The sequence below is a fragment of the Astyanax mexicanus genome, chromosome 10 (assembly GCF_023375975.1).
Source record: "Astyanax mexicanus isolate ESR-SI-001 chromosome 10, AstMex3_surface, whole genome shotgun sequence".
Lineage (NCBI taxonomy): Eukaryota > Metazoa > Chordata > Actinopteri > Characiformes > Acestrorhamphidae > Astyanax > Astyanax mexicanus.
Window position 1 is genome coordinate 2,598,319 of NC_064417.1, and position 72,089 is coordinate 2,670,407.

Sequence of the window (72,089 nt, forward strand, 5' to 3'; positions counted from 1 at the left end):
AAAATTAGTAAATGCAGTCCAAACATGCATATTTTGTAGCTACTAAGTTTTAATGGTGTTTAGCTCTAGCAGCAGTACAAGTAGCTATCGTTAGCAAGCTAAGCTAACTATGTTTATGCAAGGATGGAGCTCTGTTCGCTAGTTCGCTAACAGTTACATTATTACACTTAATCTAGGTTTAAAAGTCCATATTTTCACAGACAGACAGATGGACACATAACGTTTTGCATATTATAAGTAGCACAGTGTAGGGGAGGGGTGGGTAGGAGAGAAAGGAGGCGGGGAAGTTGTGAAGTCCATCTAGCTCCAGAAGACTGGGAGGACTAAAAGCGGTCTGTACAGGCGTGCAGACAGACTTGGCTAGCTTATCTCGCTGAGAGGCCAACATATCCAGCGATTTTAACAAGAGGGACAGCGAGGGAAAGTGCAGCTCAGTCCACCCTCAGTGTCTTTGTCAGCAGCCCCGAAGGCTCGCCAGGGATTCCTCTGTCTCACAGGATTTGAAGATCATGGTGATCAAAGTTTACATTGCGTCGTCGTCCGGATCAACCTCGGTAAGCTCACTGACAAACAGCTTACATACAGCTATATACAAAAAAACCAATACTGCACGATGCTAATGACTGATTAATAGATTAACTTTGATTTTGTGAACAGTTAGATGAGCTTTCTGTAGAGGATTTGAGGCTAGCTGCTGTTAACAGAGATGCCAGGAGCATGCAGCATTTCTGCAGGGTGGTGCTTTAGGTTAGCAATGAACTGGACACTTTGCTTTATTTTGCTTTATGTTTTAACTAGATAGCTAACCTACAGGATGTTGCCTAGACTAGAGAGTGTGCTCACATTTTCTAGATACCTAAAGGATGTGGTTGAGAAACATAACTACACAAAGAAAGAGAGAGACATAAAGACAGACAGAGACCAGGATGCTGTTCCAATGAAAGGGAGAGAAATGGAGAAAGGGATCTTGACCAGGCTGCTTGCACTAGAACACAGTCAGCATAGGAAGTAGAGAGATAGCCAGCTCTCAATAAATAACTCTAAATATGGCATTGAACAGACAGTTTTTTTTGCACACAGTGATGCAGCCATTTCCTGAGTCTGTCTCTCTGTATGTGTGTGTGTGTGTGTGTGTCTGTATGTGTGTCATTGTCACCTAAGCTAGCTAGACTCAAGCCAAAAAATATCAGAGAGAGAGAGAGAGAGTAAGAAGAAAGAAAATGCCTTCCAGTTTCTTTTATGATGACAGGTTATATAGCTACTTACAGCTAGCTAGCTAGTTAGTTAGTAATAATGGTGTTGTAAAGCTAGCTTAACTAGCTATGTGAAAGAGTACTATGAGTAGATACTTGATTTAGGTGCAGATATGTATATTATTTATATTATGTAAATTATTTAAAATGCATTTTTATCATTTTAATTTGTATTTGTTTAAATAAACGTTAAAATGAGATGAGTTCTAAAGTTAGTATTAGACTATCCCACACTTGTATACACCTAATAGCATTAATATCAGCCACATTAATAACACAACAACAACAACAAAAAGAAAAAAATAAGAAATAAAGAAAAATAGACGTAGGCAAAAAAGCACCCTTCTATATGAATCTATATTCTATATTTTTTTTTGCCTAGTTTTATTTAGAAACTCAATAAAATGTGTTTCTTATTTGACTGGCAGTGTCCATACGTTTGCTAAGACTGTATTTAATTTTACTGGAGTGACTATAGATGGAGGAATGTGCATCTGTGCTCATTTTTAAAAGCTGAAGGCCCTAATGTCTTCAGTTGTTCATGTCCCAGTTAGGGATTGCTGAAACAGCTTCAGGGCTAGCCTGGGGCTAGCCCCAAGTTCACTCAAATTAAATAAAGATGCAATTTCTGCAGTTTAGCAGGGTAATTTTTTCTGCTGTTTTCGGAAGTCTCCAAAGATAAACTGCAAAAAAAAAAAAAAAAAAAAAAATTAGTTTTTATGTGCTTGAGTTTTAACCCACAAGTTCTAGCCTCATTTTTAAGCACAAGTTCTAAATCCTGAGGTCGTTTATATTGTCGTCATTAAACTCAATTCTCTTTGGTGGTCTGTTCCCCCAAAGCCACAGCCTGCAGACGTGACTTGAGTTTGCAGAGCTGACTCCTCCTAATTTGGTAAGTTTACTGATGATGCTATGCTTAGAAGAGACCCAAGTTATGTAACTCCAAAGCACACTTTTAGAGCTCAGAGCAGAAACATCATTGAGAATTTGGGGAAATAAATGATTATAACATCAAGAAATGAACATGGATTAAATTTGACCACTGCAGGATGATTGCATTATATTTCAGAATGGATAAATGCTAAAAATGCTAAAAACAGATGTAAAAACAGTTTGGTCTCAGGTTGTTAACTCCTAAAAATGTTGGAGAAAAAAAAAGTAAGTGCACTAGGGTGGACGTGTTCGTGTGTTTCCTGTTATACACACATGCCTTTCACTAGAGCCTCTGACTCGCTCTCTCTCTCTCTCTCTCTTTTTTTCCTCTCTCTCTCTCACTCTCTTTTCTCTGTCTGTGCACACCATTGATATACCATGCTGACATGCTGATAGGAACCAGACATCTGAAGAGTTTTAACGCCTCTGAAAGCTGCATCACACAAAGTTACTAAACAAAATATGCAAAATAGTTGAGAATATGCTGCCTGATGTCTGTCTGAGACATATGTCTGAAACATAGGTCTTGACCTAAAACTAATATAAAAAAAATAAATAAACACAACCGTACCAACTGAGCATTGCATGTAGAGAGACCAAGCGAAACTTCTTTACAACTTTATTCAGATTTACCATTAACATCACCAAAAACAGTGTTCTTTAGTCCTTGTGCAGCACATTGTAGAGGATTCCCTGCTTTACCACACCCACCAACTCTCAAAGGGCTTGTTAATGAGCTGATTAGTTTATTCAGGTGTGTTAGGAGAAGGGAATGCCATAAATGTGCATAACAGGGGGTGTGTATGCACTAGTGTTCAACCTCTTGCATTTCCTGTTACACACATGGCTTTAACTACATAGACTTTCTCTCTCTCGATCTCAGTATCTTTATTTATTTTTCATCAAGCTCATAAGTATGTTAGTAAGTGAATAACTTTGCGGTATGTGAATGTTTGGGTACTCTGGCTCAGATTACAGGTGTTGTTGATTTTTAATCAAATGCCATATGGAAGTTTGTTGCCTGCTGAGGATTTGTTACCCATTTTCATTCAGTTAGTTAATAAATGGTGGACTGGGGGGTTTTCATACTGTTGCTAAGACTGTATTTAATTTTACTGGTGTGACTGTAGATGAAGGAATGTGAATCTGTGCTCATTTTTAAAAAGCTGAAGGCCCTAATGAGTTTAGTTTTTCATGTCTCAGTTGGGGTTTGCTGAAACAGCTCCAGAGTTGTTGAGCCCTGAAGAAAGAAATAAAGATTATATTTGTGCTGTTTAGCAGGGTCATCTTTGTTGCTGCTTTCATTAACCTCTAATGATGAACTGAAAAAAAATGAATAAATAAATACAGTTTTAGAGGTAGTTTTTTTTTATGTGCTTGAGTTTTCCCACATCTCAGCACAATTTCTGGTTTTATTACAATTTGTGTAAAAGTGTTCAACTGATGCAATGGATGCTGAGAGTAGAAAACAAAGGTTTATTGATAGATCATGGTTTACTGTTTAAATTGAAATAAATGTTTCATTAAATTGACTTGGGCTGTACTGATTTGGGTTAGATTGTATGTATTTCAGCAGTGTTTTAGTCACATTGCAACGACATCTGTTGATTTATATTGCATTACGTTTCATTGTGGAAAGATATTTAGCAAATACACAGGCCAGATTGTGAATAATTATTTACTCGGAGTGCTCACATTTGCAATTACATATGTAATAATTCAATATTTGTTACTCCTAGACATGAGTAAGCTGGCTGGCATAGTCTCAATGTTAATGACGTGACTAAGATTAAAGAGATGGTTCTGTAAAAAGGCTGCTCTAGCTGATGTTCACTGACTTCAGAAACATTAGAATTGCATTGCATTTCTTTTTTTAAACATTGTTCTTTGTGACGAGAAGATGATACGTTATTGTTGCTATTATTAGCCTGTAAAGCTAGACTGGTTAACAGTGTTAACTGTTCACTTGTTTCTCTACAGAGGAAGCATTTTCTATTTATTTACACAGATCTGCCAACTTCCTTCTGCTTTTTTTTAGCTAAAATCTTTTTTGTGTGCTGCTAAACTGTTGTGTCACTGAATGTTTTTGCATTGTACTAACTATGTTTATTCATTTCTAGATTGGAAAATTGTATTTATCTTGGCTTAGTTGAATAATTAGAGAGTTTGGTACATAGACAACAGCATGTACAGAGTCTTGTGATCAGTGTCACAGAAGAAAAACAGAAATTCAATGTGTGCTTGGTGAAAGTTGGGTATTCGAGCTAGGCTAAAAGCTAATTCTAGCCAGCCAGCTCTATGTAAACCAGCCAATCTGTTTTTTCTTTCAGGTTTTTGTTTTTTGGCCAAATCATTTGCAAAAAACAGTTTAAATGCACTTTTCGTTAAGTGCACTTTTTACTTTAATTGATCTTTATATGTCAAAATTATTCAGGATGCACATCCAGGTAAAGGCAAATATGAATACGCAAAATCATACTGGCATCAGATTACACTTCCTTATAAAGTGGTCTTATATTAATGGTTTAAATGTTAAAAAATGAAGCTCTGGTTATATAGCCTATTTAATCAGTAATTTTCCTTCTTGTTCTAGTTCTTGTGGTGAACTAAAAATGATTTACAGGCCTAATAATAAATAATATCTTGACCAGCCCATGGAACATAACTTTATTTAAAAGTAACCAAGGTCCTGTCGCAATATAAAATCATTGTGTCAAGCAATATACCGAAATACAGTATATTTCAATTATCAATTATATCAGACTACAGCTGTTGTCTGCAATCTCTTGGCCAGTAAAATGATGTTCCAGATTTCCACACCAGTGAAAGAACTATTTACCAAATGTTATTTGCTAACTCACAGAGAGCTCTATACCAGAGGTCAGAAATTGCTGTAGACCGACGTCAGGTCAGGTGATCTTAGAAGCTGTTCTAGGATCAGGTATATCTATAATATAATTGTCACATAATGCCTGATTAAGTTACTTGCCCATAAATACATTTTATTGTTTTAAAACCCAGCCTCTTCAGCAGAAGAGGAACAAAGACTTCTCTCTCTTATCAGTAAACAAATTAGCGGCGCAACATTAGCACCACAAGATGAAGCGACTTCATGGGGAATGGATGGTTTATTATCAGATTGAAACGCCCCTTATTTGGGGAACATGTAATTTAGGCAGCACTCAGAGGACTTTGAATTGCACAGAAATATGAAATGCTACCTCTTTACGATTTTACATAACACTGAAGAACAAATCAGACACAGTAATCTATTTTATTCCCAGCTTGATTGAGCAATTGAGGTTATGGGGAGAAAACAAAAATAATCAGTGCTATACTTGGGTGTTTGCCACAGGAAAAGCCAAATAGACCCATTCCTGCACTAATACAATGTACAATAGGCCACACTGCACATTTAGTAGTAGAGGGTATTATTTTATTAAGAGTCTGTTACTCTTTATTGCTCTAAATGTGTCTACGAGGAATGTTGGAAAATTGCTGTAGGGTTTATTTGTGTTTAGACATAAAAGCATGAATGTAATAGGGCCTTGCTCTCTCTGGGTGGGTACAGTAGATGGCCTCTTTCGCCTTATCACTCCTAGGGTGATGTTGATCAGCACAATACAACAGCGCCTGTGAGCTGTTGTATCAGAACCGAGTCGCTGCGCTTTACTTTCTCCTGAAAATTAAGAGTTGTCATGGGTCTGTATACTATAGAACCACTACTGCCTTTACCTTTGAACCCTTCATGAACCCCTCTCCCATGAGGAGTAGTGTTACTGAAAGCAAAAAAATGCTGAAATAAATAGTTTGAGATAAATGACTCTCTAAGACTAGACAGCAGCTGTAGCACTGAGAGAGAAACTGGAACACAAGAAAATAACAATGACCTCATACTAGTCAACCAGAGAGGGTGTGTCCTCATGATGGTCAGAGACTGATGCATGTACTTGAAGCTAATAATCCTTAAAAACAAACCAGTGTGGTTCACATTTAAAAAGGGTTGTTTATGCTGGCTCTGATTTTTAACTGACCTAAAGTTATTTGGGATTCTGCTGATCATTTTTCCTTGTTTTCCCTCTAAAACTAATTTAATTATAACTTTGGGTCTTGGTTAACAGAAGAGATTAGTCCAGATAATCCAGCTAATTTGAAATGTCTAAATATGTTAAATGCTAATGATCCTGTCATTCTGTCTGTTCATTGAAGTAGAGAGTTAATAGTGGAGAGGATCAATACTGCAGGCCATTACAGGGGACTGATTGATATTGATCCAGTCTTCTCCCTGTGGCTGTAACAGTAGATCCTGATGAGATGAATCCAGTATGTACAGTATCAACTCAGAAAACAGCAGCATCATGCTGAAGTGATGGAAACTAAAGTGATGGTCCTATAGGGTATGAGGATGGCTAGAGTTATAAACATAGAAAACTACTAAAGGTATGCTTGTATTTACCTGTTCAGATTGAGTGTTATTTTGTTCTTTAAGAAAATATGTAAAATCAAGCACAGTTATAAATACAATAGTCAAATAACACTCTCATTGTTAAAATGCATTAGTAGTATTGATTACTAGAATCTACATAAAGAGGATTACACACCTGTAGACAAATACATTCATCATCTGTAGTTTGATGTAGCCGTTTCTCCACAAAGGGGCAGAAGTAGCACTCTATAGCTTTAGTGCGCACCTGTACAAAATGAATGAAATACAGTACCAGTAAAACATTTGGACACACTTTCTCATTTAGTGTTTTTATTTATTTTTTTTTCCTACATTGTAAATGAATAGTGAAGTCATCCAGACTATAAAGGAACGCATAAGGAATCATGTAGTAACTTAAAAGTGTTAAACAAACCAAAATATTCTGTGAACCATTTAGGTGCTCTTATCTAGGGTGCTGTTAACTCTGATGAACTTATCCTGTACAACAGAGGTAACTCTTGGTCATCGTTTCCTGTGGCATTCCTGATGAGAGCCAGTTTCATCATTTTAATGATTTTGATGGTCTTTGCGGTGACTGCACTTGAGGATACTTCTCTTCAAAATTCTTGAAATTCTTCTTTTCAGTCATTTTTTCTTTACTTAGATGAGTAATTCTTGCTGTAATGTAGAGCTATTCACTGTATACAAACTCTGCCTCTTCACAACTTTACAACTGATGCTATCAAACACATTAAGAGGCAAGAAATTCAAGTCATTAACTCTTGACGAGTTCAGCACAACTGTTAACTGAAAGCCTGAATTCCAGTCATGGATCTTTCTAATAACTGGGCCCAGAGTTCTGTAGGAGCCGTCACTCTTGCAGTCACTCAACCATTAACCATCATCCCCTGAATTCAGGGCAAGTCATACAATGCCTCTCTTTGTTTATGATAATATTATTATATGAGCTACGCTAATGTCATGTGTGGTGCTATTTGAATAGAATTCTAAATTTGGAAGGGCTAAGGTTAACATTGTACTGTACTGAGTATTGTTTCATTCTTATTCTCCAATTTCAACACCCCCATCACATCTGACTTCCTGCATTCCACACTTTCAGATAAAGAAATGGGAGGAAAATTCTAGCGCTTGTTCATTCCCACCCATATGCAGCAGCAAGAGGGAACAAGGAGAGGTTTGTTGATGCGTCCAGTAAAAACACTGTGCACCTTTTTCATGGGACAAATTTTTATGAGGGAGGGAGGGAGGGTGCGGTACAACCATCAAAAAGGGGACATGATTTTTGGCTCATCCACCCTGAAATTTTAATTTAGCTTGGCATCTCTACAATGAGGGTTTTGTGAGCTCTTCTGCTGCTAAAGAGTGTCCGAGTTGGAGGGGAGCCTCGCTATCCTCTTACAGTCCCTCTGGAGAGCTTGCGCAATAAGTGCTGAGTTAACGCTGCAGCCTATTTCCAGGCATTCCATAGCTGTCCGAGGCACAGCACAGCTGTCGGCTGGTTTTGCATGTGTGCTCTATGCCTCCATATAGTGATACATCTAAAATAGCTTGGTTTACATATAGGCAAATGGTTATTTTGCATAAGTCGGTTTGGCATGGCAGACGTTTGAGAGGTTTGAGATGTTTCTCGGCTGGAATTGAAGTGAAGATCCAATTTGTTTGATTTACAGCATTGGAAACATTCTTGGCGAAAAGTCTTGGCTTTTAACAGATTCAAACCACTTTTGGTAAATTCTTATTGCATTATATTGTACGTAGGGATGCACCAATGTGGGAATTCTGGGCGGATGCCGATTAGAGACCGACCGATATGGGTTTTTCTAAGGCCGATGCCGATACCGATCATTAGTGGTCAGAGTCAGCCGATGGCCGATGTGACCTGCCGATTTTTAGGGCCGATATGCTATCGTATTATATTTATTTGGCATGCTTAAAATCATACTAGTAAGAGGAGGCACAACAGTTGTAAACTTCACACAATTTATTGAAAATAAGGTTAGCATTTTATAGTGACTTTAATGTTACTATATCACTATATGTTAATAAAAAAAATATTAATTTTATTTAGATTGTATTATCCATAACATTTTATTTTATTCATTATATAACATATGTTCTATATACACTATATATTCATGTTTATAGTAGAAATATTATGTTGGCTATTATATAAAATTTACTGTAGGGGCCTACTAATTAACAAATGTATGACTTGTTGCAGTCTGTTAGTCTATTAATTATTCATTTTAATATGTTTAACAGAGTGCAAGAAGACTTCCATAATGTGACAACTTTAGATAGTTACTCCAAAACGGCAAAGCTCATTTCTTCTTCAACTCCATGCAGTTGAAAACGAATGGACATGGGAGGACAATGTTATAAAATGTTCACATTAGGGCTGCAGCTATTATTTTACAAAAATGGGTGACGTTTAAATTAAGAATAAAATTATAAATAATGCAAAAACAGACAGGTGCTGTAATTTAAATATAGGTTTATCTGTTTTTTTTTTCTTCTTCAAATGAGCTCCTTAGCCAGAGAAACGGGTCTCATCAGCTGTACTGGAGGTTCGGTGCGTGAGCGGAAAATGAGTTGAGAAAGCTGAAGAGCGCGGACTTTATAGGTTCAGGATAAAATGAGCTTTTATCAGAAAAGTCTGGAGGGGGTTCTAAAGTAGAACCCGACAAAACAGAAAATTCTGCTCATCGTTTCATTTAATATCTAACAGCGCAAACCGCTTTAAACGGGTGAGTTTTACAGCAGAACAGCAGGAGGCGGCATGATTTAATGTCTGTTTGTAGTGAAGGAAAAAGAGATGTTTTATTTTAACTCCATTATTTTAGAAACTATTTGTTTTATTAATTCGTTTACAATAAAGCTTATTTATATACAGTGTTGGGAGTAACGGCGTTAAAACTAACGGCGTTACTAACGCCGTTACTTTTTTTCAGTAACGAGTAATCTAACTAATTACTATGACTGTAACTATAACGCCGTTACCATTTCCGACACCCCGTTACTGCACGTTACTTTAGCAGCTCTATGAACTTTTTTTTTTTTATTTCGCTTTGCCCTGGTTAACCCCTCCTCTGTCCGGTGAACTTGAGCTTCTGGCCGCTGTGCCTGTGGTTTGGCGTGGTGAAGTGAGGCACAATTGTGACGATTTGCGTGCTCTAATCAATTCAGTGATTGCCGTGGACAACCCAAGTTCCGAATTAAGGACGTTAAGCTCTTTTTAGCTGCTCCGGTTTTTGTGGTGCTGCTGCTTTCTCTTTTAGAGCTTAGATTCTCTGCCCGAATCCCACCTGACCTGAGGACCGACCCGAAATCAGGCTCCTATTTTTATTTTATATAAAGCTCTGGTGTGATAATCACAATGTTGCTAAGTAACCAATTATTATTGTTCACTAAAGCGAACGAAATAGCGAAAACTGAAAGTGAAAAAAACATTTGTGATAACTGAATCTAATAAAAACGGTAATTAAAAGGAAAAACAACTATCTCGAACTTGATTTTGTGTTTATAAAACTAACTAAAACGAACTGAAATTACTGATAGAATACCCTCATTTTTGTGTTTAATTTATTTATAAGCGCTGTTGTACAGCGGAGTTGTACAGCGGGAGTTGTTGTGCCGAGCGCGCGGCACTCGTGGTCCTTTAGTTCTTGTGTAAAGCGCTCGCGCTAGCAAGCCCACCCTAAAATGAACAGAAAAAATAAAAACAAAATAAAATTAAACTATAATAAAAATGAAAACTGTAATCACGTAGCTCTGGGCGCACGTGAACGCCTCCGCGTTTGACTTGCAGCATTGTGTGTAGCTGTTCTTAAAAATCATTTAAATTAAATAATAGTTCTATGCTTCTATGTTACAGTGTTAATTAACATAATTCTGATTATATTTCGCTCATTCAATCAGCCCAAAAACAGACAGTTTATGGGGCGGATCGGGTCAGGCTCATAATGACAGTTTATGGTTCGGGCTTGGGCAGAATGTGCACGGGCTCCGGCTGGGTCGGATTTTTTGGGCACGATCTAAGCTCTATTCTCTTTTGGTGAAGCTGTTATATTAATACCATTTTAACGGGCATTAAATTGTTGTTTTTGTCCATTATTTTGTTTTATATATACATATTTCTTTTGAGTGTGGCTTGGTTTGTTAAATTTCATCCCCAGACGCGTTTTTCCGCTTTTTTCAGTATTACAAGTTTTAGTAATTTTCTTTGGTTGTGTGGAGAATTTCGTTTTATTTTTTTGAAATTCGTTAGATTATATTTTTGTCAACATTTTGGGTTTATTTTCGTTTGTTATTTTTTGTTATTTTTCTAATAATAATAGTAAATGCATAATTGATTTCCTTTTTTTGACGGGCGAATAATAAAAAGTAAGGCGATAGTTACTTTTACTGGTAACTAATTACTTTTATAGTGGAGTAACTCCGTTAGTAACTCAGTTACTTTTTTGGAGAAGTAAGGAGTAACTATAACTAATTACTTTTTCAAAGTAACCTGCCCAACACTGTTTATATATAAGGAGAAGTACAGTCCTCTAATAATCCTGACTAACCAGTAATTATTATTTCAGCGCAGCTGATGCTGTGAATATCCTTAAACAGTTTTAGTCCTGCCCTTTTTCATTTCGTCTAAAAATAATTTAAATACTGAAAATATCAAGTGTTAATTTGATTTGATTTACTTAGATTTTCGTTTCTGAAGAAGAGACGTCAGTTATTTTATACTAGAGCTTATAGATAGGGCTTGCCTTGCATAGTCAGGGCGCATTCCAAATGCACTCCTGCCATCAACGCTAAGCATAGTTTCGTTTGGAGAGAAATGCTACAACACCATGCAGTTGAAATTCTATTCTTTTTCAGTAAATGAAGCAACATCACAGATTACTAATCATGAGAGAAAATATAGACTTTGGGACACTGGATTGTAAAAATGGATGCCTTACCTGTTGAAAGTCTTGCTCACTCTTGAAACCTTGCGCTGCGTTCCAAGTAGCTGCCCGCAGATGTGCCGGATTAAAATCGGCGCGGCCAAATAAGAAAATCGGCCGATGCCGATTGATAAAAAAATAACAAAAATCGGCCGATTAAATCGGCTGGCCGATCGATCGGTCGGCCTCTAATGCCGATATCTGACAACACACGTACATATCTTCTGATGTCAATGCTGATATACACGTTTATAACTGGTATAACTTCAGAACTAATAAAAATAAATTAATACAAGTTTAAATCAATTAATTTTAAAGTAGCATGGCCACTGGCCAGTGTTGACCAATTGCTTTAGTGCAGGCAGCGTTGTTTGGTCCTTTTCCTGCATGCAATAAATACATCAGCAAGTATTGGTTTTCAGTATTGGCCAGATATAATTCGATATCATTATTATAAAGATTATTATTGATATTAAGCAAATCCTAGATACATTACACTTTGTGGGGCTGTATACTATGGGTGTGCCATATATTATCAGCAAAAATAAACAAAAAAAAAAAACATATTGTGATATTTTCTTTAATGCAGTCTATTTTGTATTTGTTTTGCTATTTATTGTATTTATTATACCTTTGATAGTTTGTTTGCAGTTTGCATGCAATAAATATGTTACACTTTAGTTTTGTGGTAGATTTTTGTTGCATTACTTTATTTTTGTGTATTTTATTTCCTATGTTGTTACACTACTATTATTTTACACTTAAATTAGGGTCTTGCAAAGTTACTGTTTACTGTTGATGTTTTTGGTCTCAACTGAATGTATGGAAATTTTTTATTTATACTATATAAAACTTTAAAATGTATTAAGTTGTAGTAGTATTTTCTTGCAATTAATAAAAAAATGATATACATTTTGCCAAAAATATCTGTGGGCTATGTGGGATGAACTGCTAGCTGATAGCATCCTGGGTTACAGGAATACTCAGGGTACCTCAGCGTATTGCTATCAGGCGGCATTTACAAGCAGCAAGACCTACTGAATTAGAAAGGAAACATGGTGATACCCTTGTTCCTTACTATTGTCGCTTAAAATGTGCCGTGTACTCTGGTGTGCTTTGTGTATAAACATAGACCAGAAAATAGACTTTCATTTATAGTGCACCTTGTAGTCCGAAGATTACGATATACAGGTGTATAAGTGAGTGTTCACAAGCCATCCCCTGACATTTGCTATCCAATGACCTTTGGCATTTTTTCCACCATAGCAGAATTCAAGAATTGTGGGAGGATTATTGAGTGTGAGTTTTCATGCTTCTATAAAAAACCACTGACTTTACTAGAGAAGCTTTAAAAATATTTTTAAGAAGCTATATGGCACAATCTGCTGAGATAAACAGTTTAAAATAAATAACTGCCTAAGACTGTAGAGGAGCAGCTGAAGCTCTGAGAGAGAAACTGGAACTTGTGGAGCAAGTGATGATCTCACACCAGTTATACAGAAGGTGTGTCCGCTGAGGCCCAAGTCCTTTGGTCCATATATAATCATTCCACAGCCATATCCCTCTACTTCACACTAATAATCTCAAAAATAGACCTCTTCCTGCTCTGCAGTTGTAATAACCGGGACAGTACAGAGTGTTAGATCTTCATCAACGTTGGTCGTATAAAGCAGAGCTAGCATAAACAAACTGGGACGACGGTGAGGCTTATCATGTATTTACTGTCTGCATTCCGGCCTCCGCCCAACCAAATACAGAGTTAAAGATTGCAGGTCTGGAAGGAGTGGTGGTTTTATGGGGTTTATGGAACCATATACAAATGGAAAAACAAATAAACTAAACAAAGAATCATTTATATATTGAAAAAGAAATTTTGATTACTCTATATACAGAATACTTTGTTCAGGTTGATTTTTAGATGATGGATTGTGGAACACGGCTCCTTGGGATGCTTAAAGCTTGGGATATGTTTTTATAGCCAAATCCTGCTTTAAACGTCTTCTTCTCAACTTTATCTCTGACTTGTCTGGTGAGTTCCTTGGTCTTCATGATGCTTTTTGTGCTGAGACTAAATTGCACACAAACCTAAAATATAATGACTTCTAAAGGTGAATGATTTTGCTCTTGATTTTATTTAGGACTTTTAGTTAGAATAAAGGATGCTGAATACTTTTGCACGTCACAATTTTTCGATTTTTTATTGATTAAAGATAAAGAAAAACAAGTATAATTTTCATTTTATTGTTTCAATCTCAATAAAATACATTACATTTAAAAAAAGTACAAAATTATGCAGCCTCTGTATATTAGTCAGGTGTCCATTGTTTAATCTGATATATTAGCCAGATAATATACTGCTATGAACAATCGCTGTCTCTGCTGCTCCATGCTGTTTACACACGCAGTAATGTGCAGCGTTCACTGCTCGCAGCTGTGCTGTATGTCCCAGTTGTTTTATTCTTTAAACTAAAGACAACATTTCTCTCAAATTCCAAATAAAAATATTGTCATTTAGAGCATTTATTTGCAGAAAATGAGAAATGGCTGAAATAACAAAAAATATACAGAGATGCTTTAAGACCTCAAATAATGCAAAGAAAACAAGTTCATATTTATAAAGTTTTAAGCGTTCAGAAATCCATCAATATTTGGTGGAATTACCCTGGTTTTTAATCACAGTTTTTTTCATGCATCTTGGCATCATGTTCTTCTCCTCCACCAGTCTTACACACTGCTTTTGGATAACTTTATGATGCTATACTCCAGGTGCAAAAATTCAAGCAGTTCAGTTTGGCTTGATGGCTTGTGATCATCCATCTTCCTCTTGATTATATTATAGCCTTTACTTTTCAGTGTGCCTGCAATACAGAACCATTTGCTTTGTAGTTCCTTGTTATTCATTATACCACTTCCCTGTTAAGGTGGCACGAAAAATAAAGCCTGCAGCTCTCCTGGTGTGCAAACTCAACCCACTCCCGGTTCTCTCACGTCTATCTGTCTGTCTTTCTGTCTGGCAGTTGTACAGCATTTGGAAGTCGGCCATGGCTGACTTCCCCACAGCAGGCCTTATTTGGTTTGTGCTTGACCGACTCCCTCCTCTGTTGACTGAGTCCCTCCAGATCTCCTGGCTTCCGTCTCTCCTTCTAGGGTCATTCTTCTTTCTCAGAGCCGCCCACTGTTTTAGAAAATCCTAGCACCTTAAAACCCTGCCACTGCTGACTGATGGGGATAGCACTGGTTGCTTTCTCACAGGCTTAGCTTAGGCAAAAAAACCTTTTTAGAGACTTCCTGACTGTGATCTTTAGACTGGGAGCGTTTATTTCAAAAGCAGATTCTCTCACATAGATAATAATATTAATAATAATAACAGCATTCCATTACCCAGAAATGAATCCTGTAAAGCTTGAACAACAGTATGATTTATTGCACTTTTAAACTATTAAAACTCTAGTCATTGCAGCTGGCAGGCTGGGTTTTGGTGCAACAGAGGCTTTTGAAAAACATCAACAATTGACATCACACCCCATAGATATCAGATACTCTCTCTGCTAAACCTTGAAATGGCTGGTGTGCTGTTTTTGGCTCTTCCTGACTGCGGCCTTGAATTTCAGAGGCACCGCAGAATGATGGCAGTGAACGCAGGGTCACATTTTTGTATAATCCTGGTCATTTTTAAATAGCGCAATGACTACCCTGTATATATATTTTTTTATTAGAAAAGCAATTTGTTTATTTTTTGCTTCATTTTGATACTGACACATATTGTCCAAATACTTAATTTTAACATGCATGTTGGTGGCATGCATGCTAGGGGTGTGATAAAATATCCTGATAAGATATCATGATGTATCATATCGTTTTAGTTTGCGATAAAGTTTGCTCCGTCAATACATGGCGTCAAATATGTATATACAAATATATGTCTATTAAAACAGGCTTTCTAAACTTCCTGTCTTTCTCCCCAATTTGACTTAGTTAGGTTACTGCTTCATTTCTCCACATGGTGGCGCTATAATCCACTGAATTGGTTGTTAAATTGTGTGAAATGGACACCACAATAAATCCATAATTCCTGGTATTCGATTATTTAAGAGTATTTCATCCTCTTCAGTAAAATCGTGAAATATCATACAGAATTGTCTTGTGATATGTTGAGTATCGCAGGGTCACAGTTGTTGTGGGCATTGTATTGCGATATCATATCTTGAAATGCATGCAAACTTTTTTTTTTTTTTTTTTTTTTTTAAGCATTTGCAAACCTCTTTTTATCCATTAAAATGAAACAGGCCATTTGTGCTACTGTGCCTTTAAGACTGATGTATGTAAATAATCTCTGTTGACTGGCTGCCATATAGTATATAATGCAAATGCTTTAGTTTTCCTAAAATAACAACATTTATTCATGTGAAAGAGGCTTTATACTGTAGGTTAGGCTGTCGTTTGTTCATCTTAAAGTCTGGACCAAATTTGTTTAGGTTTCGCACTGATGAACTTTTTGCATCCTGTCAGCATCATCTGTGTCTCCCTATACTTGACTTGAGTTTGTTTGGTTTGTAGACAGATTTGCATCGGACATTAGCATGATGTCTATTTGAAGAGTTGCTTTTAATGTGTGGAGGTGTTGTGCCAAATGCTAACTGCCTGTCAGAATCTGACTCCCTTCACGTGCATGCACGTCATGCAGTAAAATGAGCATAATAGATTACCCACGGATTACTTATTTTTAACATTTCAGAAAGGGTTAGTCTACAGTTACAGTAGATACATAAGTTGCAGGAGTCAGATTTGGGCACAACACCAGTTCTTTTTCTTCTTCTATTGTTTATTGGACGATGATAGCCTGTTTCAGTCTGCTGTAATTGATCCAAAAGTCTGAACTATCTCAGAAGGTTAAATTTTATCTAGACTGAAATCAATTATTTTGGTTGGATCAAGTTTTGTTACAAGTTTTGGTCTAAACTATAGTCCAGGCTAGGGGTGTGCCATATCATATTGTACACAATAAAATCGCCTACAATTTTTGAATATCGTGAATAATATATTATCCTGAGAAATCGCACCATAGCACCCACCCCTAATTATCATATCAGGGTACTATTATTTATTTATTTATTTTTTTTTTGCTGTTTTTAGCAAAAGGAAAAATCACACTATTCTCATTTCCCATTATATATGCATTATTATTAGTATCTTGATATTCTGGATTATTATGTTACAAATCTGATAAAATTCTTGTATTTTTTAAATATCTCAGTTAGGGGTGCGCCATATCATATGGTATGCAATAAAAAAAATATTTTGTTGCAGTACTGTTTTTTCTTAAAATAATTTTTATAATGCAATATTTTGTCATATCGCCAAGAGTATTGTTATTGTGAAAACAATATGTTTATTGCTATTTCAGTTGTTTGGTCTAGACTATTAAACCACTACTTTTTCTAGAATTTGTAGGGAAAAAATAATCAACAATTTTTAATGCTGTAAGTATTTAAAAGCAGTTTTGTCCTGTTCACTTTACTGTTTATTGACTTGCATGTGAGAATTTATATATATATATATATATATATATATACTGAAAGTAATCAGCTTTGTTTGTGGAAGTGAGACAGTAAGAAAAGCCAAAATTAAGAACCATTTCCTCTCTCTAACAGGGCACTGCATTCAGTCGTGATAGTCTGTAAGTGTTTGTTCACAAAGGAACGTCTTGTACAGAAAGTGGGGGCATTTGAGGTCAGTTACCCATCATGATAAGAGCATCCGCTAAGGGTCACTGTCCCAATCTTCCTCCATTCTCTCTCTTTCCCTGTAGATCAAGAAGCAGCAGCAGGACGTCATGGGCTTCCTGGCAGCGAATAAGATCGAGTTTGAGGAGTGCGACATCGCGGCCAATGAGGACAACAGGAAATGGATGCGGGAAAACGTACCTGAAGACTCCCGGCCCGCCACAGGGAACCCACTCCCACCACAGATCTTCAATGAGGAGAGATACTGTGGGGTCAGTCTAAAACACTGTTTAAATAACATCACTTATAAGAAAAGACTAGGTCCTGTATTTGCAGTTAAGCCTGGCCTATATATACATATACAGCTCTGGAAAAGAAATAAGAGACCACTTAAAAAATTATGAGTTTCTTTGATTTTACCAGATTGAATAAAATGGATGATCACAAACCATCAAACCAAGCTGAACTGGTTGAATTTTTGCACCAGGAGTAGCGGCATAAAGTTATCCAAAAGCAGGGTGTAAGACTGGTGGAGGAGAACATGATGCCAAGATGCATGAAAAAAACTGTGATTAAAAACCAACCAGGGTTATTCCACCACATATTTATTTTTGAACTCTTAAAACTTTATGAATATGAACTAGTTTTCTTCGCATTATTTGAGGTCTGAAAACTCTAATTTTATTTTCTGCAAATAAATGCTGAATTGTCTGGGACTGCTTTTTTAAACTCACTCTTGTTTGTTTTAGTCCCATTACCACCCGCTCCCGCCAATCATCACTTGTTTTATTCCCGTGAAATACAAAGTGCTCCTTTAAAAAAAAGTAATAGTGGCTGTAAAAATAAGAATTAAATTGATATACTTAATTAGTGTAGCTATATAGCATTTCTCTGATACTTATTGAAATGTAAGTTTTTAGTGATATCACCCAGCCCTAGCGCCTGTTATTAATTCTAGTCTGAATAAATTCTAGAAAAAACAAAAGGCCAGTGTTGAGTCTTCCCTCCCGTTTCACCCACTGCAAATTCTTCCTGTGTTGTGATGTAATTGTATAGACTCCTGACAGGGTCTGAATGCAGATGAGCCTGCTCCAGCAAATGAAAAACAAGCAGTGCTGAATTCCAGGGACAAAAGCAGCAGTAGCTTTAGGACAAATACAGCTGGAGCAGGAGGCTGGGAAAAGACCTGCCCTTCGCTTGTGTTCTTTTGTGCACGTGAGATTACATCACACAGTTCCCCTGCTTTAAGAGCACATATCACATATTACACACACACACACACACACACACACACACACACACACACAGGCCTGAGTGTATCGGTTTTCTGTGGTTGTCTGTACTAGCGATGTGCCATATCGTATTGTATGCAATAATATAGCCAACATTTTTGAATATCATGCAAAATAGTATACAATTTTATTATATTATGAAATATCGTGTTATATCACTAACCCCTATTTATCACATTGCTGTTTTTAGCAAAAGTATTCCACTTCAGTTTCTGAATCAGTTTCTCTGATTTTGCTATTTATAGGTTTATGTTTGAGTAAAATGAACATTGTTGTTTTATTCTATAAACTACAAACAACATTTCTCCCAAATTCTAAATAAAAATATTGTCATTTAAAGCATTTATTTGCAGAAAATGAGAAATGGCTGAAGTAACAAAAAAGATCCTCAAATAATGCAATGAAAACAAGTTCATATTCATAAAGTTTTAAGAGTTCAGAAATCAATATTTGGTGGAATAACCCTGTTTTTTAATCACAGTTTTTTATGCATCTTGGCATCATGTTCTCCTCCACCAGTCTTACACACTGCTTTTGGATAACTTTATGCTGCTTTACTCCTGGTGCAAAAAATCATACAAATATAAAAGTTTAGCTTGGTTTGATGGCTTGTGATCATCCATATTCCTCTTGATTATATTCCAGAGGTTTTTTACCATTTTTAAGTGGTCTCTTATTTTTTTCCAAAGCTGTATATCTACTAGAGACAGATTAAAGATCTCAGTTAAGGGTGTGCCGTATCATAATGTATGCAATAATAGAATTATTATTTTTTTCTTGCAGTGTTGTATTCTTGAAATATATATATATATATATATATATATATATATATTATTTAATGTTTTGTCGTATCGTCAGGAGTATTGTGATATTATTTTAGAGATCATATCGCCCATCCCTAGTCTGTAATTCAACCAGCCACACAGTGCTCATACAAGTATGTGAGTCACATTCAGTATGCCCTGCTGTGTTTGTGTGTGTGTGTGTGTGTGTGTGTATGTGTGTGTTAGTGAGTGTATCTGGATTAAGACCTTAAGTTAAGCTCTCAAACTGAACTTCTGTGATTTTTTTTTTTGTTTTCTTCTCTTTGTTCCTCTGCTCCACAGAACTACGAGGCCTTTTTTGATGCACGAGAAGACAACGCTGTGTATGCATTTCTAGGCTTGACTGCTCCACCAGGTTCAAAGGTATGTTTAAAGAAAACAAACACTGAAAGAAATAAAAATAATAAAAGACAAGGACTCTTTTATTCGCTCCTCGCATATTATGAATGTCTCGCTCGCTGGAATGCGACCGCGCACGAATAACAATAATGGCACAGAGTCCAGCCGCCCTATCGGATTTGGCAGGCCGGGTGCCTGCCCCCGCTGCGCTGGTACAACCCTGCGGAGTCATGGCCCTGTCCTGCTCCCAGCAGCCCCGGCGTTAATTAAGCTGCTGCTGCCCCACCACCCCCCTTTCTAAAGGCCAGCAGCATGCCTCACTGGGTCCTGAATCCTGTCTGATGATCCCCGACTGCGTTCCAGGCGCCCCGCCTGCAGTGGCATCAGAACGTTTCACTCCTTAATCAGCCTTTTGCTTGCAATGCTAAAGTCCTACCCGAATGTGTAATATGCAAATGATCTCTCTAAAGGCGATCGATGCAAATGCTGCACTGAGCACATAAGCCTGACCAATCACAGGCTGGCACTTTGCTGGCTACTTGCATGAATCAGGGCTTGAATTCACATGACTTAAATTGTTTCAGTGCAAAATACTGTAATTTTAGTCCTTTTAATGGCTGGAGGAACCTGAAGACATTATAGTAATATATATAATTATTACAGTTTACCACTGATCTCCTCACATGAGATTCTCACAGACAGAAGTTTCTGTTTTTTCTCTCTAGCTCCCCCTAAATGGCTTGTGGGGAACTGAAGTGGGTGGAGTGCCGTCTTTTTGCTTGTACACATATGGTTTTACTAGAGGTGCACCCAATATTCAGCTGTTCCACACAGTGAATAAGGTTTATAAGGTCATATTGTGCTTTGTTTGTACGCTTCCTGACACTGTAAATGGTCTTTTATAACTCTGATTTTTGGGGTTTCATTGGCTGAATCCATAATCAACAATTAAAGAAATAAAAGCTTAAAATAGATCCCTGTACATTTTCAGGTTATTAAGCAAACTTTAATATGAGACAAATATAACCTAAATAAAAAAGAAAAAAAAAAATGTTGTATTTAGGAACGGGCAGTAGCCTCAGCCATTGATTATATGCATGATTTTATATATATATATATATATATATTTATTATTATTATTATTATTATTATTATTATTATTTATTTTTTTATTTATTTTTATTTTATGTTTTTTTACAGAAAAATGCATCTGTGTCCTTGTTAATGTTAGGCCATTAGTCAAATTTAATTTGGAGTAATATAAATGCTGTCTTTTTATGCTCTCTACTGTCTTTTTATCTGTAGTCTTAGTAGGTATCTGTTTCAATATGCTATACAAACAATAGGTAGGCAGGTCAGTGACTACCATATTTTTTGCATTATCAGGTGCACTTAAAATCTTTTAATTTTCCCAAAAATTGACAGTGCGCCTTATAATCCAGTGCTCCTTATGTATGAATTCTACAGCCTGAAATACGTTGTTGTACAAAAAGCATTGACACCAGTGTGGTATAAAATCTTTCTAAGTGCATACAGGTGCAGTACAGGTGTAACATCATTGCCAATAAATGGCAGACTTGTGTATATTGCTGAGTCACTCCTATGTGACAGATTATGTCTTCGTCTGTTTTAAATGTGGAGGAAGTTTCCATTTGTGTAGCCAAAACTGTCTGAAAGCAGTGCTGTCTAAGATCCTGCCAGCAGTGCTGGGTTAAACAGTAGTAAATCTTTAACTTGTCATTGTTTGTCTATGTTTTTTTTTTCTCTCTCTCTCTTTCTTTCTTTCTCTTCAGGAGGCGGAGGCTCTTGCCAAAAAAGAACAGCAGTAGTCCACAACATCTTCCATTACCCTCCATTTTCTCCAAGACTGCAGCTAGACTCCAGCGCTTCCCCTCTTCACCGACAGAGACCGCAAACACAAAATACTACTACCTGTTCTGTCCTTTCACTCCTATTAACATTCCACCGTTATCGTTACTGTTATTTTTAGACATTACTGTCCCCTCCAACAAAAAAAAAACAAATAGATGGTCTGTTTTTGTCCATCCTGCTCCTAAACGTCTTAAAGATGAACGTCTTACGACAGTGGATTGATTACTCACTCGTTCATACCAGTTATTGGAATGTTATACAGTATGTGCCATCTTTCTTCTTTTAGAAGTTCAGTTCTGTTTTCAAGCATACACTTAATGCTCATATGGTGGTATATGTTTATGTTTATGTTCATAAAGTGCCATTTGCAAGTATATGGGGCTGTGTTCTCACATCAGGTAAAAATCAGGCTCAAATGCGTCATTTGTGGCATTTGAACAGCAAAAAACAAACATTAAATCTAATGTTTTTAATACTGATTTGAGATTTTTATGTCAAGAAGAAAGGAAAAATGATGTGAGTGTACGAGGAAACAGGCACGATAATAAAAAGCCTAGCTGTCTTCATGAATTGCTGCATATTTCTAATGATTTGGCAAGGATGAAACCGAAACTTCATGTGAAGCGCATGTTGATTTTTATTCACATGCATGTAGCGCAGTTAAGCAAAGCTAACTGTTGTTATATAATGTAAGATATGGTTCATTTCTAAAAAAAAAAAAAGGTATTTCTAAAAGGCATTTCTGAATCTAATTTGAGCCCCTTTTACCTTCTGTGTGAATGTAGCCTAAATAACTAGTGCCTGCATTGCAACACAGAATGCACTTAGCGTCCATCAGTCCATCCCTAGAGTTTCATCATAAAAGATCCCCTGGTACATAACGTTAAAGGGCTATACAACTAATAGTTACGTCTTATATATTCTTAAATGTTTCGCTCTGGTGTCAGAGTCTAGTGCTGTAGTCTTAAATCTGCCATTTTGTATGGAAGGATTTTGCTTTTGTCTTTTAATCTCTGAGATTGTGGTGACTTTTTTAAAGGTACACTAAGTGAACAAAAAAAAAGGTAGAAACTTTAATTTTGCATTAATATTTTCCAAATTATTCTTTAAAAGGACAATCACACAAGGAAATAGAACATTATTACATGGAACTCATGCTCATGATGGGCAGTACTAGCATTTAGCACTTAATATAGCGTTTAACTGCTGTATTGGACCAATTGTGTGGCCAGGAATTAACCTGAAAACATGATGGTGTTTCAGCATCTAGGCTGCTGGAACTGGAACTGGTGTTGTGCCAAATTCAGAACCCCCGCCAGGAAAAGCACCCTCTCTCGGGAGCGTATTTCTAAGTAAAATTAAAGCAGATTATCATCACTTTTATCAAGAAGACGATGCGTAACGTGCTTCTAAGAGGTGGTGCTTTTCATGGCGGGGTGCAGATTTTAGCACTACTATTGTGCCTAATTTAGCCCCCCCGCAATGAAAAGCACTCCCTCATAGCAAAGGCTGCTGGTCACATGACTATTTTTCATTATTTCTTAGTGGTCAGTATAGCTTAAAACAGTATCTTGGATATTTGCATTTTCTAAAAAAAAAAAAAAGTTAAAGCCGAGAGGGGGTGCTTTTCATGGCGGGGGTGCTGAATTCGGCACAACACCGGCAGTTTGTTGCTTTTGTCACCAACAAAAGTAGGTTCTGAAACCAGAAACGTTAATGTCCGCTTCTGTTCAGCGCCACTATGTAGCGCCCTCTGTTGGTGGAGTGAAATTGGTGGGAATGTGGGCAATGCACCACAGTTCTTATAAGCCCAAATGGAAGGTTTTTTTTTTTTGGTGGAAAAACGTTCAGTCTGTACATACATTTTACAGTAAGTTACTGTAGGAGTGTTAAGTGGTGTGTATATAAAGCACAAGCACCATTGTGAACATGTCTGAAGTCTCTAGTCTCTACAGTTTAATTAATAGTCTATATGAAAATGTTATTAATCACATGCTATGGTCTTTGCTGAAGATGGATTAAGCCTAGTCTTTGACTTTATTGCAATACCAATAGTGAAAACTAAAATATTTAATTTGTCACATGTCTGTATCCATTTCCAATATGTTTATTCTATTACATTAATTCTATTAAACCCAAGACTCAACAGTGAAATGCTTTCTGTGTAGCAGACAACGTCTCATACATCACAAATCCTCTGGTGGCTCTTAATGTTACTGAACAGCACAAATGTAACTCACTTTACTTAGTGTACCTTTACCTCTTTCTTCCGAGTGTCTTGATACGCTGTGTACATTTTTTTTTTCTATTTTATGTACAAAGAGGACAAGTTATGCCAAAAAAAGACTTATATTATCGAAGGGAGCAGGAAAATAAAACATTGTTTCATTAAAACGTGTTGTTCCCATTTCTTTCTCAGTAGATGGGCTGTGTTTTAATAATAATGAACTTTTTAAGGGAAGAACTGTCAGAGGCAACTTCCCGTCTACAGGGTACTCTGTAAACTTTCCAATTTTCAGTAAAATGCTGGCAAGCAAATTAATTTAACAATGTGGCAGTGTGAACAGCAAAAAAAACAAAACATTCAATCTAATGTTTTTAATTCTGTTTTAGGATTTTTATGTCAAAGATAAGGGAAAAATTATGTGAGTAAACAGGAAAACAGGACGGATAATGAATTAACAATGAGCAACATTAGTTGTTCCTAATAAAATGGCAAAACCAGATAAAGAAGGACACGGCTGCAGCATCAGTGGAAAATGCAAAAACAAAATGCCCAGCTGTCTGCCTGAATTCCTGCATGTTTCTCATGATTTTGACAAAGATGAAACTGAAACTTCACGTGAAGCACGTGTTTTTTTTTATTTTATTATTATTATTATTCACAGTTATGCAGAGCTATCTGTTCTAACAAATGTAAGACATGGTTAAATTTTGTTAAAAAGTTATGTGAACAGCCTTAAAATAATATTTAATTGGTGACAAAGTCGAATTTGAACCCATTTCACCTTCTGTGTGAACGTAGCCTAAATAACTAGTGCAGGTGTTGTTCCGAATGCAGCACCCCCGCCATGAAAAGCACCCCCTCGAGAGATACCACATGCACGTCTTCTTGGCTTTAACTTTTTTTTTTTTTTTTGAAAATGAAAATACCAAAGATGCTGTTCTAAGCCACGCTGACTCCTATAAAATTATGAAAAATAGTCATGTGACCTGCAGCCTCTCTCATGAGGGAGCGCTTTTCCTGGCGGGGGTTCAGGTGAATTTCAGCACCATAGTAGTAGAATGTTTTTCATGATTTTGACAAGCCTTTACTGTCCAAAATATATATATATATATATATAAAAAAAAGTTTTAGCCTGTTTTAACTTTGCCCATGATCCCCTACCTTTATGCATGATGATGATGTGAAAAAAATTCTATGAACATATAAAACAACAATGTGACACTATATAATAAAAACACTGCACAGTTCTGAGAACTTTTCCCAAATGTGAAGCTTGGTGGAGGGAGTATCATTGTTTATGGCTGATTTGTTTCCTCAGGGCCTCGTTTGCCTTTTAGTGAATTCAATCCTTATTAATGAATGATGCTCAAGCTTCAAGATTTTGGGTAATGCAACAAGACAATGACCCAAAGCAAGTGATGCAACTAAGTTTAAGTTTTATAGTGTATATACTGATTTTAATATACAATCATTATATATTAATAAAAACCCAACACCGAAGCATCAGTGCCTGGAAAACAAGGGATCTGCTCATTTCGGAAGCGGGACCGCACCAGTTTCACTTTCCCAAAGCGTGACCTCCAGCCCTCGTGCTGCCGAGCTTCAGTTCCTGTTGCAGTTTAGAAAGCAGATCTGTATAGATATGTGGAAAAATCTACCGATGTCCAGAGTTAGATCAGTTCTGAGAGATAACTAAAGACTTTACCATCACTGCATCCACACTGCTACAGTCTACATCATTTTATTTAATCGATAATCCAGGTAAGTGTCCTGAAATTATGATTCTCTTATGGTTGTTTGTTACAGTCGTCGCCAGTCAACCAAACCGTCTTGTTCTTTTCTGACACAAAAGCTTCCTTTAACACATTTCACACATTTCACAATATCTTATTTAAACAGGATATATGTCCTCATCACGGTGGATTCCAGTGGTGGAAAGACTCCGGAAACAGTGTATATTGATATACTGATTTATGAAAAGTATTTTAGCATTTATTTTATTGCCAAATAAAATTGGGTTAAATACTTACTGATAAAAAACACTCTTTAAAACAGCTCTGAACTGTATTATATCTCAAATCAATGCATTCCATAGGTTTTATGCTCTGTGATTGTCCAATTAATTGTTAGCTAATATTGAAACTTTTGTAGAACTATAATAATGCATTCAAATTATATGAAAGATATTTAATATAAAAAATTACTTGACTACAGTATAAATACTGTAGGTATTGCATTTATAAAAAGATAAGCTGAGTGTTTTAAGCACCTCTAATTACTTGTTTTTACATATGAACCCTTTGTATGTAGCCTTTGACAGCTTGAGTTAATTTTACAGTAGTGATAGACCAGCTAGTGAACTTTTATTTTGAATTAGTTAAAATACCTTAATGGCTTTTTCTGTCAATTAATGTTGAGTTTTGGACAAGTATTTTAGAGAGGTTATTGTAGACTTAATCCTGTTCTTGTGCTGTTGCTGAGCCTTTTAGCTTAAACATCTCAAATAATATAACCATAATCTGATAATATAATATAATATATCTGATCTATAATCTGATTTTATAGATTAAACTTTTAACTACTTTCTGTAATAAACACGCAATGCAATACTTTTACACAATGTACTTTTACTTACAGTACTTGAGCATTGCATTTTAGAATAAACTACTTGCAATACTTACTAACTACAAAAAGTGCTGAATACTTTAGTACTTCTACTTAAAGTGTGAAGTTTAAAGAACACTTTAAGTAGGGCACTTGTACTTAACCTGACTAGAACTGTGCAGCAGCACAAGAGCACTTGTCTCTGACTTTACATCCACATATTACAAGGTGTTTCTCAGTGCTGCTAATATACTGCAGTTTTTAATGTGCTTTAATGATTCTGTTTTATGGAAAGGTTGGACTGGACATGCTGGGAGAAAGCTTTATACATGTTTTAAAATACAGACAAGATGGAAGTTTCGCACCAGATACTGCCAGAGCATCACTCACTTCCTCTACTGACAGTGGTTATTATTCCTCTCCTCACTCCCAGGTGAAAGGTGAGCATCTGTTCATTTTTAAGAAGACAGAAAACAAATTGCAGCTAGAAAAAAAGCGTTAGATTCCAACGCTATTCGTTAGGATGATAAATGACACCATTAGGAACCTCTACAACTCCATACTAAGATGTCTGGCATGTTACATTACACATGTGTTAAACACTATTTTTGTATATGTAGCTTAAAGGGGACATATTAGACATATTACTCAAAACTCCCTTTTTTGCATGCTTTTGCATTTCCACTTGGGAAGATGGACGATCAAAAGCCATCAAACCACCAAACTGAACTGCTTGAATTTTTGCACCAGGAGTAAAGCAGCATAAAGTTATCCAAAAGCAGTGTGTAAGACTGGTGGAGGAGAACATGATGCCAAGATGCATTGAAACAAAAAACTGTGATTTTAAACCAACCAGGGTTATTCCACCAAATATTGATTGTTAAACTCTTAAAACTTTATAAATATGAACTTGTTTTATTTGCATTATTTGAGGTCTGAAAGCTCTGCATCTTTTTTTTTTTTTATTCAGCCATTTCTCATTTTCTGCAAATAAATGCTCTACATGACTATGTTTTATTTGGAATTTGGGAGAAATGCTGTCTGTAGTTTATAGAATAAAACATAAATGTTCATTTTACTCAAATTATGTGTATAATGCTGTATTGTTCCTCTCATTTACAGACTCACCAGCATCCCAGAAGCCTCCAGTCTCAGACGTGATGCCAGTAGAGAAACAGTCAGGATCTCAGGGTCCGCACCCCAGCTCTGACCCGTACTTCTGCAATACCTACGCAAATCTGAGTCAGAGCCTGCCAACCAGCAATGCCTTCAACGACACCTACCAGACCTTCCCCGACCTGCCTCTGCTCAGCATCTCCCACAGCCAGAAGGACCTTCACTCCATCAGTCCACAGCAGGGATGGCTCACGACAGACGTGGATGAATCCGCACCCCAGCAGCTGCGCTTCATACCTGAGCAGACCCACCTGCCTGACAACGGCTACCTGGTGATGGACAGCAGCATCATGCTGAACGGGGAGCCTCCCACCAACTCCATGATCAACGGTTACCTGGACAGGAAGCTGCAGGAGGTGTACAGCCAGTACCTGCAGGAGAGGCTCACCTGCCCTGGATCTTCTCCAGGCTACAGCCTGCTCCCTCTCCTCCCCCAGCCCAGCCTGCCTCCCCTCAGTCAGCAGAACTACCCGGACTCAAGCCTGGACCCTGAGACCAGACCGAGCCAGGTACCCCCCCTCACCACCAGCCAGGGGAACCTCAGCCAGAGGGCCAGCTCCAACTTCAGCTCTCCAGTACTGAGAATTTCCAACGCAGAGCAGCCCAGAAGACCCGGACACTCTGACTGTCTGCAAGAAGGGCTGTAGTAAAGTTTGTAGTAAAGTTTTTTTCAGTGACTTTTAATGAGAATAAACTTAATTACAACCATTTATTTTTAAAACTATATATTCAATGAAATTGTTTTAATAATAATGTCAATTTCAGACCTTTTCCTCTATATCCACACTGTACTTTTTAAAAGTAAATTATGTTAGTAGTATTCTATTGTTGTATAAACCTAAAAAATCTTATTTTTACCACTTAAAAATGATTAATTTAAAGAGTAATACAATCAACGGGAAGATGGTTGATCACAAGCCATTAAACCAAGCTGAACTGAATATTTGAAATTTTGAAAAAAAAAAAAAAAAGTTATCCAAAAGCAGTGTGTAAGACTGGTGGAGGAGAACATGTGTGAAAATATATAAATATATATATATATATATATTTTTTTGCATTATTTGAGTTCTTAAAGCTTTGCATCATTTTTCTTATTTCATCTGTTTTTTTATTTAATTTCTCATTTTCTGCAAATAAATTCTCCAAATTTCAATATTTTAACTTGGAATTTGGGAGAAATGTTGTCTGTAGTTTATAGAATAAAACAATGATGTTCGTTTTACTCAAACATAAATGGAAAAATGAAATGAATCAGAGAAACTGATTCAGAAACTGAATTGATCTCTTAATTTTTTTCCAGATCTGTATTCCCGCATCAATTAACATAAAAAAAACATTAGCATTAGCAATGTTTAATAAAGCAATCAATCAATAGATAAAGTCTATCTATCTATCTATCTATCTATCTATCTATCTATCTATCTATCTATCTATCTATCTATCTATCTATCTATCTATCTATCTATCTATCTATCTATCTATCTATCTATCTATCTATCTATCAACCACAAAAAAGAACTTGCTCATCTGCCACCTGCTGCTATATTATGGTACTGTACTTTAAATAAACCTTTAAATAAACTTCAGCTAATGTATAAAAAAAACTATTTGCCTCTTTTTAAATATTATTTTCTATCAGAATAGTCATTTTTACTTGTTTTTGCAGATTTGAGTCTTACATTACATTCAGATCATACTGCGTTATCATACTCTGCTTTTACTGATGTGGCTCCCCCTTAAAAGTCCCTTACAGCTGATTGGATAGCAGTGCTAGCTCAGGGATTCCTGTGCACATTAGTGGTCTGTGTGTATTTATTAGCTGTGCAGCCAGACAGTAGGGTGTGGGGTGTGGGCTGTGGGCGGCCCACCGGACAGAGGCACACACATGCCCCATCCCGCTGCCCCGCTCGATCCCCCGGCCAGGCAGCAGCATGCTGAACCTCCGGATCCCCCAAACCCTGACCCACATCCACCTTCTCCCACTACTACTACTGCTGCTGCTGTTACTGAACCCCACAGCATCATCCACCCAGGATCTGCCCCCTCAGCTGGGGAACCATAGCACCGGTGTGGAGGGGGCTAACAGCCACCCCACTGCCCCCACAGCTTTCAGGGTCTTCAGTGTGGACTACCACCATGTGCAGGCCCCCTTTGAGATCGTGCTCTGGATCATGTTGGCATCTTTGGCTAAACTAGGTGAGTTTTTTTTTTTTTTTGTAGTAGAAACCAAACATATTGGTTCTGGTTCTTTTCTTTTCAAATCTGATTTGTGCTTAAATCATACTAAAATGCATTCTTGACTCAGTTTTTTACGATCTATTACTATCTATTAATAATAAATTAATTATATAATATATTAATTATTAATAATGTTCTATTTATTTTAGTGTTTAGGGATGATTTGTAAACAAAAAGGTCAATATTAAAGTAAATCTAAAATAAAAATGTTAAGCATAGAGTTAAGCAAGAACTACTCAGAAAAAAAATGACCTTATGAGATCATGATGATGAAACTGGCCCTCATCAGGAATGGCCCAGGAAACGAACATTAAGAGTTCCCTCTGTAGTACAGGATAAGTTAATCAGAGTTACCAGCCTAAAAAACTCCAAGTTAACTAACAGCTCCCCAGATAAGAGCACCTAAATACTTTTTTTTGTTTAATACAGTTTTTAAGTTACTACATGATTCCTTGTGTGTTCCTTCATAGTCTGATAGATAACTTCACTATTCATTTATTATGTAGTGGAAAAAAAATAATAATAATAAAATCACTGTGAATAAGAATAAGTAACAGTAATAAAAATGTATTACGGTCAATGAGAGCATGGTCAAATATTTTATGAACTCTCATACATGCATATTTTGTCCAGTAGAAATACACATTTTTATTGAGGGAGTGAGAAAAGAGTAAAAAAAAAAAAACGAAAATAAATCAGGAAGGTAGAGAAATCTAATGAATGAATCTAATGAATGGAAAAAAAACAACTTTTTTTATTATTCAGCATAAAAACACAGAAATAATAGACAAAAAAAAAATAAATGTACAAAACTAAATAAAAGGACCCAACACAAAATTTTGTATTTTCTTCCCTCCTTTCCCTCAACGTTGAATAAAACATCCCAATAGAGGTTCTAAATCCATCACAACAATACTAAAGGTCTTAAATTAAACATAATAGTTTAATTCCCAGGATTCCACTGGTCTGGACGGATCCCTGCTGTGGTTCCTGAGAGCTGTTTACTGATCATGGTGGGCCTACTGGTTGGAGGAGTGATCTACGGGGTCCGCCACACCGCCCCTCCAGTCCTGAGCGCTGAAGCTTTCTTCCTCTACCTGCTCCCACCCATCGTCCTGGATGCTGGATACTTCTTACCAGGGCGGCTCTTCTTTGAGAACCTGGGCACCATCCTGTGGTACGCTGTGCTGGGCACGCTGTGGAACGTTCTGGGCATCGGGCTCTCGCTGTACGGCCTGTGCCGGCTGGGAGGCTGGGGCCTGGAGGAAGTCAGCCTGCTCCACTTCCTGCTGTTTGGAAGTCTGATTGCTGCGGTGGACCCGGTGGCAGTGCTCTCTGTGTTTGAGGAGATCCACGTCAACGAGCAGCTTCACATCCTGGTGTTTGGAGAATCACTTCTCAATGATGCGGTGACTGTGGTGAGAGTGGAAGTTCGATTATTTGGCCTTTCATTATGTAATAGGATGAACAGTTTAAATATATCGATAAACATCTGGAATCCTGAGCCTGCATTTTGTGGGTAATCTGCATGGCTGTAATTTAGGATAGCTAGTAATCCACTTCAAGTAATTTTTTTTTTGTTTATTTATTCATCCATGAATAGAATTTTTCACACTTTTTAGTGTATATTTGGTCTCTGTACAATCACTGTCAAAAATTAGTCGCAACCAAAAGGAATCAAGCAACTTGATTCAAACAAAAGAGCTTGCCTGGAAGACACTAAATCTGACATTTCTAAATATGCCATTTTTTAAAATTCTGATTTGAGTCACTTCAATATAATACATATTGATACAGAACTGCGTCCAAATTTATGCAACTTTTGTGTCAAAAAGAAGGAAAAAAGATGACAAAAAGAACAGAAAGTGACTAAGTAAACGGGAAAATGGACAGCAGCAGTGAGTGAGGGCTTCAGTGGTGGAGACAAACGAGATATAATATTTAAGAAAGCTTGTATCACAGCCACTCAGTGTTCCTAATCAATTGGCAAAAAAACGCTACAGATCTCGGCTGCAGCATAAAAGTAAAAATAAATAAATAAAAACTATCTGTTGCTGAACAACGTGTCGTTTTTTAACAAGCTGGAGCAAATTCAGCTTGAACTCACTGAACTGAATTCATAGCTGTTGAGATTTTGGCTGGGTTTAAGTGAAACTTAACGTGAAGCATTGCTCTGTCGCATATGCGCAACACTTCCAAAGCACAAACTGTTAAAGACGACAGATGTCAAAGATGGGTCACATTAAAAGGATTATGTAAGCAGCCTAAACTAGATCTCAGATTTGGTCAGAAAATTGGATTTGGACTACTTGCTGTGATCAGCATCGCATTTCCAGACCTATTGTTGATTGAAAAGCCTTATTGATTAAAAAAACCTATACTGCAAAATCTGCAGGAATTGCAACAATAAAGGAGCTGCATGGAATGGATTTTCACAGGACACCATTAGGAACCTCTACAACTCAAGATGTTGAGATGTCTCACATGTTGTGTTACACATAGGTTCATTCTGGGTGCAACTATGGCTAAAATTGGCAAAAAGGAGAAATTTTGACCAACAATTTAGTGCATTTATAAGTAGCTTATCATAATATGACATATCTGAGTAGTGTAAAGTCTAAAGCCTAACAAATCAACATTTTTGACTGTGTCAAACAAATAATATGCAATTCTAATTTTGATAATTTACTTTTTTTTGGTAGTTGATTACAAAAATAGAACTATTAACCAAGCGGATGGTTTTACCTGTTGATCTGTCCCTCTGTCATTGATCTGCAGGTGCTTTATAAGCTGTTTGAATCCTTCCTGCGCATGCCCACTGTATCCAGCGTGGATATTCTTGCGGGAGGTTGCCAGTTTGTGGTGGTAGGATTGGGAGGCCTGTTTGTGGGCCTGTTTTTTGGTCTGCTCGCTGCCCTCACCACCCGCTTCACTGCCAGAGCCCAGGTCATCGCCCCGCTCTTCGTCTTCCTCTACAGCTACCTGTCCTACCTCACCTCGGAGATGCTTCACTTCTCTGGCATCATGGCGTAAGTCTTCAAATACACCTTAAAAAACTCTATGATGTTATGAAATAACCAAATCCTGCCTTAAAAAAAAAAAAAAAAAACATCGTAATACTCATGACATTGTCTGAGCTAGTCAAGTAGTATATAAACAGTGCATCATAAATGAAAGAAACTATTAAGAAAGCATTTTACATTTTATCTGATGAAGGTTGCTAAGGTGTTGCTAGGGAGATGCTCAGGTTTTGCTATTTCACAGAAGTTGGCTAAACTCATTGCTCGTTTATGTTGCTCAGTGGAGTTGGTTGCTAATGTGTTGCTATAGTATAGATGTTAGTTGATAAACTGCCCTATAGTGGTTGCTAAGGTGTTGCCAAGTGGTTAATGTTAATATGGTGTTGCTGTGGTGTAGCTGTTTATTGCTAAGCTGTTGCAAGACACATTCTATAGTAACAGGTTGGTTGATAAGTTATTGCTGGAATGTTGCTATGATATTAGATAGATATTAGATTAGATAGCTGTTGGTTGCTAAGGTATTGACAGGCGGTTGCTAAGGCATTCCTTTGTTATAGGAGTCAGTTGCTAATATGTTGCTTTGTTGTTGATAAGGGGAGGTTACAACAAGTAACTCACTATTACAAGCTTATAAAGAGTCACATGCACTTGTTAATTTATTCAAATCTAACAGACTGTATAGGTTCTGGTAAGGAAGTGGGATTGAAATGGCACAGAGTAGCTTTTCAGACTGTTTCAGGAAATGGTTAACCAACATCTGACTTCCTCTTATTGCGTCAAACTGTCATGCATCAACTCACAGCATGATTCAAACAGCGCCTGCACAAACATTTTTTATCAGTTTAGTTCAGTTAGGTTAGCAGTGTTGCTCAAGAAATAAAGAAAAGAGAGCTCGGTTACTCTTTGGTGTTTTTAAGGTATTTTTTTTATTTATCTGTTTATAACCTGAGCAGATCTAACTTCAGTTCATACTTTCTCTTGTGGGCTATGGAAAGCCATAAGTATGTCCTGCTGTGAATATACTGAACATAGGCCTTTTTCTGAATCTTCCTGAAACCTAGATCTGATGTAGAAGAAGTCAAGAGCTTTTCAAAGACACATGAAATTAGTTTTGAAGAAAACATGAGATACAGACCCATAAATCCTTAACAGCAATCCCAAAAAAGGCCTCTGCTGGGGTATAGAGCCAATGAAAGCAATGCACCAACATACTGGCTGCAACCAATTAATTGCTCCAGTGCAGTCTAAGAAAGAGTGAGCATTCCAGTCTAACCCTGCGTTCACACTGGAACGCGACGAGTCGCTTGTGGGCGTGTCAAGCTCAACGCCCGCGTTTATCATGGTCCAGCCTCCGACAAGAAAAAAGGCACTAAAAAGGAATCACTTGGCCACTTTATTCTCCAGCTATAACTCCCAAACTTGCTGGACTCTTGTGCGTTTCTGTGATTTAACTGCGCTGGAAACGCAGCCGTTCCCACAGACTGATGTGGGTCCACCCCGTTCAACAGAAAGAACCGGGAAAGAAACTAGAAATTCAGAGAGCAGGAGCTTGAGGACGTCGAACCGCCTTGTTTGTGATTGGTCCAAAGAAAAGCTAGGAGCCAATCGGGTTAGAATGTCGCTTCACCGCGTCATAACTCATTTGCATAAAGTTGAGAAAAATTCATCTCCGTGTCGCTTGTCGCTCTGTCGCTTTGTCGCTTGTCGCCTCTCGCGTGTCGCGGCGACAAATCGCGCCCTGCCATAGGAAATGAATGGTCGCCTGTCGCTTTGTCGCTTTCCAGTGTGAACGCAGGGTAAGAAAGCAAACCATTGCCAAAATCCCACAATGCAACAGTAATGCAGGGTCACATTCCACCAGTGGGTTGCAGGGCTAATTCAAATGTGTTGAGGAAGGTGCAAAATGTTGGCCTTTTGGTAAAAACTAGCCCCAGCCCACGCCGGACATTCCACTCTGCTACTACATGCTTCCAAATTGACAAAGGTGTAAAAAAGTAAAAAATTATTCCAGAGCCTGACAGTACAAAGAGTTTAAAACAGGGGTCAACAGCTGTTGTGAAACTGAGAGCATCTTTTTGGGTACCATTTAATGCGAAGGGCTACCACTTTGATACAATCTTGTGAAATCACAAAAATCACAAATTTGCTCAATTTACCTTTAATTTAATGTTATTTTTAACAATTAATGATATTCATATGTGTGAAGACACAGATGATTGTAAATGCACTAACGTGCAACACTATTTTTATAAATCTCTGCAATTTTATATTATATTTTAATATATTATTACATGTTCAAGTTAATGGACATAGCCGACACTCTTCTGAACACTGTACAGTAGTCGCCCCCAGTTGGACATTAGAGATATTGGACATTACATTGGTTCCATATTTCTAATTTTTAAGTACAGTTTTTGCGATTATCATCATTACTTTCTGAAAACCTCCCCACCTGAAAATCTTTTTTTTTTTTTCTTGACCAAGAAACGTGTAGCTCTAAATGAGGCTTCGGCTGCTTTTTGGGAGTTTTTCAGTCTCGTGAAATAAAGACTGTCGTTTGCACAAAGCTGCCTTTCTTTATTTTTTTCTTTTTAATGTTCTTTTAATATCATTTTTTTAAATTCACACCAAGGCAAGCGTGTTTTAAAAAAAGTTTATCAACAAAAAAGCTATTTTTTTTTTCTGGTCTAAAAAGTTGGGTCCTTTGCAGCAGTGCAGTGTCTTTGCAGTACAAAGCATTCTCAACTGCAGCAGTTTATTCTTAACATTCTTAACTTTTTAAGAAACATCAAACAGTTACTTAGAAAGAAAAAAACGCAATCTAGCTTTAAATCAGGGTTTTTGTGTTTCTTTACCTTCACACAGCAACCAGAAAATATAGCACAGTATTTCTGTTAAGGAATGTGTGTATAGCAGACGTGGCCAAGAGGTGGCGATATTGTAGCAGTTAATAGTCTTTATACAGATTTTTACAAATTCCCTCAGATACTAAACTTTCTTACCCTTAAAAAAATTAAACAAAATGTGTAATATTTGTAAATGAAATTAAAATGTAAAAAAAATTAATAATAATAATAAATAAAAAAATGGCAATGATGTATGGTTATGCTTCAGACCCACTGTGAATAAGATCGTAAAAAAAGATGTAGGGATGAATACCTCTTTACTAGACTGAGGTACTGAGGGTAATTTTTTCTTTGTCCTGAGACTTTTGACTCTACTTATTATGCAACATGCAAATGGTCAGGTCTCTACACCTATCCATCAATATGTGTAAAAAACAGCACAACATTTCGTTTATGTTCTGTCTGCAGTATTGTGACCTGTGCTGTGACCATGAAGCAGTACGTGGAGGCCAATGTCTCTGAGAGGTCCAACACCACCATCAAGTACTTCCTGAAGATGTGGAGCAGCGTGAGCGAGACCCTGATCTTCATCTTCCTGGGAGTGTCCACCATCCAGGACGTCCACATGTGGAGCTGGCCCTTCGTCTCCTCCACACTCTTCCTCTGTCTGCTTTGGAGGGCCCTTGGTGAGTGAATCCCATAGACACTGCAGGTGCTTCTTAAGAAATTAGAAAATCAATGAAATTCAGTAATTCAGTTGAAAATGTAAAACTCATATATTACATATATATATATATATTACAGACAGAGTGATCTATTTTTAAGTGTGTATTTCTTTTATAAGTGTTCGTTTTCTTTTTTGGTCCCAATGGCATTGTTGGCACTATGCCAAGTCCTGCTGGAAAATGAAATACCCAAGTCCACTGACTTTGGACTTGGTAATAAAACACAGTGGATCAACACCAGCAGATGACAGACATGTCTCTTCAAACCATCACTGATTGGTGGAAACTTCACACTAGACCTCGAGCAGTTTGGACTGTGTGTCTCTCCACTCTTCCTCCAGACTCTGATCCCTTGATTTACAAATGAAATGTAGAATTTACTGATGATCAGTGATGGTTTGTAGAGACATGTCTGTCATCTGCTGGTGTTGATCCACTGTGTTTTATTATCAAGTCTAAAGTCAGTGCAGTTTTGTTTTCCCACAAAATCTTACAGCACTTCATGCTTCCCTCTGCTGCTGACAACTTTATTGGAGATGTGAATTTCATTTTCCAGCAGGACTTGGCACACTGCCCACACTGGCTTGGATTACTCTTCCTTTTCTTATATATCCTCCTCAGGTGTGCTGCTTCTCACAGCAGTGGTCAACAAACTCCGCCGCAATGCCGTGACCTTCCGGGACCAGTTCATCATTGCGTACGGTGGCCTGCGAGGGGCAATCTGTTTCTCTCTGGTCTTCCTCATCGAAGATTTCCCCATGAAAAGGCTTTTCATCACCACCACCATTGTGGTCATCCTGTTCACCGTGTTTGTGCAGGTTAGTCAATGCGTGCAAGATCTCTTTTTTTCTCGTATAACAATGAAACTGAAACATCTGTCATTTTAGTGTGGGAGGTTTCATGGCTAAATTGGAGCAGCCTGGTGTTCAATCTTCATTAATTGCACATTATTGCACCAGTAAGAGCAGAGTGTGAAGGTTTAATTAGCAGGGTAAGAGTTTTGTACAGTTCTGCTCTAAATATTGCAATGCACACAACATTATGGGTGACATACCAGAGTTCAAAAGAGGACAAATTGTTGGTGCACGTCTTGCTGGAGCATCTGTGACCAAGACAGCAAGTCTTTGTGATGCATCAAGAGCCACGGTATCCAGGGTAATGTCAGCATACCACCAAGAAGGACCAACCACATCCAACAGGATTAACTGTGGACGCTGTAAGAGGAAGCTGTCTGAAAGGGATGTTCGGGTGCTAACCCGGATTGTATCCAAAAAACATAAAACCACGGCTGATCAAATCACGCAGAATTCAATGTGCACCTCAACTCTCCTGTTTCCACCAGAACTGTCCGTCACAACAATCAATTATTGTGCTCTAAAACCAGGTGTTTCAGTTTCATTGTCCAACCCCTGTAGATAGTCACTATATTATTGGAATGACAAGGAAAATGTTTAGGTTTTGTTTTTGTTTCAGCAGCATTTAAGCTTTTATTTCCAGATAAACAAGTGTAACATTAACTTAGATAAATTAGACATTTTGCTTCTAGATTTGCAAGATTTTGCCATATTTGAAAACTGCAATTACTCTATAAAAAAAGAATAAACCAAAATAAAGACCCCAGAGCTGACTATGGGAGAAATGTAAGACATTTTTAAGCTTAAAACATGTATAAACTCAGAGAAGCACTGCACAAGCACTGGTCATAGCCAGTTGAACGATTTGGAAAGTCCAGAAAAAGAAAGAAACCACTGTCGTACGAAGAACCGGACATCAAGTAGGTCGGCCAAGGAAAACAAGAGAAGTTGATGACAGAAACCCTGTGAAAGCAAAACCCCAAAAAAACCTAAAACACAACAGTTCGTGACAAAGAAGACTTTGAGTGCAGAAATAACACAAAATGCACTAAATTACCCTTCCACAGATAGCAGCAGCAGCATTCCAGAACAGAAAAGTTAGACCATGCAAACTTATAGTTTAAAGGAGAACTCTGGTGTAAAATGGACTTTTGTTGTAGTAAAACATGGTAAAAAGTATTTACCTTTGATGAATAGCTCCCCTCCGTTCTCCCACAGCGTTCAGAGATCCAAGATTCAAGTTTATCCAACAAAAACCCTTCAGACTGGGAGATACGGGGCATAATTTACCCTGATAAATCGCTTTTTACACCGTTATCCAGCTCAAAGTAGCTCCACACCTCCTTGCTAGAATCAGAAGAGCCCTGACCTTTAAAACGAGACATTAATAACTTAAAAAGTGCACAAGAAGCTTATAAAAAAAAACACAGTTTACATCCTATATACCTATAACACGACTCCGCATAGTGAAGCAGCCAGCGCCTAATGGAGTAATGGCGGCGCTCTGAGCTAAAGCTTTCGTTGTGTAGTGCCTGAATAGTGATGATTTTCATTAATCAATCGATCAGTAAGTCTCCATTCTGTGCTTTAGGGTATGACCATCAAGCCTCTGGTAGAGCTACTGGATGTAAAAAGGAAGAAGAGAGCTTTACCCACAGTGAGTGAGGAGATCCACAGCAGGGTAAGTGAGCCTCTCAGCAAAGATCTTATTTTACTTGTTTAGCTTATCAAAACACATGATTTTGGACACCAACAGTACAGATTCCCTGTAAGATATTACTATATGTCATCTACAACAAACACAAGACGCAGAAAGCTCTAATTAAAGTGATCTTTAACATTTTGGTCCCTATCTTACACGCATTGCACCTGCCAAAGTTTAGGAATATATCTACGCTGATGGACGTGTTGGTCTGAAAGTGAGGTTTGTGTTCAGGTACATTTCTGATTCTGACAGAGAGCTAGAATTTCTCAACACCTGGCAAATCAACTCGCTGAACTCATAACTAACATTGTACAAATCAATTAATTAGAAGTATAGAGGTGCATCTCAAAACATTTGAATATCATTAAAAATTTACTTTTTCAAAGTTACTTGAGTAATTCACACAGAGTGATCAATTCTAAGCATTTATTTTTTTATTGTTGATTATTTCTTACAGCCAATGAAAACCCTAAAAATTAGTGTCTCAGAAATTATAATAGAATATTATATTAGACCAATTGATATTGTTGGCAGTGGGCAGTGTGCCGAGTCCTGTTGGAAAAAGCAGCAGAGGGAAGCATGAAGTGCTGTAAGATTTTGAGGGAAAACAAAACTGCACTGACTTTAGACTTGATAATAAAACACAGTGGATCAACACCAGCAGATGACAGACATGTCTCTCCAATCCATCACTGATCATCAGTACATTTTACATTTCATTTGTAAATCAAGGGAGAAATCAGAGTCTGGAGGAGGAGTGGAGAGACACACAATCCAGTCTATCGTGATGCAGATTTCATTTTCCAGCAGGACACTGCCAAAAGTACCAAATCGTCTTATACAAAATTTGAGAGACTGATTTTTGGGTGTTTTTTTTTATTGGCCGTAATCATCAACAATAAAATAAATAGATCACTCTGTGTGTAATATATCTATATAATATATCAATTACTGAAAAAAAAGTTACTTTTCAACGCACTAGTAGAGAGACTCCGCCCTAATAGCTGATGTCGACAACAGGATGTAGTAAAGCTCTTGTGTCCTCTCAATAAACTGCAGAGTGAAACCGAAACTAACCAACCAAATTTGCAGAATACATTGTAACAAAAACATGAACCTTAATGTGGAAGCATTGAAACTTTAAAATATTAAGTTAATCATAAAAATCTTTACTTTTCACTAATATTTTTAACGCATTCTGTTTTGTTTGTGTTCAGTATATTATAAGTAAATTACCTGTATTTCTCTCTGCAGCTTCTGGACCACCTGTTATCAGGGATTGAAGATGTTGTTGGTTGCTGGGGGCAGCATTACTGGAAAGACAAGTATTATTCCACATATCATTCTGTTTCGCATCATATTTGCAACTGTTGGAATGAACTTATACTGTGTTTGTGTAATAGTGTAATAGGCTTCTGTTCATGGTGCAGCTTTTACTGGTGTAAACTGATCAGTAGGGGGCAGTGTAACTATGTGTATTTGTAATCTGCGTTGATTTTCTGATGAATTCCAAACTTATTTTAAAGCTCAGATCAATATTTGCACATATTAATAGTGTATATACTGAGTTTATGTTTTTAACTTGGCCATTCCTAGTTTAGGTGCATCTTAAAAAAATTTAATATCATTAAAAAGTTACTTTACTTTAGTAATTTAGTATTATATAATCATGTGAAACTCATATCGGTGATGGTTTGGAGAGCCTCTGCTGGTTCACTGTGTTACGTCAAGTCTAAAATCAGTGCAATGGTGCGGATTTCATTTTTCAGCAGGACTTGGCACAAATAGATCACTCTGGGTGTAATACATCTATATAATATAGGAGTTTCACATTTTGAACTGAATTACTGAAAAAAAGTAACTTTTCAGTTATTGGATTAGATAAAAAAATTCTGATAAAAGTAAAATAACCAATGAAGAGCGGTGGATTTTGGCTCAATAACTGTATTTCGTAGACCATATTTACTCTTAATCAGATTATTCCTGAATAAAAAATAAAAAAAAAATATATATATATATATATAACTATGAATATATATTATATTCGATTTCACTTAAAAAAGACTTAATTAGTTAGAATTGTTTTTTTTTTCCGCCACCCCCACACGCTTCCTAAGACTAATTAAGCTTTATTAGAGTTTATACAGAGTTATAGAGATAGTAACATAAGCAAAATAGCAGTAAATAAAAATAACAATAAATCCTTAGAAACAACAAAACAAGGGGAAGACACAAATAAAAGAGAGTGGTGAGAAAAAAAAGACAAAATACAGCAAAAAAAAAGGCAAATATTAAGGAACACCAACATGCTAAATTCCTTTTAGGATAAATAAAGTATCTATCTATCTATCTATCTATCTATCTATCTATCTATCTATCTATCTATCTATCTATCTATCTATCTATCTATCTATCTATCTATCTATCTATCTATCTATCTATCTATCTATCTATCTATCTATCTATCTATCTATCTATCTATCTATCTATCTATCTATCTAGTACATAGTTTTCCTGGTATTTGATTACTCAAGTTCAGAACTTGGACGTTCTGCAGTAATCAGATTATGAAGTGCATGCAAACATATTTAATTATGGCTGTTTCCCATCTGTTTCTTCACTATATATCAGCCATAATCCAGACCATACATCATCAGGAAGGGTCCACTTTTCTTTAACCGGACCACCTGTTATTAGCAGATATGGGGTTCATTAGATGCAGGGACGCTGCTGGGATGTGGTAAACATTGTGTAACAGTACAGGTGGCGTCAGTGAAGCTGCTTTTTTGCGTCAGTAAAGTTGGTAAACATCCACAGGTTTGAGCAGTTCAACACGAAGTACCTGAAGAGGTTCCTGATCCGAGAGGATAAGCAGCCAAAGTCCAGCATCGTGCGACTCTACCAGGAGCTGGAGCGCCGAGAACAGATGGGAGAGGACGACGAGGGCACGCCAGAGAAAGCACCTGCAAAGTGAGAGAGTCTCAAACCCACGTACAGAACCAGCAGTTACACTAATGCAGAAACATTCAGCTACAGTACAGACCAAAAGTTTGGACACAAATGCGTTTTCTTTATTTTCATGACTGATATTTACATTGTAGATTCTCACTGAAGCATCAAAACTTTGAATGAACACATGTGGAGATTTATGTACTGAACCAAAAGAAAACATGTTTTATATTCTAGTTTATTCAAAATAGCCCCCCTTTGCTCTGATTACTGCTTTGCACACTATTGGCATCATTCTCTCTCAATGAGCTTCATTTAAGAGGTGGCCACCTAAAATGGAAATGGTTTTTTCAACAGTCTTGAAGGAAGGAAGGAGTTCCCAGAGGTGTTTATTAGCACTTGTTGCTCCTTTGCCTTCTTCACTCTGTGCTCCAGCTCACCCCAAACCCAAACCTCAAATCTGGATTGGGTTCAGGTCCGGTGACTGTGGAGGTTCAGCTCATTTTTTAGTTAAGTACATAAAACCCCCCATGTGTTCATTCATAGTTTTTATGCTTCAGTGAGAATCTACAATGTAAATATCAGTCATGAAAATAAAGAAAACGCACTAAAAAAGAGGTGTGTCCAAACTTTTGGCCTGTACTCTATAATAGAAGTTTAGAAATCACTTCAGTGTAAAAAAACAGAATCATGAGAACCTGATATGATGTTTTTACCGCAGTGAGGACAGTCAAACCCAGAGTAGATCCCTGTTACCAGAGGAGATGGACAGCATAAGGAAGATTTTGTCCAACAACCTGCGCAACTTTAATAATAAGGTACGACGGATAATGCAAAATGCCATGTATTCACAGTAAGCCTATCAGATCTTACCTCTTTACATTTATGCACTATGCAGAATATATATTTAATGTAAATAGACATATTTAGACAATATGATGACTGTCTCCATGTCTTGCCTTCTACACTATAGGCAAGCCGTCAACCATGCACCGCGCAGCTTTATTTAGGTTGTGTGTCTTTGCTGTCATAACAACAGGAAAAGTTAAGCACACAACAGAGAATACTGACCTGCTCGTTCGTTTTCATTGGGTTTGGGTTCTCATTGGCTGTAAGCCATAATCATCAACAATAAAAGAAATAAACGCTTATTTTTTGAGTACTACTATGTATGTCTTTTTTGTATTATGTATATGGCACAGTCTGGCTTTATAATTATCTGATATATATTTAAAGCATATCACAGCGTACAGCAGACACACCCTGCACCAGGACTTCACAGTGGATGCCAGTAGAAAAGCCTGTCTGCAGCGACACCACAGCATGGGAGAGAGACACAGCTCTAATCAGACACACAACAACCAGGTTCACTTTTCATTAATTGATACTAAAAGGTCTTTATCTTGAATATATACTGATATTAGCCATAACAATATAACTACCTGTTTGCCAAAAAAAGTTCAACACCTTCTTTTATGACCTTACAGTTCACTTGCTGCCTAAAATGTACTCTGCTGTGAAAAAGCATTTGCCCCCTTAGAGTATCTTTTGTTTTAGCTTTTTGTCAAACTTAGATTTTTCAGATTATCAAACAAAACTTTAATATCAGATAATTATAACCTGAACAAATGCAAAAAAAGCAGTTTTTAAATTATAATTTTATTTATTAAGCGAAAAAACTATCCAAATCAATCTGGTTATATGTGAAAAACTAGTTGCCCCCTAAATTCCCCCTGTAGAACCTGTCTAACAACTGGCCATTAAAGTCATTAATCATCTTATCAGTCTGTAAAAAGTTATAAAGTAATTTCTAAAGCTTTGGGACTCCAGTGGACCACAGTAAAAGCTATTATTCACACATAAAGATGACAAGATAACATTCCCAGGAGTGACTGACCTAGCGAAATTACTCCAAAAGGGCATGGGCAGCTCATCCAGGTGGTCTCAAAAGAACAGTGTTAATGATCAAATAATAAGAAAGAGACTTAGCAAAAAATATATCCATTGAAGAGTTCTGTGTTTGTTTAAAAGGAAAAAAGTAAAGTATTATACAAAGGCAAAAACAAGACTAATCTATCGGGGGCCAGTCACTTTTTCACAGCACCGCATATCCCACTTTTTTAATGTTATGGCTGATCAGTGCAAAGAAACTGTATAGTCTATGTATTTGATTGTTGGTTTTAGTGATTGAATTAAAAACAATAAAATAAAATCAAGTTGGGAATCAGAAGCATATTAGTTACACAGCTTTAAAACAGCTTTCTATTCTGTGTGATTGTGCCTCAATCAGTGGGATCATGCAGACAGCAGCTGCCTCTCCAGGTCATTAACAGGTACCTTTTTTTATTTTGCTTTTAATCATTTTATTAAACCAGCGACTGTAGAAAACAGGGACACTGTGTTTGTATTCACCTCTGTTCTATACATCTATAATTGAAGCCAAAATTGCCATGTTGTCTAATTTATCATTTTTGTCCTATATATATGATATATATATATATATATATATATATATATATATATATATATATATATATATATATATATATATATAAGAGGCAGAGGGGGCCCCTATTGGCCAAAAGGTTGCCAAAAAAAAAACAAAGAAAGAACATGAAACACATTATTTTTTACTTTTTTTGTACCATGAAACGGTCTTATCCCAGTGGTGCCCAAAAAACAAAGAAGATTAATTCAATAAGTCCAGAATAGAAAGCTTGACAAAGCTCACCATTTCTTTTGCAGCAGCAAGAAATGAAACTTCTGGCGAGGATGTTCAGCTGTTTCTTTGTGTTTTCTACAGTCGTGAAAGAGCAGAGGTGGTGCATTCGTTTTTATTGGCTGTAAAAACTTTGTTTGTTTTTTCTGTTTTCCCACAGTGGGTCGAAGCCCCAGACCAGTGCACAACCCAGCAGAGGTTAACCTGAACGGTCCAATCAGAGTCACCTCAGATGGATGGGCCAATTCTTCTGGTCCATCTCTCCAAAACCAAGAACAAGCCCAAGCCTCCAGCACCAGCAGACACATGCACATACCAAAGAAACTCAGCTTTGTTCTTGAGAATGAGAGAGAGAAATAGCCTCTTCTCTTCTTAAAATCTGAAAGCAGGGGTGCTCATTCCTGGTCGTGGAGAAATTCCAGATCTGATATACAGGTGTTGGACAATGAAACTGAAACACCTGTCATCATTTTAGTGTGGGAGGTTTCATGGCTAAATTGGAGCAGCCTGGTGGTCAATCTCACATTGCACCAGTAAGAGCAAAAAAGTATGAAGGTTCAATTAGCAGGGTAAGAGCACAGTTCTGCTCTAAATACTGCAATGCACACAACATTATGGGTGACATACCAGAGTTCAAAAGAGGACAAATTGTTGGTGCACGTCTTGCTGGAGCATCTGTGACCAAGACAGCAAGTCTTTGTGATGCATCAAGAGCCACGGTATCCAGGGTAATGTCAGCATACCACCAAGAAGCACCAACCACATCCAACAGGATTAACTGTGGACGCTGTAAGAGGAAGCTGTCTGAGAGGGATGTTCGGGTGCTAACCCGGATTGTATCCAAAAAACATAAAACCACGGCTGATCAAATCACGGCAGAATTCAATGTGCACCTCAACTCTCCTGTTTCCACCAGAACTGTCCGTCACCACAATCAATTATTGTGGTCTAAACCAGGTGTTTCAGTTTCATTGTTCAACACCTGTAACTTCCCTGTAATCTAGAAACTTCACATTTCCCCTAAAGCCTTAATTTCCTGGATTGAGTGTTTGAGATTTAGGGCGCAAGGCGGGTCAGTTGCCACATATTATAAACTTGCTTAAGCATATCAACTGCACATTTTGAACGGTCCTAATTTGGCCACACTCAGATTATCATCAGCTTGTAAGCTTCGCCTCGGCCTTTGGCCTAGTGACTGTAGAGGGGTGGAGTTGGTGGAAGGATATGAATAAAATTTATGAAATTAAACTGCTATGCCTAAATTATTTGTGTTTCTTATAACAGACAGAATGTTTATGTTATGAATGACAATAGACTTTCAGATGCAAGTCCAAATATTCATGCTACATTCTTAAATATAAGGTCATTGCTGAAATTCAGGGTGTTGGGACCCTGGACTTTTACAGAAATTTAAGTATTTCTAAGAGAAAAGTTTAGCTAATAAAATAGATGAGAGGTTGCAATGCAGGATAGTCTAATTAATGGATAAGCAGCCTTAATCAAGTTCCAAAGAAATTCAGCCCGTCCTGCAGGCTCAGGGTGCATCATTTTCAGAACAAACTATCTATCATCATTTGAATGAAAGGATTTTGGGTCGCAATTGAAATTGTATAGAAATAAAACACTGGAGAGTTCTGAAGTGGTCAACAATGAGTCTGAATGTACAATAAATCCCATTGAACACCTGTGGAGCCATCTTAAAATTTCTTTTGTGTGGGAAGGCATCCTATTTATGGGGTTTTGCATGAAATTATTAACATTTTCCTTTTTTTCATTTTTTCTTTGCTTTTTTTGTTGTTGTTCCAATACACAAACAAAATGGAAAAAAAAACATGTATAACAAAACGTGTAATTGCAATAAGTTCTGAGAGAAATACTTAATTATCTACTTAAATATACTTAAATACTTAATTATATACTTAATGGAAAGATTTCAGGATTTCAACACTTTTGCCCATGACTGTACTTCCATGCACAGGGATTTAATAATTCAAACCATTTCTGATGCTAAAAATCACTATGAAACAGTATATTTAATTTGATTTGAAGTTATATGTAAGTATAAATGCTCCAATCTTCTTTGGTCTAAACTTTATGGTCTAAATGCAATTGATTTCCACAGGATTTTATTTTATTGTTGTAACTAAAAGGTGCTGGATTATTAATCTCTAGTGTAACTGCTGGACAATCACATGACCTGTCTGTAAACAAGACTGTGCCTTAAATGGACTTGAACCGGCACTCCGCTAATTGCTAGCTTAGCATTACTGTGTGAACGGCTGGTGTTTTTTATGTCTTTTCACTGAGTTTATTCCACTACAATGATCTACAGCGCTGTACGTATTTTGGAAAGATTACACCGAGCTCATAACATTCAGAAATCATCAGCCTGTCTCCTTCCTGACCTCCTGAGCTCGTGCACAGTGTGGTGAAGTATGCCAGGAAGTTTGGGGGGGCAGCTGACATCCACTGGCTAATTCATTTTCAGCTCTCTGTCCAACAGTAACACTGAGGAGCTACATAGCTCTGATCAATAAACAGCGCTAGCCACCACGCTAACGGCTCGCTGAATTCCACAGCCAGTGAGTTTCTCAGATACGTGTGGTGGCCTTGTGCAATATATACACTGACTACAGTCATCCCTGCAAGCATTTTAAATACACTGCTGATTAAATGGCTTTTGTTGAGGTATTTAAATGTAATTATTATTCAGAAACTGGATTTTTTTGTGCACAAAATTAAAAAAAGGACAATTTATTAAAAATTACTGTATTTCGTCAACAAATAATATCACAATAATATCACAATGTTTTAGTGTATTTATTATGCTCTACCAATATTCTTGCCAATAAATAAAAAATTCCAAGTACAGTACCAGTCAAAAGTAAAAAATAAATAAATAAATAAATAAATCACACCTCTTCCCATTTATTGTGTTTTCTTTTATTATTTTTAATATTAAAGACTACATTAAAGGTCTCAATCTGTTATTTTTTATTAATTTTAAAATGTCTAGTTGTGAAATTCTGAATGAATTCTGATTGAATGCCATGTGAGATGTTTTTTGTAATTTAAAAAAAAAAAGTCTCCGGTGTTTCTGTATAGCCCTGTTTTATTTCACTGGATTAGTGGTCTCTGAAAAAGGACAGGATTTCGGCTCTAGCTCATGAATATTCTTACATGAAAATCATCATACATCGCCTCTGATTGGCTAATATCACTACAACTGAGAACGCCTACCTGCCTGCTCCCCCACAGTCAATTTTACAGCTCTAAAACTCAAAGGACAAAATGAAAAGGTTTTCAGAGACACATGAGTGTCAATAATATTGTATGCAGAAATGAAGTAAAGTTTACTAAAAGAAAGGATTGACTGAAGTTCAGTTCACTTATTTACTCTATGTAACTCTATTTAAGTCTTGAAACCAAGTTGAAGTTACTTAAATTTACATGAAATTAAATTTACTTAAAAAAAAGCAAATGCAGAAAGTTGCGAAACTTTTTTAAAGTAAATTGTATCATCTTTTTCAGTGTACTATATAAGTTTAACAGGCCACTCCACACTCTGCTATGAGCTTGCAGTGCCAACACCCACACCAAAGTGTGGCCTGAACTGCTTCCTCCTATCTTCTAAAATAGCCAACTGCCCCCATACCCCCCCCACCCCAACTCACCCTACACCCCACCCCTGCTGGACCCCTCCCTCACCCTCCCCGTGCCCACAGCCCCCCGCAGCAGGGCCGGGACACCGTCCTTGGCCTTTTTTTCACTCGAGCCTGTTCAGTTTGGCTTCGGCTGCAGCATGAAGACCGGGGTGGTTGCCCTGGTCGGGGGGTTGCTGGGGGGCTTGGGGGTGCTGTGCTTCTTGGTGGCGTTCGGTACGGATTACTGGCTGCTGGCGAGCGATGACTGCGGGGGTCTCGGACAGCTGGAGACCACACTCCACACGGTCAGTGTGGAGAAGCAAGCCAACAGCACTGAGGTAATACACACACATTCACACACACACACACACACACACACACACACACACTGTATGCAGTCCATGCAACATAGAGCCCTAAAAAAAGGTTGCGTGCAAGTGGAAGGAGCAAAAAGTACTTATAAAAGTATAAAACTGACCAAAATAACAATAATAAAAGTGATTTTAATGTGAATTAATGGCTTTTAACTAAGCCATTGCATTAAATAACACTATTTACAGCTCTGGAAAAAAGAAATAGACCACTTAAGTCAAATTAAGAGAGCAATGCAAAGAAAACAAGTTCATAAAGAGTTCAGAAATCAATATTTGGTGGAATAATCCCGGTTTTTAATCACAGTTTTCAGGCATCTTGTCATCATGTTCTCCTCCACCAGTCTTACACACTGCTTTTGGATAACTTTATGCTGCTTTACTCCTGGTACAAAAATTCAAGTAGTTCAGTTTGGTGGTTTGATGGCTTGTGATCATCCATCTTCCTCTTGATTATATTCCAGAGGTTTTCAATTAGGTAAAATCAAAGAAACTCATCATTTTTAAGCGGTCTCTTATGTTTTCCAGAGCTGTATTTTAACCATCAGTTATTCCTTCTTCCATTTCTTTACTTTTTTTACCTAAAAAAAACATAACATTACTAACATAATTGTCCCAAAGGGGGAAATAGTTGATCCCATCTTACAGAGAACATTTTAGCAATGTTTGGAAAAGGTTGCATGAAGTTTAACAGAAATAATATTTCAGAAACTTTTTGTAAATATGTGACATACTGTAATAATTGTTTGTAAAAATTGTGCAAATGTTAAAAGTAAAATTCCAAAAAAAAATAAAAATAAAACAATGACACAACTGATACCACCCTAACATTTAAAAATGTTAAATAAAAAAGAACATACAGAAAACTTGACAGATTGAATGTTCTAAGAATGTTAACTGCAATGTTCCTATTTATATGAATACTGAAAACATTATGGAAATGTTAAAAGTAACATTGCTAAAACTAAAAGTTAAAACACTGTCACAAATGCACATTGCAGCAATGTTACCAGGACGTTTAAGACTTTAGATAAAAAAAAAAAAAAAGATTCTAAGGATGTTAACTCAACTGTAACATTCTATAACATTCTCATAGTAACCAAAAATTAAGCATAATTAACATAATAGGAATTTTTAGGAGTTTTATTTTAATACATTTTACATACTACATTCATTCACATACATTTCATACTACATTTTAAACTAAATTTCATTTCAACATCCAGGAAAAGCAGCAGTATTTCTAAACCAAGCCTGACATCAAATAAAGAACAACAACAAATCTGATTTAAGCTTTTCCCCTCTCCTGTCTAAAAGTAGCCCAAGGCAGTTAAAGATACAGTGCATGCATGTCTCCCTGTACAATCTGCTCTCTATTAAGTTTCCTGGCGTGAAGCATAATTATAAATTCTGTCCTTTTTAACAGTAAACATCTCTCTATAACAGTATCAGTAAATGAGCGCTGAAACACTGACCCACTTCTAAATTATTCACAGTAAATTCACAGTATTCAGTAAATTCTACGTCTGAAATCCATCCGTATAAAGCTTTTAGTGTAGAAATTCACTACATATAAAAAGAATACCTCTCTACTGAAGAGAATCTGATTTAAAAAAACAAACAAAAAAAAAACAAAACAGCTGAAGTGTTTTGAAGCAGGGTGTGTCAGACTGGGCCCAGCTGTCCAGCATGGTCTCACACTCTGGGGACGTGTATTTAAAAGAGGACATTGAGTGTTAAAGTTATCCAAAAGCAGTGTGTAAGACTGGTGGAGGAGAACATGATGCCACGATACACGAAAACTGTGATTAAAAACCAGGGTTATTCCACCAAATATTGATTTCTGAACTCATAAAACTTTATAATTATGAACTTGTTTTCTTTGCATCTTTTTATTGTTATTTTAGCCATTTTTCAATAGCTGCAAACAAATGCACTAAATGACAATACCTTTATTTAGAATTTGGGAGAAATTTTTTACGTAGTTTTTAGAATAAAACACAATGTTCATTTTACTGAAATATGTAGATATAAATAATAAAATCAAAGAAATTGATTTAGAAACTGAAGTGTTCTCTTATTTTTTTTTTTCATTTTTGTAAATGTGACTTTTGAAAGGCTTTGGTGTGATCAGTGTTGGATCAGTGTTGGAAAACCACTAGAACCAAGTATCAAGGTCTTAAGTTCTTAAAAGCATAGAAGTCTTTGGATTAGCTTTGGATCAGGACACATTTATAGTGATTATAAGATTAATATTAGTCAAAAAATGACACCAGAGATTGATAGAGCCTTGAGGCAACATTTCGTAACAAACAAACAAACAAACAAACAAACAAACAAACATTGTCCATATCCGATGTTTGTATTAGAGATGAATCAGAGGTATTAGTCTTCAGGTTTTGGCTTCAAATGTAACTTAAAGCAGATCAGTGACCTGAAAACGTCAAAAATAAGAGCATTTAAATGGAAGACTGGAGGGAATCTCGCTGCTGCTTTTGAGTCACTTCCACGCAGAAAGTCGCGTCGGTTACAGAGTTTATTTTGGGGCGCAGCTGAAATGAGACATCACTCTTTTTTTCTTTACAAACATTACCCGGATATACCAGCTATTCTTCAAAACAAAGTACATCATTCAGCGCTCAGACGTAGCTACCTAGTGTTGTCAGCGTGACAGTTTCTGTAGCAGCAAGTCATCATCCGGACTTGACAGCACTGCAAATCTCTCCTCCTTTTAAGCCCCGAAAAGCTACGAGGAAAGGAACACATATGGTTCCCTGCGCCATCAATCATTTTTATGACAGCGTTGAGTGTGCAGAATCATTTCAGATGTATGCTTAAAGGGCCAGGGACCACAAATTATTTCCACTTTTGTTCTTAAGAGGCTGCGTTTTGGCAGCCGGGCCGAATTTCGACCGGCTCTCCACGGCTTCACGGTACCTTTCCAAAAAATAAAAAAATAAAAAAACACAACCCAAAATAAATTGCAGCCTTTTATTCATAAGCAGTGGCTCACTTCAAAAGGTTTGCCAGAGTCGGCAGTGTTTTATATTATTCCAAACAGTCGTAGGTTCCTCCAGAGGTTCACGCAGGTTCAGCACCAGGAGGAGAACATGAATGGAAAATGGATCATTACCATCATTTTCCACCCTTTCATGCACTTTATCCACTTTATCATTCCGGCCTAAACATCACATTTTTAAAAGCGCCTCCTCCTGTTTCCTCCTCTCCCCAGGGAGCAGAGGTGACGGCCCCCGGCCCGCCCCCGCTCACTCTCCATCACGAGGGCTTCTTCTGGCGCTGTCTGTTCCGGAGCGACCCCTCGCTGCACGTGGTGTGGGCCGTGTTGTTCAGTGAGTAGCGGAGCCTCCGACGCCCAGATATTCAGCACTGAAGTGGTTGCGCTTTGGCCTCGTTGAGTGCTCTGTGTTAGGTTTATTTTTTTAGCAGAAAGCTGTATGAAACTGAGATTTCAGGTTTTCTCATTTGCTTTGTAGCCTTTGTTTCACATCAGAATTCAAAAATTCTCAAAAGCAGTTGTTTAATCCTAATGAATGACATTATCTAGTCACTTGTGCACATCACAGATGCCTCTCATTTCTCATTTATTATTTAAACAAACAGCAAATTATTTCATGCGTTTTTTTACAACTGCTGTTTCCCAAATTATTGAAAATCTCTGGAATATAATCAAGAGGAAGATGGATGATCACAAGCCATCAAACCACCAAACTGAACTGCTTGATTTTTTTTTGCACCAGGAGTAAAGCAGCATAAAGTTATCCAAAAGCAGTGTGTAAGACTGGTGGAGGAGAACATGATGCCAAGATGCATGAAAACAACTGTGATTAAAAACCAACCAGGGTTATTCCACCAAATATTAATTTCTAATTTTAACTTTTTCTCATTGTCAGATAGCCAAATATACTGTATATATGGGCCATTCCAAACAATGGGTGCCATTTGCTTGTTGTAACTCTTCCAAATTAAACTTATTTTCTTTTATATTTTTCTTTTATATTTTTGCAACTCTGATAAAGCATTTATTTAACTTTTCAAAACATGTATCTGGTCAACCTCAGGCAGCTTTATGTATTTTTTGTACAAGGTTTCTAATCTGAAAATGGTTACAAAACTCATGTGAGATTTAAAAAGCATGTTTAAAAGCAAGTCCACCAATTCCTTTGATTTTCTCTCAAGAAAGTCTTTATTTTAAAGAGATGGTTATAGACTGCATGTGCAAACAATCGATATGTATTACATAAAATTCCTCCTGTTACCAGCACTCATTCGTGTTACTTCTTATGTTTTGAGTAACAGGACTGAAAGTAACCGGAATAAGTTTTTTTTGGCAAAGAATTAGGAAAAACGTGAAAAATAGCTAAATGGTGGCTATGCTAATAGCATGAGGACATTCTCATGATTTTACACAATTTGTATTTAAAAAAATAACAAATAAGATGTAAGAATTGATTTAGGTAACAGGACTGAGTGTTGAGATTGAGCTCCTCAATTATTGTTACAATAAGATCAAATATACAGAAAAAAAACAATGAGAGAACTTAATTTTGTTCTTCCCATGATCTTCAGAAGAACCAGCTGATGATGTCACTTCCTGTTTTAGATGTGACTTGTAGCCTTGTAGAATGTTCCAGATGTTTCAGATGATCATGGTAATGCGTTACGGTAACAGGAGTGAGTGAAACCCAGGGACACAACTGAAATGTGTATTTTAACTTAACTATTGTGAATTTAAAGATTTTTAAAGCATAGATGGGATTTGGATTCGTAGATTCTGATTAAAAGCATTAATTTTAGCTCTCATGTGACTATTATGCTCTCAAAAACGACTGGTTCTGTTTCTCTGATCGCACAGCGAATCAGCCGAGACCGAAGGTGTGCACACCTGGATACCTCTTCCCTCTTCCTGTCGCGGTCGGACCCGTTCCTCATCCCATTTATGATGCCACTGCAGGTGAGGCTTGAGTAGACTCAACCTTTCTTCTTAGAATTTCTTAGAGAGGCCCAATCCCATTTTACTCCTTGGCCGTACCACTTCGCCCTACCCCTCTGTTTTTTATATGTGCACACCTAAATCAAATGAAAAGAAATCAAATCAAATCATCACAGAGTCAAGGTGTACAGGTGAGCGGAAATGTTGGGTTCAAGTTTCCACTATTATGCAGAAAACAGTATATACAACATAGAGTAGAATAAGTAAAATAAAATATGCACAGCAACCTATATTACAGATACAGGGGTTGGACAATGAAACTGAAACTCCTGTCATTTTAGTGTGGGAGGTTTCATGGCTAAACTGCAGCAGCCTGGTGATCAATCTTCATTAATTGCACATTATTGCACCATTAAGAGCAGAGTGTGAAGGTTCAATTAGCAGGGTAAGAGCACAGTTCTGCTCTAAATATTGCAATGCACACAACATTATGGGTGACATACCAGAGTTCAAAAGAGGACAAATTGTTGGTGCACGTCTTGCTGGAGCATCTGTGACCAAGACAGCAAGTCTTTGTGATGCATCAAGAGCCACGGTATCCAGGGTAATGTCAGCATACCACCAAGAAGGACCAACCACATCCAACAGGATTAACTGTGGACGCTGTAAGAGGAAGCTGTCTGAAAGGGATGTTCGGATGCTAACCCGGATTGTACAATACATTATTGTGGTCTAAAACCAGGTGCTTCAGTTTCATTGTTCAACCCCTGTAACTTTTTAGCACTGTAAATGTAAGGCAAGGATAAGAACTTATTTTACTTTTTAGAATAATATTTATCTTTTTGAAATTTTAATAAACTCAGCAAGGAGAGGATGAGCATAATTCTAGTTAATTTAAGCTATTTTCTATGATGATTAGGACGTGTCTTTATAAGTTGCACTGTGGATTATATAATAAAACACCAATATTTGCTTATTTTAAAGACAAATGACCAATAATTAGCAGGTTTATCAATTTATAATTCTACTACAAGCACTGCAGCACAAAGACTGACTGCATGATCAGAGCAAACAGGGAAGATGAGCTCAGTAATCAGGAAGATGAGCTTAACACCATGTATCTGGAACTCTGGGAGCAGTGCCTCATGTAACCCAACGCACTACAAGAACACATCTGGGACTCTACATAAACATTAGGAACCGTCTGTCTGAATAATAAAACAGACAGACAGGACTGAGCGATTGCTTTGTGATGGGAATGAAGATGAAAATGAAAATCATCTGTTTGATCTGTTTCCTAAGAAAACTCTCCCTTTGCCTGGAACGGCATCTAACTTTCCGAAATATGTAAAACATTTTTAAAGTTTATAGAAGTCGAGACATGTCGTATTTTGGGTGGAAATCCTACACTCCAATCCTGCACTAAATCTGCATTTAAAAAAGAAAAGTTGGCCAAGAGTATAATATATGTAAATATAAATATATACATATTTGAACATAGATAAATATTTGTAAGAGAAAGAGTCAAACACAGGGAATAATAACTGTAGTGTATTGAATTTTTGCATTTCCTATTAAATCTATTCTAATTATTTATTTGTCTAATTGGTCTATCACAAAAGCATTTGTTTTGGACTTACTTGCATATATTGATTAAAAAAATATTGCTGTAATTTTTTTAGAAAGAAATTTTATTCGACTGATTTAGCATTATTAATAGCATTATAATCTAATAATTTTTATCATACATTACATTAAACCAAGTGAGGTGTGTTCAGGTAAATATTTGCAGTGTTTCTATTTTGGCGTTGGGAAATACAGGTGCGCCACTGACTGATTAAAATCGTGACAACATTCAACAGTCAGCCGCCCAATCCTAGCTTAGCTTATTGACTGATGTGCTATAGTTTTTTAAATATTTAAAATATAAATGATATAAGATATATTCTGGTTTGTTGAACACTTTTTATGTTCATGTATAGCTTTAATATTTGGGCTGGTACTATATTACAGGGGTTGGACAATGAAACTGAAACACCTGTCATTTTAGTGTGGGAGGTTTCATGGCTAAATTGGAGCAGCCTGGTGGCCAATCGTCATTAATTGCACATTATTGCACCAGTAAGAGCAGAGTGTAAAGGTTCAATTAGCAGGGTAAGAACACAGTTCTGCTCTAAATATTGCTATAATGCACACAACATTATGGGAGACATACCAGAGTTCAAAAGAGGACAAATTGTTGGTGCATGTCTTGCTGGAGCATCTGTGACCAAGACAGCAAGTCTTTGTGATGCATCAAGAGCCACGGGATCCAGGGTAATGTCAGCATACCACCAAGAAGGACCAACCACATCCAACAGGATTAACTGTGGATGCTGTTAGAGGAAGCTGTCTGAAAGGTATGTTCAGTGATAACCTCAAGTCTGCTGTTTCCACCAGGACTGTCTGTCAGGACAAAAAATTATTGTGGTGTAAAACCAGGTGTTTCAGTTTCATTGTCCAACCCCTGTATATCATAGCTATGCCATTATTTTATTACTACAATACTTCAAATTTAATGGCCTATTTGTATGCTATTGTTTGAAATACTGTTTTTATTTCTGTCGTCTTGTTGCTTTTTTGAACTGTAACTCAAAATAACGTTTATTATCAGTGTATAACGTCTGTCACTAAGACTAAGACTGTGTGTATTTAGTGTTCCGTGGCTTCTGGACCATGTTAATAATCCTGGCCATCGCTGTGAGTGTGACCGGTGGGTTCCTGCTGGTGTGTGCGGTTCCCTTCTTCAGTCACAAACTCTACCGAGCGGGCGGCACCTTTTTCATCACAGCAGGTAAAAACTGGCCATGAATATGTAACGGGCGTGCGCTGCCTGCGTGAGCGTGCACGCTCGTGTTTGCATGCGTCTGTCTGAGCACCACTATGTCACTAGGCATTAATTCTCCTCGTGCGTTTGCGTGAGTAAGTGTCCCACAGCCCACAGAAATAGCCCTGTCCATCAGCCGTGCATTAGGAATGCTGCTGCACACAGAGCGCTGAAACTGGACTCCGCCAGCTGCCTGCAGACTGACGTCTAACCAGGGCCTGACCGGGAATAGAGGTGGTCAGGCGGGTCACAGAATATCTTAAATAGCCTTAAACAGAGGATATTTGGAATAATTACCTTACATTTACATTTGAAACATGTCAATTAAGCAATAATACGCTTGAGGTTCGTGCTATAATGTGTAATATTGGCACTGCTGTGCTGCAGTCGTAGAGCAGCACAGCAGTGCCAATATTACACATTTTAGTATGAATCTCGAGTGTATTATTATTGCGATTATGCCACAGTTTCATTTGCACTGTTTATTAAAAGATTTTGAGTTGAAGAGGTGTTTGTAGCTGCGCTGTTGATGTTTGGCTTGTAAGCGCTGCATTGTTGCTAGGTTACCTGTATGTGGCGGAGTAATACATTAAGAGCTTCGGTTACAGTTCATTACTGGTTGATAGCGGTATTCATAGAATGCCTCTCAGCCAATCACATTGCAGGGTCGGATATATATATATATATATATATATATATATATATATATATATATATATATATATATATATATATATATATATATAAATATCAAGAAAAAGTTACTTTATTTCAGTTAAAAATGAGAAGCTCATATATTATATAGATGTGTTACACACAGAGTGATCTGTTTTAAGTGTTTATTTCTTTTGTTGTTGATGATTATGGCTTACAGCCAATGAAAATCAGTATATTAGACAATTTGAATATTATATACAGTAAGATCAATTGGTTCTTTTGGCAGTGTGGGCCGTGTGCCAAGTCCTGCTGGAAAATAAAATCCACACCTCCATAAAAGTTGCACGTTTAAGATAGAACATGAAACACTGGGCTACAGTATTTTATGATGTTGTGTTTTGTCCTGGTGGTCCTCCAGCCTGTCTGTTCCTGGTGCTGGTGGGTCTGTTCGTGTTGTGGAAGGAGCTGGTGGACGTGAGGCGGTACGTCCTGCAGGAGCGAGGGGACGGGTGTCCTGGTGCTCATTTGGAGGCTCATTACGGCTGGTCCTTCATGGTGGCGGTGGCTGGAATCCCTCTGGTCCTGCTCTCCGGTCTGCTGTTCTTTTGCGTAGGGAAGCACATCCAGAAACACACGTAATAAAAGAGCTGCTCGAGGAACTGATACAGCAGTGGGTGGAGCTGTGATGGACACCAATCAAAATCATATGCATGCAGAAGGAGTGTAATGTAAATACAGGACCATATAATGTTATGATTTGATTATAGATTTATAGATTTCATCAAAATAAGAATTTATTAAAGGAAAACTCTTGTGTAAATTTGACTTTTGTTGTGGTAAAACATGTTAAAAAGTACTTACCTTTGTTGAATAGCCCACCTCTGCTCTCCCGCAGCTTTCTGAGATCCAGGAATTTTGTACTTTTTGCCCAGCACTCTTTGCACTTGCCCTGTAGGTTACGCTACAGGTTGTAAACAACGTTTTTAATAAGCTTTTTTAGTCTTTTATAGTTATTAATGCCTCAATTTAAATGTCAGGGCTCTCCAGATTCTACCAATGAGGTGTGGAGTTACTTTGAGCCTGAATAACGGTGTAAATAAAGCGATTTATCAGGGGCAAAATATGCCCTGAAGTGGCCATTGTAAAGATTTCTGGGCAAAAGCCAATTTTACACTGGAGTTCTCCTTTAAAACTAATTTTTAAAAAATATACTAAAATCGAATAATTTTTTCTAGAAATTGCTCACATACTTAATTAAATTTAATTGGGAATGAATGAAATTGGTCTAATCTTAGGTTGGATGTTAATCTCTGAATTTCTGATTTTTTTAAAAAACATTTTATAATGATTTTATTGGTATCAGAGAGGAACCATAGAAGCCAGCTGTAATACGAATATTACCTATTATTTCCCCAAAACAAAAACATACAGTCTCTACTCGCATTTCTTTTATCATATCATAAAAAATACAGACAAAGTGCATCTTTAATAATAATTAAGAGATATGTTATAGATAATAAAGTTATAGGTAGTACAGTTATAGATAGAATATTAATACATTTTTTAAGCTGCACATTTTATAAAAGTTTATAGTGACTTTTTTTTTTGCATCTATGAATACCTTTATATTTTATTTTATTTTCAGTCATGATATGCATAAATAAATATGATTACAAGTTGTCGTTTTTTCTTTTCACATTATAATATAATATTAGAACTAAAAACGTAAAAATGTTAAATACATTTAGTGGAGAACTTTTAGTACTGAACATTGAACTATTTGCTTGTACAAAAAAAGCTAAATAGTAGAACCAACGAATGGGATTTTAACTTTTCAAAATGAGCAAGAAAGATTTCCATTCTCGATCAGTGTAAAGCTGGAACATTGTGCGCCAAAACATTTTGTTTTGTAGCATTTGTCAAAATTTGCAACTATGTTTCCATGAAGTGTTTTAAACATAAAACATTTTAACTACGTTTTGAGACTTTGAAAAACTCTCAGTAATAAAGATTTATATTCTACAGCAAAATGAATATTTAGGAAATCTGAGAAAGTGCCTCGAAATGCTACTACTAAAAATATAGCAGTTTATTGTCCTTAAGAAAATGATGATAAAAGATCCCCTAAAACCTTGTTAAAAAAATTGTACAGACGCACAATTTTAAGCAGGACTGGTTTAATTTGCGTAAATTAAATGCAATAAGCCTGAAGCTAATATACTGTAGTATAATAAAGATAATTTACTGCATTCACACTGATCACAAAAATCAGTTTTTTAATTCCTATACCTGTACTTTCCATAAGCCCGTAGATTTTTTAGAATACACGGATCTGTTTACATGTTCTGGAACTGTAATAACTGAGCAGATTACCTGCTCTCACACTTGTACTGTTCTCTGGAACGCCTGCTGTATTTTGATGAATATTGTGTAATATATTTGTCTGACACTAACTCACTTGTATTTGTTTTTTTGTTGTTGTTGTTCTTTTCTTCTTAGGTTTCTGAGATATAAATCATGTGTATTTATCTCAGTGGCAGCTCAGCTTAGTCATAAAGAAACGCTGTGATTCAGTGGTGAAGATTACTTATTGCTTTTTTGACAGACCGTACGTACAGCAGCACCCCCGGGGGCACCATAACCGAGCTGCGGACCACCGCTACAGTCAGAGTGTGTGCTGCTGCTGTGCTGTATACATTTATTATACAACATATACCACCCACAAACAGAGAACTACAGTGGTGAAGGGTCTGAGAGAGAGAGAGAGAGAGAGAGAGAGAGAGAGAGAGAGAGAGAATTAATGCCACAAATTAATTTTGTGCCAAATGTTTTAAGACAAAAATAAAATCCGTTTTGGAAGTATTGAGATGTGTCAAAATGGAGAAAATCATATTATATTATATTTATTTAATATTTCTATTGTGTTATATATGTTCCTTTTTCAGCATTTTTTTTAGTGTCCTAGCTATCCTTTTTTTTTTTTTTTCCCCCATTTTTTGCTAAGTCTTATTTGACTGGACTGGATTTTGTTCTGTATTATTACATGAAAAAAAAACCTTGGAAAAAAAATATATATTATTATTTTAGAAAAAAAAAATCTGCAGTAAAAATGTTAAGAATCAAAAGGGAAAGCTGTATGTTGCAAATTCAAAAAAGAAAAAAATATATAGCAAATAGATATTTTTAAATATCTAAAAAAATATTTCAGTTTTCATTTTTGTGTTTTTGTGGATTTTCTCAAAAAAATGTAAAAATATATATTTTTGTTTAAAACACTAAACAGAAATTGTTGCAAATTTCTTTTGAGAAATGCTGCAAAATGAAATATTTAGCTTTACATTCACTGAGAATGGAAATGAAATCTTCCTTGTTCGTTCTGAAAAGTTTAAATCCCATGTATTGGCGCAGCTATTTTAATTTTAATTTTTGTGTTTTTGTGGATTTTCGTTTGCTTCTGCTTCATTTTTAGCTTCTGAGTTTTGGCACTGTTTTCAGGAATAGGTGGGCGGGGCTTAGAAGAAGTTGTTCCCTTCGAATCCCCATTGGTCAGCTGATTTTAGACTGACTGCTGGTACCCAGACACATAGCACACCTAACTAAATTACATGTTATACATTTATTGTACATGAAACAGGGAAGCTGACACAAAAATCCACGGAAAAATGCACAAAAAGACCAAAATCTAAACATACAAATATTTTCAAATAACTGCAAAGAAAAATAAAGTAACAAAGTATATTTAAAATATATGTTTGCTATATTTTTTTCTCTTTTGAATTTGCAACATACAGTTTTTTCTTTTATTTCTTAAAATTTTTGCTGCAGGTTTTTATTTTTTGTCGTACAACTTTTGACACAAAATTCACTCCACAGAGTGAAAAGAGAGAGACAGAGAGAGAGAGAGAGAGAGAGAGAGAGAGAGAGAAATGCAATTGCAGGATGGGAGAGCAGGCTGGAGCTGTTGCCTCATTCATGGCTGATTGAACCGAGATCAGAAGCAGCACTTTGATAAATGCACAGCTGTCCCCTGCATGGCTCTGCTCGCTGCTTGTGTACAGTAGAGGCCACCTGCCTTTACCCCTCCCCACCCCCGGGGAGCGCTGGTCACCTGACCCCAGCCCGGCTCCGGGGGTGGAGGCTGAGAGCACCGCTCGTGACATTCATCTCAATTATTTGCATATCAGAGTCCACCCAGCACCCTTCACTCTGCACACACTGGCAAATCCCCATAATGTGAAGCTGGCCAGCATGAAAGTGTGCGGATCAGCCGTGAGTATAAAACAGTGAAGGCAAAATAAAGGTGAGAATTCTGTGCTTTTAACAGAAAAAAGATGGAAAAATAAGAGACAAACTTAATAAATATGAGTTTCTTTGATTTTAACCAATCAACAAACTTCTGGAATATAATCAAGAGGAAGATGGATTATCACAAACCATCAAACCACCAAACTGAACTGCTTGAATTTTTGCACCAGGAGTAAAGCAGCATAAAGTTATCCAAAAGCAGTGTGTAAGACTGGTGGAGGAGAACATGATGCCAAGAATCAAAAAACTGTGATTAAGAACCAGCTTTATTCCACCAAATATTGATTAATTTCTGAACTTTTAAAACTTTATAAAAAAAATGAACTTGTTTTCTTTGCAGGTTATTTGAGGTCTGAAAGCAACAGTCCTATATCCTCACCTCTGAACAGCAAAAGAGCTAGTGTTGCAGTTAGTGGCTATGCTAATGCTAATGCTGCTGCACCCAGCCTTAGTGCTAGAGAAACTTCACTGAAAACTCGACCTTTTTTAACACTTTTTTAGCCGAGTAGCTTTACTGCTCCTTAATACCTGACTGGTAGAATTCATATATATATATATATATAAGACGCACCAGATTCGAAAGAGTTAACACAGGCAATAGAAAAACACTTCGTAAAGTGCTAAACTAAACAATACTTGGCCATTGTGTGAGAGAGGTGAGGGAATACTGTATATATGGTGGGTGGAACAGGTGTAATCAATATTCTGGTGATTGCTTTCCTGTGCAGCCTCCTGTGATTGCATGAGTGCATGAGTGTTATCAGTGTGAGGTGCATTGTGGGTATCGTAGTCCGGAGGCTGGAGATCGCAGGTAGAGCTGAGTGTGGGAGAGACAGGAAGGCTTTTAGTGCCAGGTGTGACATTTGCATTAAGGCCAAAAAGTACAACGTTGGTCTCATCTGAGTACATTAACTTCTACAGGTTTGCAAACGGCACATCAAGGCCATATTTGTGGACTTGTATGTGTTTATACCTGCAGTAGTAATGATAGATAGATAGATAGATAGATAGATAGATAGATAGATAGATAGATAGATAGATAGATAGATAGATAGATAGATAGATAGATAGATAGATAGATAGATAGATAGATAGATAGATAGATAGATAGATAGATAGATAGATAGATAGATAGATAGATAGATAGATACTTTATTGATCCCAGAGGGGAAATTAGACATACTAGACATCCAGCAGCAGGTATGTATAGTACACAAAGTTACATAAAGATAACATATAACGATACATATAAATAAAATAAAAATAATAAAATAAAAATAAAATAAAATACAATTAATGTGTTTTACTGGGGCTGTAAAAGAAAACATACAGACAATAAATAAAGTATCAATATAATAAAATGATGAAAAACGAGAAAGAAATGTCATTGGCAATATAGCAATGTTTTAGTTGAATTGCCCAACTCTATTCGTGGTCACATCTGGCAGGGTGTTGCAAGCTGTTTTCTACTAATTAAAACTGAGAACTATCCTCCCATCTTTCCATCTTCTCACTCGCTTCTCTCTGGTCAAGGTTGCGATGTGTCCAGAGTCTAACTAGAATCATTGGGTGGAATCAACTGGGAACTATGCAGTTAAAAATAAGGAGTAAATAAATAGTGTGACTCCAATTCCTGTCTATATTTGTGTGTTTACAAGTGTTGCTGTTGGGTTACATCCCTAACACACACACACACACACACACACACACATGCAGTGCACTATATAAAGGCTGAAATAAGAAATATGCAGAAATGCAGTGGATCAAATGTTGGTCACAATCAGCGGTGTTTTGTCAGCGGCGAGGATGGGCTACAATCGCACCACAGGTATGAGCATGAGCTAATCTTCTTCCCTTTTTTCCCCCTTTCTCTCTCTCTCTCTCTCTGTCCCTCGCTCTCTCTCTGTCACACACACTCACACCCTCACACACACACACACACACACACAGTGACAGCTCTCATGCACAGATGACCTTGAAAAAGAAAGTGAATCCCCTGTGGTGCAGAGACAGCTGCATGGGACTGAAGCCCACACAAACAATGTGAGGCATGAGCACAGCCTCCCACTCCCAGCACTCGAACACACACACACACACACACACACACACACACACACACACACATGTGTGGGCACACATACACACATACAGGAGTATACAAACACATACACACACATATGTATACACAGCACCCTGCAAATACATATGGCCATGAATATGCTTACAGTAGACTACATCACCTCTATATCAATTTAGTCTATATTTAATTTCATTCTATAGATTCCACAAGTGTTCATAAAGCATAAAATCATGCAAAACCCCAATTCCAAAAAAGTTTAAATATTATATACATAGAAACAGAATACAATGATTTGTAAATATCATAGAGTAAGTAGTATTCATAAAAAAACAGCTGCAATAAGTTTAAGAATTAAAGAAAATAGGTACCACTTTAAAATAAGACTACCTTTATAAAGAGTTTATAAATGGTATACAATTAGTTAATTAATGGTTACTAATTAGGTTGTAAATGCCTTAAAAACATTAATAATCAGTCATAACACATACGTAGAAAGGGCAACAATGACCTGTTGTTTGCCAAATAGTGAACTATATCACACAGCCATCTATACTGTTGCCCTTTCTACGTATGTGTTATAACTGATTATTAATGATTTGTAAGGCATTTACAACCTAATTAGTAACCATTTATAAACTAATTGTAAACCATTTATAAACCCTTTATAAAGGTAGTCTTATTTTAAAGTGGTACCAGAAAATAACTCGTATGACTGGGTATTAAAAAATAGCATTTTAGCAAATATGGGCAAAAAAAAAAAAAAAAATTGAATATTTCTCCACATTAAAATGTTAAGAAATTAGCATAATATTTTCAAAAGATTCAGATAATCAACAACGCTGCTGCTGGTGATCTTCTGACCCTCAGGTGGCACTGCATTATGGCACTGGAAATCACTGCATGGTCTCAGGAACACCCCAGAAAACTTTAAAAATGTCTATGAACACAGCTTGCATGCAAGTTAAAGGTGTATTACGCATAAAAGAAGTCATATGTCAACACAGAATTTCAAAATATTCAGAAACGTTGCTATCTTCTCTGCACCAAAGTAACCCATATTTATTCTACATTTCATTTACCATTGGGCACTAGATGATGTATGGGTTTAGAGGTGGGGCAGGAGGCAGCGAAAGCTGATTGGCTGAGCTGCAGCAGCAGCAGTGTGCCTCTGATAGCGGTGAGACACAGATGTTTGGATGTCAGCAGGGGGGCGGTAATATTGATCGACTGGTATTTTTGATCTGCATATTGTGATGTGTCTGCGTTCCAAAGTACACAGACACATTATTCACGCCTATAGCACAGTTGAACCTGAGAGGGCGCTGTTCAGGCAGAAATGAGCACAATAAAAGTGTTTTTTAAAGGTTAGGAGATGTTTATAATAATTTTAAGCAGGACTGGTGTGTTTTATTACTTCTAAAGAACACATTTCAGCTATTAATGAAAATAAAATATGGTTTAGGGCATACCACTTTAAAAAAGGCTCAGTTTTAAACGGTTTATAAATTGTTTAGAATGGCGTTTATTAGTGGTTATTAATTAGGTTATAAACCATTAATAAGCAGTTACAACACATAAATAGAAAAAACAACAACAGTGACCTGTTGTGTGCATTCATTTTTACTGTTAAACCTCATATCTTACTAGATTCTTATCTTACTTTGTCTTTTCCATTAGTCAGCATTAACTTAATTTCTATTAATAACTTTATTAATTTAACCATAATAACGTATTAGATGACTAAACTAACTTTCTATATTATTTTATTAGCTAAAATGTTAAGTCATTATCACTGTTGTTCTTCCAGTTTATGTGTTGAAAGTGCTTAATAATGTTTTTTAAAGTATTTACAACTTTTTTATTCATAACCATTAATTTAATCCTTTTTAAACTATTAATAAACCCTTTATAAAGGAGGATTATTTTAAAGTTGTACCAGTTTAGGGTTTAGTGGCTCTTTAATAAATTTAATTTCTTTAGATGACACAAGAGTTAATATATATTTTTTCTTATATCCCATTAAGAGTAAATATATCATACCTAAACTAGTACATATAGCAGGCCTGATCCTCTCTGGGTGGGCAGGATGGTGCTCTTTTTCCTCCCATCTGTTTGCTATTGTGACAGAATTGGCCGTTAGTGTTCTCCTCCCAGGGTGTTTAGTGGTTCAGTGACGGTGAATTAGCTGCAGACTGATAAAGCATGATGCTGCTTCACATGTGGTGCCTTGTGTGTGATTGGAGGAGATACAGCTACCAGGGATCAATACTGAAATATTGAAAAAAAGAAGAAAAAGAAACTTTGATGATGAAAAAAATCCCCCCTCTTTCCCTATTAAACATACATAGAAGTTGGCAGGACTAAATTGGTTTAAACATAAATATGAAAAAAATATGAGGGTAAAAATATAGTTTGAGACATAGTCTTAAAAACAAGTGCACATGTATCTATTTTCAATGATAACATTTTATATTTTTAATATTACTTTAAATTAAAGCAATAGTAATAATTATTGTAAAATATAAGTGTTTAGGTTTTAAAACAATGTAGATTTAATGCCAAATATTTTTTTGTTTTTGTTTTTTATTTTGTTTGTTTAAAAAAAAAATGCATTTTTACTGTATTACAAATTATGTCCTAAAATGACAATTGACCTGCAGATTGTTAGATGAACCATAGAAACCTTCGATCTTATACAAATTGCCTTTAAAATAATGTTTGTTAAATGGCTTCTTTAAAAAAAATAAGAACCGCCTTCTTTTGAAAACAAAAATTGCATTTTTTTTATTTGATTTTTTTATTGTTAACATGCCAAACTTTTAATTCGATAGTTATCAAATAATTACATAAAACGTTTCATACTCATGATGGTTTTTTTGATAAAAGTGCTTGAGTAAAGCTTTTCACAAGCATTTTCACAATCACAGTCCGGCACAACACAAAACTTCAGTACAAAATCTGAAGCGAACATAAAAAACAACCAGCTTGCGATCGGCATCTCTGGCACTTAATCTAATCTGTTTCTCCAGAATGAAAATGAAAATCATTACAGTGCAGTGACCACGTTAAACAACACATTCCCACCAAATACCACCAGGCTCTGTTTGATCCTCGAGCCCTCGCTGGCTGTGATTTGATTGGTTAAAGTGAGCAGCGATGAAGAACAAGCGGCGAGCCTCATTTGAAGATTCTCGAGTTCTCACCACCCAACCTGCACCGTTCCTCCTCTTCAACTCTTTAGCCCTTTAGCGACAAAGTGGGGATGACACAGGGAGCACAAGCAGGACTTTTGATAGTATCATTACTTTAACAACATTAAATCAAGCAAACCCCCCCCCCCCCACCTTTCCAACGAATAGAAGAGACATTAAAACCGAGATGGATTTAGTTTTCTGAATCACAACCCATCATCTTTTATCTAGCTTTAAAAAAAAGAAAGAGGAGGAAAAAAAAAGACAGTCCTGTCTTCTTCAAAGTGCCAAGTGATCAAACCAGTGAGAGGATGAAAGGCATGCTAATAGCTAGCTGAAGAGCTGGTTTTAATAGGCTCTCAGCGCCGTCCGTGGGCCATCCATATGCACACTCACGCACTCGCACTACTGTAAACACACTCGTCGTCTTGATCTGGCAGACCCGTCTCCTCCTGACCAATATACATACGAATGGAGCTCCGCGGCCTGCGGGGGTCCGCTGGAGGGTCTCAACAGGCTGTGGGATTGTTCTCCACACCTTTGTGATTATAATCACTCATCACTCTGCATTTCCGGTCATCGCGGAAACGCACAGTAAGGAGCGTCCAGAACACGAGGGGAGAAAATGACACTACAATACGCTTTTAAAATACAAGTCAGTGAATCCAGAGTTGATGCTAATCAGTCAATATACATATAAAACCAGAAAGACCTACAGGGTAAGAGAGCACTTCAGTTTCTGAATCAGTTTCTCTGATTTTACTATTTATAGGTTTATGTTTGAGTAAAATGAACATTGTTGTTTTATTCTATAAACTACAGACAACATTTCTCCCAAATTCCAAATAAAAAATATTCTCATTTAGAGCATTTATTTACAGAAAATGATGAAGAAATGGCTGAAATAACAAAAAAGATGCAGATGCAGAAGTTCATATTCATAAAGTTTTAAGCGTTCAGAAATCAATATTTGGTGGAATAACCCTGGTGGTTTTTAATCACAGTTTTTTTCATGCATCTTGGCATCATGTTCTCCTCCACCAGTCTTACACACTGCTTTTGGATAACTTTATGCTGCTTTACTCCTGGTGCAAAAAAGTCAAGCAGTTCAGTTTGGTGGTTTGAAGGCTTGTGATCATCCATCTTCCTCTTGATTATATTCCAGAGGTTTTCAAATTTGGTAAAATCAAAGAAACAACCAGGCCTGATTACTGCTAGTAGAATCTTTATATATAAATCTGCCAGTCCTGAGCGCTGAATGTTATTCCAAAACTAAATTTGAGCTGCTGTATGAAACTGTAAAATAAAAATAAAAGCATTTAAAGCCTCATACTGGTCTAAACTGGTTTGGATATGTGAGATATTCGTGCTGAAGCTTCCACAGAGCCGTGTGCAGTACTGGAGTAAACCTGTCCACTCAGATACGTCTCCACAGCGCAGTAAATACAGCCCCTGTCACCTGTATCAAAACAAAACACAATGGTAATGCCTCAGGCCCCCCTGGAGAAAGTGGTGGTCATACACCGGCTCTGACAGAGACGGGGAGGCTGAGGGACTGGATGCTGTCATGAGGCTGAGAGTTAAGTGGCTTTCTGCTTCTCCTGGTCCTGATCCAGTTATAATGGCCACCAGCTCGGCTCCGTACTCTCCAGCTCCCTTAAAACTACTCCTTCCTTCAAAATCAATTTCAACAACTAGCCCTGAGTGTGGAGGGGAAGCTCTAAACATACAGAGTGTGTGTAGGATACTTCTCCTGTACAAACTGAGGACATGTTTTTTATTTACTGGCTTTAACCCTTAATGTCCTCACCAAGAAAAAAAAAACAGTGGACATTTATTTTTTTAAGGTAAAAATATAATTATATTAATTTATGTACAGATTTCTTTAGTTTTTGCATTTGTTCTTACTTACTGTACGTTTTGTTAGATGTCAGATGATTAAACAAGCTTTAATATCAAACAAATATAACCTGTAAACCTGTAAAGTATACACTGTAAACCCAGAAGTTGTTTAAACTCAAATGATATAAGTCTGTTTTACATAAAACTCAACTATTTTAAGTTAGTTGAACATTTGTGAGCACATATACTGTACTATTCAAACTGAGATCTTTGAGCTGAATCAACTTATAATAATAACTGAGTTTACTCTGAGTTTTGTCATTAACAGCTTCTTTTCCATTGGCTTCTGTCACAATCTATTTGCATGCTGGGCGTGTCCAACAGTTTCTGACAGACTAACACTCACCATCAGTGTGTAGTGATTCCCCTCCTGGGCTACCTCAGAAATAAATCAACTTCCCCTTTAGTTGTAATGAATAACTTGATGTTTGAATTTATGCTAACTCAAGTTTTTATTCCCCATTTCTTAAAAAGGGGCGGCACGGTGGTGCAGTGGGTAGCACTTCCGCCTCACAGCAAGACGGCCTGGGTTCGATTCCCAGCTGGGGCGACCCGGGTCTTTCTGTGTGGAGTTTGCACGTTCTCCCTGTGTCTGCGTGGGTTTCCTCCGGGTTCTCCGGTTTCCTCCCACAGTCCAAAGACAGCACGTTCAGGCTAATTGGAACTTGATTGAAATTGCCCCTTAGGTGTGAGTGTGTGAGTGAATGTGTCTGTGTGTCTGTCTGTGTCTGTCTGCCCTGCGATGGATTGGTGGCCTGTCCAGGGTGTATCCTGCCTTCCGCCCGATGCCTGCTGGGATAGGCTCCAGCCCCCAACCCCCCCCCCCCCCCCTTACGCGACCCTTCACGGATAAAGCGGTTGACAATGAGATGAGATGAGATTTCTTAAAAAAAAAAAAAAAGCAAATCAGCTGCCTTAAAAAAGTTAAGTAAACTCAACTTATCTGGTCTTACAGTATAACAAAAATAAAAAAGTAAAAAATAAATCAACTTCCCCTTTGGTTGTAATAACTTGATGTTCTAAGTTAACTTAAGTTTTATTTATCCATTACTTCACTTATTTAAGGCAACCGTTTTCCTCAAATTTTTAAAGTAAATTCAACTTATCCGGGCTTACAGTGTATAAAAAGCTTTTTCTTTAAAGTTATCCAAACTAATCTAGTCTTTTGTGAAAAAGTTTTTGCCCTCACATAAATTAACTGTGATTAAACAGACTTTTTGGAAAGCTGATTTTAAGCTATATTTACTCAAAGTTCTGTGGATCATCAAGATGTTAGTTAGTAATGTGAGACGGGTATTTATGTTGTTTTTGGTCAGCAGTGTTTTTTATCTTGGAACTCTCCCGTGGAGACCATTTTCACCCAAATGTTGTTCTGGGTTCTTTTGGGACCTCCTGGATGAGTTCTTCATGCCCTTTTGGAGTCATTTTGTTCGGTCGGCCGGTCACTCCTGGGAAGGTTCACCAGTGTTCCATTTGTGTTTTCTCTATTAGTGAATAATAGCTCTCACTGTGGTTCTCTGGAGTCCCAAAGCTTCAGAAATGACTTTGTAACCTGGAAACCAGACTGACAGATGATCATAATGTGTATTAAAAGAACAACAAATTCGTAACTGAAACGTAATAGAGAATTGCTCATATATTTAAAGGATGTTGAGATTTTTATTTTTATTTTTATTTTTTTTACAATATCGCCCAGCCCTGAAGTCAACTTAAAAATAGCTTACTTACGATTATTTTTGAATTTTTAAATTAATTTAAACTTAATTTTGTATATATATATATATATATATATATATATATATATATATATATATATATATATATATATATATATATATATATATATATAATATTTAGATTATACTTGTTTCTATTTTTTTCTTGCTATTTGCTAAACAAGCTCTTTAGATTTATAATTACCTGAAATCCTAAAATCAATATTCTTTTTAATATTCTTTAATAATATTCTTTAATAGTCCACACCTCCCCAAAAGCTCCAGCAGGGGTCCCTATTGTTCCTCATCCCTGACCTTAAGCATCTCAGACCTCAGCACTGCCAACTATCTGTTCCTCCTCAGTATTTACAGCTCAGCTGTGGCTCTCAGGTGAGTTCTCTACATATATATTTTTCACATTATGTTTTTGGAGCCACTGTAATGCTTCTGCAAATAAATGATGGTACCCTTCTCCTTCTGCAGTTCCTCTCACACATGAGGGCGGTTCTTAGCATGGACCAAGGATAGTGTTGGACTAAATTCAAATAGTAAGGAAGAAAAAAAAATGCTTTTTAGCTTAAATTTAGCTCAGGCAAGTTAATAAAATACAGCATTTCTTTGATTTTACCAAATTTAAAAGCTCTGGAATATAATCAAGAGGAAGATGGATGATCACAAGCCATCAAACCACCAAACTGAACTGCTTGAATTTTTGCACCAGGAGTAAAGCAGCATAAAGTTATCCAAAAGCAGTGTGTAAGACTGGAGGAGGAGAACATGATGCCAAGATGCATGTAAAATTAGAATTAAAAATTCTCCTGAAGACAGAGCTCTTCAAAGAGCACTTACTCTCCTAACACCTCTAACTAACTACCTTCTACTACCAGATCAGGAGAATCTCTGACTATCTTTAATAATAAACTCCTGAAGACGGAGCTCTTCAAAGAGCACTTACTCTCCTAACACCTCTAACACACTAACTACTTCTAACCTCATTTCCTTCTTCCCCTCCTTCACTCCTCTATCCCATCATTTCCCTTCGACCTCATTTAGGCCCTGTCTAAAGATGTTTTAACTTTAAACTTCTATTGCTTTTGTACTTCATTATTGTATAAGTCGCTTTGGACAAAAGTGTCTGCCAAATGTAATGTAATGTAATGTAATGTAATAAACACAGTATTTTATCTGAACTCAGGACAAGAAAAAGACAGACTTAAACCTTCAATTCTAACCACTGTTACACTGAACCATCGAGATGACTCCGCCGCAACTCCCAAAAATGAAACTTCACCAAAGACACTGAACATGTATGAACAGGTCTAATGGATCTAAACTGTCTCGCTGCACCGTTAAAAAGGTTGGTGTCAAAGACATCAGGTCCAAGCAGACCTTTCATAAGAAATCATAAGAAAATGAACCTTTTAAAAAAAAAAGAGAAAGAAACACACTGGCACACTACATATGCCCCCCCCCCCTCCATCCTCCATCGTCCCCGCCCCCCTCCTCCCCATCCAAAGTCTTCTGACAACCAGTCATGCACCACCATTTTGTCGAGCCACCAGCAGAGCTTGTCAGGGATCGTTAATTAACCTCTAATGTACCCCCCTTGTCACCGGCAACAAAAGGAATATCACTTCATTTGTTACAGCGTCACAAAGGCTCTCAAACTCGCTGGCGAGCGCGATAAAAAATGGCCAAAAATTATACGCGAGCGAAGGAAT

At 37.0% G+C, this 72,089-nt stretch overlaps 4 protein-coding genes across 5 annotated transcripts; all 4 read left to right on the top strand.

Moving 5' to 3' along the window:
- The first annotated feature begins 265 nt into the window (after window positions 1-265).
- Window positions 266-24,017, top strand: sh3bgrl (SH3 domain binding glutamate-rich protein like). 2 transcript variants are annotated; one of them, XM_049484383.1, is made up of 5 exons: window positions 276-554; window positions 17,225-17,303; window positions 17,383-17,568; window positions 19,695-19,775; window positions 21,545-24,017. In XM_049484383.1, the coding sequence occupies exons 3-5, from the start codon at window positions 17,407-17,409 to the stop codon at window positions 21,578-21,580; spliced, it is 279 nt and encodes a 92-aa protein (XP_049340340.1). In that variant the 5' UTR covers window positions 276-554; window positions 17,225-17,303; window positions 17,383-17,406; the 3' UTR covers window positions 21,581-24,017. The 2 variants fall into 2 exon arrangements, with proteins under 2 accessions (XP_015457250.1, XP_049340340.1); XM_015601764.3 differs by lacking the exon at window positions 17,225-17,303 and having other exon boundaries at window positions 266-554.
- A 1,391-nt stretch (window positions 24,018-25,408) lies between these two features.
- On the top strand, window positions 25,409-28,791 carry LOC103040228 (uncharacterized). Its single transcript, XM_007228391.3, has 3 exons — window positions 25,409-25,611; window positions 26,750-26,894; window positions 27,577-28,791. Exons 2-3 carry the CDS (start codon window positions 26,762-26,764, stop codon window positions 28,275-28,277), a joined length of 834 nt encoding a protein of 277 aa, XP_007228453.2. The 5' UTR covers window positions 25,409-25,611; window positions 26,750-26,761; the 3' UTR covers window positions 28,278-28,791.
- Window positions 28,792-29,453: 662 nt separating this feature from the next.
- On the top strand, window positions 29,454-45,235 carry LOC103039396 (sodium/hydrogen exchanger 2-like). The gene is made up of 12 exons (XM_022683740.2): window positions 29,454-29,826; window positions 30,823-31,286; window positions 32,647-32,897; window positions 36,203-36,420; window positions 37,081-37,277; window positions 38,905-38,994; window positions 40,273-40,343; window positions 41,836-41,988; window positions 42,689-42,785; window positions 43,204-43,332; window positions 44,258-44,300; window positions 44,847-45,235. Exons 1-12 carry the CDS (start codon window positions 29,562-29,564, stop codon window positions 45,044-45,046), a joined length of 2,178 nt encoding a protein of 725 aa, XP_022539461.2. The 5' UTR covers window positions 29,454-29,561; the 3' UTR covers window positions 45,047-45,235.
- A 3,238-nt stretch (window positions 45,236-48,473) lies between these two features.
- On the top strand, window positions 48,474-59,628 carry LOC111195738 (transmembrane protein 182). The gene is made up of 5 exons (XM_022683741.2): window positions 48,474-48,668; window positions 51,934-52,051; window positions 53,575-53,673; window positions 56,348-56,485; window positions 57,594-59,628. Exons 1-5 carry the CDS (start codon window positions 48,489-48,491, stop codon window positions 57,812-57,814), a joined length of 756 nt encoding a protein of 251 aa, XP_022539462.2. The 5' UTR covers window positions 48,474-48,488; the 3' UTR covers window positions 57,815-59,628.
- The last annotated feature ends 12,461 nt before the right edge of the window (window positions 59,629-72,089 follow it).

Bases quoted from the DNA above. Each gene is read 5' to 3' on its own strand.
- sh3bgrl (XM_015601764.3), top strand. From the start codon at position 510: ATGGTGATCAAAGTTTACATTGCGTCGTCGTCCGGATCAACCTCG. The intron at 555-17,382 runs GTAAGCTCACTG...CTTTCCCTGTAG, and splicing joins CGTCGTCCGGATCAACCTCG to ATCAAGAAGCAGCAGCAGGA. The intron at 19,776-21,544 runs GTATGTTTAAAG...CTTTCTCTTCAG, and splicing joins CTGCTCCACCAGGTTCAAAG to GAGGCGGAGGCTCTTGCCAA.
- LOC103040228 (XM_007228391.3), top strand. From the start codon at position 26,762: ATGCTGGGAGAAAGCTTTATACATGTTTTAAAATACAGACAAGATGGA. The intron at 26,895-27,576 runs GTGAGCATCTGT...TCTCATTTACAG, and splicing joins TCCTCACTCCCAGGTGAAAG to ACTCACCAGCATCCCAGAAG.
- LOC103039396 (XM_022683740.2), top strand. From the start codon at position 29,562: ATGCTGAACCTCCGGATCCCCCAAACCCTGACCCACATCCACCTTCTC. The intron at 38,995-40,272 runs GTAAGTGAGCCT...TTCTCTCTGCAG, and splicing joins GTGAGGAGATCCACAGCAGG to CTTCTGGACCACCTGTTATC. The intron at 44,301-44,846 runs GTACCTTTTTTT...GTTTTCCCACAG, and splicing joins CCTCTCCAGGTCATTAACAG to TGGGTCGAAGCCCCAGACCA.
- LOC111195738 (XM_022683741.2), top strand. From the start codon at position 48,489: ATGAAGACCGGGGTGGTTGCCCTGGTCGGGGGGTTGCTGGGGGGCTTG. The intron at 52,052-53,574 runs GTGAGTAGCGGA...CTGATCGCACAG, and splicing joins GGTGTGGGCCGTGTTGTTCA to CGAATCAGCCGAGACCGAAG. The intron at 56,486-57,593 runs GTAAAAACTGGC...GTGGTCCTCCAG, and splicing joins CACCTTTTTCATCACAGCAG to CCTGTCTGTTCCTGGTGCTG.